This window comes from Primulina eburnea, chromosome 12, assembly GCF_022965805.1.
Source record: "Primulina eburnea isolate SZY01 chromosome 12, ASM2296580v1, whole genome shotgun sequence".
Lineage (NCBI taxonomy): Eukaryota > Viridiplantae > Streptophyta > Magnoliopsida > Lamiales > Gesneriaceae > Primulina > Primulina eburnea.
The window spans coordinates 21,038,722-21,110,810 of record NC_133112.1 but is presented as its reverse complement, the minus strand read 5'-3'; the positions used below and the strand labels follow the sequence as shown (position 1 = coordinate 21,110,810).

At 40.1% G+C, this 72,089-nt stretch overlaps 2 long non-coding RNA genes across 3 annotated transcripts; both read left to right on the top strand.

The window, feature by feature from the left end:
* Positions 1–39,485: 39,485 nt before the first annotated feature.
* Positions 39,486–40,384, top strand: LOC140808079 (uncharacterized). The gene is made up of 2 exons (XR_012112804.1): positions 39,486–39,587; positions 40,128–40,384. It is a non-coding gene; the product is annotated as an uncharacterized lncRNA (long non-coding RNA).
* A 514-nt stretch (positions 40,385–40,898) lies between these two features.
* Positions 40,899–42,077, top strand: LOC140808078 (uncharacterized). Of its 2 annotated transcripts, XR_012112803.1 has the most exons (4): positions 40,899–41,026; positions 41,109–41,216; positions 41,325–41,411; positions 41,822–42,077. It is a non-coding gene; the product is annotated as an uncharacterized lncRNA (long non-coding RNA). The 2 variants fall into 2 exon arrangements; XR_012112802.1 differs by lacking the exon at positions 41,822–42,077 and having other exon boundaries at positions 41,325–41,510.
* Positions 42,078–72,089: the final 30,012 nt, after the last annotated feature.

Below are 72,089 nucleotides of genomic sequence, written 5' to 3'. Positions count from 1 at the left end.
ATTAATTAAATAATATTGAGTCTAGTAGAGCTCAATTTAAATAATTATTTAACTAGTGGGACTTGAGTGAAATCAAGTAATATTTAATTAATCTCAAATGTGTTTGAGATAATAAAATTTAGTCTATGGTTTTTAATGTGTTAAAAAACCATATAATATAAGTGAGACATGCTAGGGTTTGCATGCTTGGGAGGTGAAAGGTTGTTGATTACTTTTTAATAAAAAATTCCAAAAGCATGCAACTTTTGAGAGACAACTTTACACAACAACCTAGGCTAGTCTCCCTCTCACTCTTCAACCTCACTTGGCCGAAATTCTACACCAATTTTTCTCTCATTTTCTCTCAAGTTTTGTTCTTCATTTTGAAGACAAAAATTCTTTCTCTTTGAAAAATCCTCAAACTTTTCTAGTGCAATTTTTGAGGGGGTTTACCTTGTGAGTGGTGGGCCTTATTTTTGAAGAAAAGAAAGGTGTTGGAGGCTTGTAGATCTTCAACCTAGAAGAGTCAAGTTGTTCACAACTTGATTGGAGCCATACATCAACTTTGCTAAGTTGATAGGTATATTTTTCTTACCTCCTATGCATGGCTTTAAGTTTTTGTAAATATTGCACAAATATCTTAAGGGGGCCGAAAATTTTGTGCATAAAATTTAAATTTTCGCTTCCGTTGTGTTTCCGGCCCCCGTAACCGGTCCGCTTTCAAGTGGTATCTCGAGCTAAGGTTACGGATTTGTGCTATATTTACGTTATATTATGTTGAGTATCGATTTCTAACCGCTTGAAATTTTTGTGCAAAAAGTTGATAGGCCGAATTTTTTACAAGCAAAATAAAAAAAAAAAAAAAATTTTCGGGCTGCCCGAATTATTTCGGGCAGCATGTTCGGGCAGCCTACGGGCTGCCAGGAAGATTCGGTTTTAATAAAAAAAAAAAAAATTTTTTTGGTGTTGCCGGAATCCGGCGACGGAGCTCGGCGACGGCGGTGACGACTAGGGTTTCCAAAAGTGTTTTGGATAATCTTAGTGTCATGGGCCTTGAGATGTTGGGCCATTGGATGGCCAACATAATTTGTGAATTTTAAATGGGCCAAAGTATTTTTGGTGAAAAATGAGTTTTGGGCCCTTAAGTTTAAAATTACAAATGTTGCATATATATTTTTCATAAAATAAATAATTGAAGTGGGACTTTAATTATTTATAGTAAATTGTGATTTATAAGAAATTCAATTATAAATAAATTAATTTGAAAGTAGACAAAGGGGTTTGTATACTTTGTTAATTTAATTTATAATTGTGGCGGTTAGTGATTGGTTCAAGATACATAATATTGGATCAATTAATTATAGTGATAATTAATTGATGGTGTATGATATATGATATTGTGCATGAAGGATGATCAAAAGCCCAAGCCCAATTTGCTAGGTGTATGCTAGGATATTTGTGTTGAATGATTGTAATAATTATCAATTTATTAAGTGGGCTTGGTTTATGGCCCGTTCCCACCCCATGAGATGTATCCCTATGTGCCATGGATATTTAATTGTAAATATTAGAATAGGGGAAGATCAAGATTGGAAGATGGTGGCCTTGGTGATTATGAAGATCGAAGACATGTAATATAGGATGCTAATGTAATAGTTTAGTTGCATTGCATCCCTTGCATTTACCCTAGGATTGGACCTAGGCCCGTGTTTGGCTCACACGGGCCATTAGTGTTGGGGCAATTGATCATCCTTGTACTTGTTTTCTATTTATAATATATGCATGATATGTTATAAATAATGAGTATGTGCGTTATTATTATTATAATAACAAAGTTGCATGAATCCGGCAAACATACGATCAAACATGGCGAGCTTTTAAAATAAAATTAATGATGAGACCTTTCAAAATTAAAAACCCTCATTTTGAATAAGATTCAAAATTAATATCAAGTCCGAAAAGGGGAATTATAAATTTGTTTATAATTTCCTTGTCTTCCATCGACAATGGATGCATGATGAACGCTACCCGTACTCGGGGCTCGGCTCATATTATTGAGGGGGCCCTGGGTGCCGGAAAGCTGTGACATCCATTGACATGGTGATGTGAACTACGTGGAACTCCCATGATTTCGGCTCATATTATTGAGGGAACTCATGGCGACCGTCCATTAAGGTTCAATATCGATGGGTTAGGCTTGACACGTAAAGATGAACGACGTCATATTATTGGGTCCTAATCAAACGTGAGACAAAAGTATACGTAGAGGGTTGCATGGCGATGCAATTGGAAACTACCTTTTGGGAGTTGTGATGGCCGATATTATTCGGGATCACAATTCGCTAATTGGACCTTACGTACCTACTGAGGAAAGTGTTTCCCGTTTTCACTAGAGGGTAGTGAAAATGTCAAAACAGTGGGAGCGATTATTTATAAAGTAAAAGTCCAAACTTTATATCTTATTAAATATTTTAAAATAGTCATTAACATTTATCTGTTTTACTTTTCAGTACAATCTTTGACATGTCATCAATTCGCAACCCGTTTTCGGTCATTCTCGAAAAACACATACTAACCGGACCAAACTATATCACTTGGCTAAGAAACTTAAAGATTGTCTTGAACTCGGAGAAAATCGCATACACACTTACTGAGTCGCCCCCTGATGAGGCTCCGACTGACTGCAGTCCCGAGGAACTGCAGACCTACAAGGATTGGTGCGACCATGACTTGAAGGCCAAGTGTTACATGCAAGCTTCAATGAACGATGAGCTGCAAAGGCGATTCGAGGATGCAAAGAATGCTGCTGACATTCATATGCACCTCAAGGAGCTCTTCGGAGAGCAGACTCGGCCTTTGAGGCATGCCACAGTAAAGGAGCTCATCACTTTACGCATGCGAGATGGGACTTCGGTCCATGAGCATGGCCTAAAGTTGATTGGGCTCGTGGACAAGCTCGTAGGCATGGATTTGGTGTTGCCTTCGGAGTTGACCACTGATGTGTTGCTGCTGTCGCTGCCTAGCTCTTTCGATCCTTTCGTTGTGAACTTCAATATGAACAAGCTCGAGCCCAGCCTTGAAGAGTTGGTGAACATGCTTGTGACCTTTGAGTCCACAATCAAAAAGGAGAAGCAGGTTCTTTATGTGGGCTCTTCATCTGGCACGAAGACCGGTCCACATGGGAAGGGAAAGAAGCGTTCTTTCCAGCGTACCAAGAAGAGCGAGCCCTTGAAGAGGCAGACTTCGAGTCCCGTTGTGGCAGCCGCGCCAGTGAAGGCTGAAAAGACTGTTGACATCTGTCACCACTGCAAGAAGCCTGGACATTGGAGGCGTAACTGCAGGGAATATCTTGCGCAGAAGGGTTCTGCCAAAGGTATGTTCTATATTGAAGTTAACATCTCGATTAACTCTACTTCTTGGGTATTGGATACCGGCTGTGGCTCACATCTCTGTAATGATTTGCAGGTGATGGGAAGAAGTAGGAGGCTCCGAGAGGGTGAGACCTTCTTGAGGATGGGCAATGGGGCAAGAGTTGCTGCCAAGGCCATTGGAGATGTTTATTTAATATTGAACAATGATTTTAAGCTTATTTTGAGAGATGTTTTGTATGTACCAGACTTGGTTAAAAACATTATTTCCATTTCGATGCTTGATATTGATGGATTTTCTTGTTTATTTTGCAAAGGTGTTTGCAATATTTATAAGAATGAATGTTTAGTTGGTACGGGTGAACTTGAAAACAATCTCTATACCTTAAAATTGAAAGATATTCCACTTAACAATGTCCAAGCAATAACAACAACAAATAAGCGCAAACAAGATACTCTTAATTCGGCACAACTATGGCATGCTCGATTAGGTCATATTTCCCTAAGAAGGATGAACAAGCTAGTGGGAGTTGGCATGTTTGATATGTCCGATATTAATGCTCTCACGACTTGTGAATCCTGTCTAAAAGGAAAGATGACCAAAATTCCCTTTAAGGGCCATGCGGAGCGAGCCAAAGGGTTATTGGATTTGATCCATACCGATGTGTGCGGTCCGCTTAGCATCACCACTAAGCATGGACATGCCTACTTCATCACCTTTACCGATGACCATTCGAGGTATGGGTATGTGTATTTGATGAAATACAAGTCTGAAGCCTTTGAAAGGTTCAAAGAATTCAGAAGTGAAGTAGAGAAGCAATTGGGACGAAGCATCAAGACACTTCGATCGGATCGAGGTGGTGAGTACTTGAGTGCCGAGTTCCAAGAGTATCTAAGGGAGAATGGGATTCTCTCGCAGTGGACTCCGCCCGCTACACCACAGTTGAATGGTGTTTCGGAGCGTCGTAACCGGACTTTGATGGACATGGTTCGGTCTATGATGGGGTTCACGGAGTTGCCGCCATCCTTTTGGGGATATGCGCTTGAAACAGCGGCACTGTTGTTGAACAATGTCCATACAAAGGCAGTTGACAAGACTCCATATGAGATATGGATGGGTAAGCCTCCCAAGTATTCTTATCTAAGAATATGGGGGTGTCCTGCTTATGTGAAGCAGACAGTGGGAGATAAACTTGGATAGTCGATCCATTTTATGCTACTTTGTGGGATATCCAAGAAATTCCATTGGATATTATTTCTATCATCCCCAAGAAACAAAGGTGTTTGTTTCTAGGAACGCAACCTTTTTGGAAAAGGAATTTCTATTAGATAGAAAAGGCGAGATGATAGAACTCGAAGAGGTTCGAGAGACACCCACAGTTGTAGAACCCACACCCGAGAAGCCAAGTGAGGAGATACAAGCTCCTAGAAGATCCGAGAGGATCTCGAGACCACCTATGAGGTATGGTCTACTTCTTGAAGAGGGCCATGATGAGCCTAATCTTGGATGTGATCCAAGGACCTTCAAGGAAGCGTTATCGGATGCTGATTCATCCAAGTGGCTTGAAGCAATGGAATCTGAGATGAATTCCATGCATTCGAACCAAGTGTGGAATCTTGTGGATCCACCTGAGGGAACTGTTCCCATAGGGTGTAAATGGATTTACAAGAGGAAACTTGGGGCGGATGGGAAGGTATTGACCTTCAAAGCGCGATTGGTAGCAAAAGGGTATACTCAAAGACAAGGTGTTGACTATGAGGAAACCTTTTCTCCAGTTGCGATGTTCAAGTCCATTAGGATATTGCTAGCCATAGCTGCATGGTTTGACTATGAGATATGGCAGATGGATGTGAAGACAGCCTTCCTTAATGGGGATATTAAGGAAGAGATTTACATGTCTCAACCTGAGGGTTTCACATCTATCGGAAGTGAGCATATGGTATGCAAACTTCAAAGATCTATTTATGGTCTTAAGCAGGCATCGAGGAGTTGGAACCTCAGATTCGATAGTACAATCAAAGAGTTTGGTTTTACTAAGAATCCTGAGGAACCCTGTGTGTATAAGAAGGTCAGTGGGAGTGCTGTGACATTCCTTGTTCTTTATGTTGATGACATTCTACTCATTGGGAATGATGTAGGAATGTTGCAATCAACAAAGATATGGTTAGCAAGTAAGTTCTCAATGCAGGACTTGGGTGAAGCATCTTTTGTATTGGGAATACAGATCTATAGAGATAGATCAAAAAGATTGCTTGGTCTCACCCAGTCCACATACATTGATACCATCGTGAAGCGGTTCTCGATGGATGAGTCCAAGAGAGGACATCTACCAATGTGTCATGGCGTGTCCCTATCCAAGTCTATGTCTCCCAAGACTGATGCAGAGATAGCGGCGATGACACGAATTCCGTATGCTTCGGCTATTGGTAGTATCATGTATGGGATGATATCTACACGTCCTGACGTGGCATTTGCACTAAGTGTAGTGAGTAGATATCAATCCAACCCTGGTCTTCCACACTGGAAAGCTGTGAAAGACATCCTCAAGTATTTGAGAAGGACCAATAAATTGTTTTTGGTCTATGGGGGTGGAGAACTAAAATTGGAAGGCTATACCGACTCTAGCTTCCAAAGCGATATTGATGACTCGAAGTCAACCTCCGGATTCATATTCATGCTCAATGGTGGTGCTGTCTCTTGGAAGAGTTCCAAGCAAGACAGTACTGCGGATTCCACCACTGAGGCAGAATACATTGCTGCATCGGCTGCAGCAAAGGAGGCTGTTTGGATTAGGAATTTTGTCCAAGAGTTGGGCGTCATTCCAAATGGAGTTGCTCCTATCCCGGTGATGTGCGACAACACGGGAGCCATAGCTCAGGCGAAGGAGCCAAGGTCTCATCAGAAGTCCAAACACGTATTGAGAAAGTACCACATCCTCAGAGAGATCGTGGAAAGAGGAGATGTCGTGATTGACAAAGTCGGCTCCGCAGATAATGTTGCTGATCCACTAACTAAGCCTTTACCAGGACCATCGTTCGAGAAGCATCGCGAATCAATGGGTCTAAAGTATATAGGTAGTTGGCTCTAGTGCAAGTGGGAGATTGTTAGAGTAGGTGCACGTCGAGCCAAGTGTTGGCCGACTGTTCACAATGAAACTCTTTGTATAAACGATCTTTATTTTAATAATATTTCAATTTATTAATTTGGCGCATCTTTATCTTTATACCCATGCTAGTTGCATAGATAAAGTCCTTGAATATACAAATAGTAGAAAGAATATGAGATGCTCATATGATGAGTATCATGAAACTCATATTTGGAATACTGTATATTCAAAACCGTTCCTAGTCGATTCAGCCGCCACTAAGAAGGATAAAGGCCGCTCGAGTTAGAGACTAGTATCTGCGATGTGAGTACCATGTTTCATTGGTAGGGGACATTGTGATGTCCGAGCATGCAGATAGGTGCTCCTTGTAGAGTGCACTGAACATCCCTCCATAAAAGGACTTTCCAAGTGGTTCTCACTTATCGAGTGGAAAAGTCCTGGTTTATGGTTGTACAGAATTAGTCCTTATGACCCGGGACAACATTGAGACTCTATGTGCTAGCGTTTCACTTTGACTTGTTTACCGACTCTTATGGGGTCATTAGGTGGCAAGGTTGGGTGTTACGGCGAAACATATAGGAGTCGATGCATTGTAGTCGGGGATTCATCGCTTACCTACGGGTATGGATATCCTATGTGTTTTTCATGTATATGTGGGTTGAAATCTCTGATCAGAGTATGGTGGTAATTATGAAAGGGGTTTCATAGATTACACCATCGATGCAACCACAACATGACACATAGTATCGATTCATTGACAACTCTCGATAGACCAATAGTTGTCGAATCGGTCGGGATATATGAGTTGAAGGGACCGTACTGTACGCTAACCATAATTGAATGGTTCTTGCAGGCACTATCATGTGATACCTAGGGAATCACGTAAGCGATGCTGCTAGGCGTTTAACGTGATTGGTTGGGTACTATCAGACTTGAGTTCTGACGTTCTTACTATCAAGGAGTTGATAAGTAAGAATGGAGCAATTGGGGTATGCTCGAATAAGGACATGTTTAGTCCGAATCACATTGAGATGTGAACCCACGGCTAGTTGTATCAATGAACCATTGAGGGCCACACAAGTACTTGCTTTGTAAATCCCGAAGAGAAGTAAAATAGTTCAAAGTGTTGAACGGCTTATAAATGTGTTTATAAGCGTTAAGAAAAATAGAAGTATGACTTCTAAGAGAGAAATATAAATTTTAATTTATGGAAGTGTTCCTAAGATTAAAATTTGGCCAAGTAAATAATGTAGTTGAAAATTGTGATTTTCATGAACATTATTGGAGACTAAATTAAATTAATTCAAGTGTTGAATTAATTAAACACTAGTGGACCTAGTAGAGTCTAAATAATTAAATTAATTCAAGTGTTGAATTAATTAAATAATATTGAGTCTAGTAGAGCTCAATTTAAATAATTATTTAACTAGTGGGACTTGAGTGAAATCAAGTAATATTTAATTAATCTCAAATGTGTTTGAGATAATAAAATTTAGTCTATGGTTTTTTAATGTGTTAAAAACCATATAATATAAGTGAGACATGCTAGGGTTTGCATGCTTGGGAGGTGAAAGGTTGTTGACCCTTGCCTTTGAGTCACTTTATTCAAAACTGGTTCATTTAAACAGAAAAAAAAAATTTTATACCAGGTCCTCAACTTTTGTTCTCATTTTTAGCCCCAAAATTGTCCCTAATCTCATTTTCAGTACAACTCCGGGGTTACATAGTATGTGATTTTCCTAAAACATGTTTGGAGATATATCAGATACCCCATCTCCATTCTTCACAACCTTGATAGAGAACGTCAGACTCAAGTCGATAGTACTACTCTTAAACGCCTAGCAGATGCTGTTTTCCTGTAAATGATAGGCCGCAAATAACATTCAATTAGGGGTACGTACGTTTTCATCATATTCCGATTTCGACAACGATGTGTTATTGTTGATCGCATTGTCATGTTGTGGTTGCATCGATGGTGTAATCTATGAAACCCTCTTTCATAATTACCACCATACTCTGATCAGAGATTTCAACCCACATATACATGAAAAACACATAGGATATCCATACCCGTAGGTAAGCGGTGAATCACCGGACTACAATGCATCAACTCCTATATGTTTCGCCGTAACACCCAACCTTGCCACCTAATGACCCTATAAGAGTCGGTAAACAAGTCAAAGTGAAACGCTAGCATATAGAGTCTCAATGTTGTCCCGGGTCATAAGGACTAATGCTGTACAACCATAAACCTAGGACTTTTTCCACTCGATAAGTAAGAACCACTTGGAAAGTCCTTTATAGGAGGGTTGTTCAGTGCACTCTACAAGGAGCACCTATCTGCATGCTCGGACATCACAATGTCCCCTACCAATGAAACATGGTACTCACATCGCAGATACTAGTCTCTAACTCGAGCGGCCTTTATCCTTCTTAGTGGCGGCTGAATCGACTAGGAACGGTTTAGAATATACAGTATTACAAATATGAGTTTCATGATACTCATCATATAAGCATCTCATATTCTTTCTACTATTTGTATATTCAAGGACTTTATCTATGCAGCTAGCATGGGTATAAAGATAAAGATGCGCCAAATTAATAAATTGCAAATATTATTAAAATAAAGATCGTTTATACAAAGAGTTTCATTGTGAACAGTCGGCCAACACTTGGCTCGACGTGCACCTACTCTAACAATCTCCCACTTGCACTAGAGCCAACTACCTATATACTTTAGACCCATTGATTCGCGATGCTTCTCGAACTGATGGTCCTGGTAAAGGCTTAGTTAGTGGATCAGCAACATTATCTGCGGAGCCGACTTTGTCAATCACGACATCTCCTCTTTCCACGATCTCTCTGAGGATGTGGTACTTTCTCAATACGTGTTTGGACTTCTGATGAGACCTTGGCTCCTTCGCCTGAGCTATGGCTCCCGTGTTGTCACACATCACCGGGATAGGAGCAACTCCATTTGGAATGACGCCCAACTCTTGGACGAAATTCCTAATCCAAACAGCCTCCTTTGCTGCAGCCGATGCAGCAATGTATTCTGCCTCAGTGGTGGAATCCGCAGTACTGTCTTGCTTGGAACTCTTCCAAGAGACAGCACCACCATTGAGCATGAATATGAATCCGGAGGTGGACTTTCGAGTCATCAACATCGCTTTGGAAGCTAGAGTCGGTATAGCCTTCCAATTTTAGTTCTCCACCCCCATAGACCAAAAACAACTTATTGGTCCTTCTCAAATACTTGAGGATGTCTTTCACAGCTTTCCAGTGTGGAAGACCAGGGTTGGATTGATATCTACTCACTACACTTAGTGCAAATGCCACGTCAGGACGTGTAGATATCATCCCATACATGATACTACCAATAGCCGAAGCATACGGAATTCGTGTCATCGCCGCTATCTCTGCATCAGTCTTGGGAGACATAGACTTGGATAGGGACACGCCATGACACATTGGTAGATGTCCTCTCTTGGACTCATCCATCGAGAACCGCTTCACGATGGTATCAATGTATGTGGACTGGGTGAGACCAAGCAATCTTCTTGATCTATCTCTATAGATCTGTATTCCCAATACAAAAGATGCTTCACCCAAGTCCTGCATTGAGAACTTACTTGCTAACCATATCTTTGTTGATTGCAACATTCCTACATCATTCCCAATGAGTAGAATGTCATCAACATAAAGAACAAGGAATGTCACAGCACTCCCACTGACCTTCTTATACACACAGGGTTCCTACAGGATTCTTAGTAAAACCAAACTCTTTGATTGTACTATCGAATCTGAGGTTCCAGCTCCTCGATGCCTGCTTAAGACCATAAATAGATCTTTGAAGTTTGTATACCATATGCTCACTTCCGATGGATGTAAACCCTTCAGGTTGAGACATGTAAATTTCTTCCTTAATATCCCCATTAAGGAAGGCTGTCTTCACATCCATCTGCCATATCTCATAGTCATACCATGCAGCTATGGCTAGCAATATCCTAATGGACTTGAACATCGCAACTGGAGAAAAGGTTTCCTCATAGTCAACACCTTGCCTTTGAGTATACCCTTTTGCTACCAATCGCGCCTTGAAAGTCAATACCTTCCCATCCGCCCCAAGTTTCCTCTTGTAAATCCATTTACACCCTATGGGAACAGTTCCCTCAGGTGGATCCACAAGATTCCACACTTGGTTCGAATGCATGGAATTCATCTCAGATTCCATCGCTTCAAGCCACTTGGATGAATCGGCATCCGATAACGCTTCCTTGAAGGTCCTTGGATCACATCCAAGGTTAGGCTCATCATGGCCCTCTTCAAGAAGCAGACCATACCTCATAGGTGGTCTCGAGATCCTCTCGGATCTCCTAGGAGCTTGTATCTCCTCACTTAGCTCATTGGGTGTGGGTTCTACAACTGTGGGTGCCTCTCGAACCTCTTCGAGTTCTATCATCTTGCCTTTTCTATCTAATAGAAATTCCTTTTCCAAAAAGGTTGCGTTCCTAGAAACAAACACCTTTGTTTCTTGGGGATGATAGAAATAATATCCAATGGAATTTCTTGGATATCCCACAAAGTAGCATAAAATGGATCGACTATCCAATTTATCTCCCACTGTCTGCTTCACATAAGCAGGACACCCCCATATTCTAAGATAAGAATACTTGGGAGGCTTACCCATCCATATCTCATATGGAGTCTTGTCAACTGCCTTTGTATGGACATTGTTCAACAACAGTGCCGCTGTTTCAAGCGCATATCCCCAAAAGGATGGCGGCAACTCCGTGAACCCCATCATAGACCGAACCATGTCCATCAAAGTCCGGTTACGACGCTCCGAAACACCATTTAACTGCGGTGTAGCGGGCGGAGTCCACTGCGAGAGAATCCCATTCTCTCTAAGATACTCTTGGAACTCGGCACTCAAGTACTCACCACCTCGATCCGATCGAAGTGTCTTGATGCTTCGTCCCAATTGCTTCTCTACTTCACTTCTGAATTCTTTGAACCTTTCAAAGGCTTCAGACTTGTATTTCATCAAATACACATACCCATACCTCGAATGGTCATCGGTAAAGGTGATGAAGTAGGCATGTCCATGCTTAGTGGTGATGCTAAGCGGACCGCACACATCGGTATGGATCAAATCCAATAACCCTTTGGCTCGCTCCGCATGGCCCTTAAAGGGAATTTTGGTCATCTTTCCTTTCAGACAGGATTCACAAGTCGTGAGAGCGTTAATATCAGACATATCAAACATGCCAACTCCCACTAGCTTGTTCATCCTTCTTGAGGAAATATGACCTAATCGAGCATGCCATAATTGTGCCGAATTAAGAGTATCTTGTTTGCGCTTATTTGTTGTTGTTATTGTTTGGACATTGTTAAGGGGAATATCTTTTAATTTTAAGGTGTAGAGATTGTTTTCAAGTTCACCCGTACCAACTAAACATTCATTCTTGTAAATATTGCAAACACCTTTGCTAAATAAACAAGAAAATCCATCAATATCAAGCATAGAAATGGAAATAATGTTTTTAACCAAGTCTGGTACATACAAAACATCTCTCAAAACAAGCTTAAAATCATTGTTCAATATTAAATAAACATCTCCTACGGCTTTGGCAGCAACCCTTGCTCCATTGCCCTATCCTCAGGAAGGTCTCACCCTCTCGGAGCCTCCTACTTCTTCCCATCACCTGCAAATCATTACAGAGATGTGAGCCACAGCCGGTATCTAATACCCAAGAAGTAGAATTAATCGAGATATTTACTTCAATATAGAACATACCCTTGCCAGAACCCTTCTGCGCAAGATATTCCCTGCAGTTACGCCTCCAATGTCCAGGCTTCTTGCAATGGTGACAGATGTCAACAGTCTTCTCAGCCTTGGCTGGCGCGGCTGCCACTACGGGACTCGGAGTCTGCCTCTTCAAGGGCTCGCTCTTCTTGGGGCGCTGGAAAGAACGCTTCTTTCCCTTCCCATGTGGACCGGTCTTCGTGCCAGATGAAGAGCCCACATAAAGAACCGACTTCTCCTTCTTGATGGTGGACTCAAAGGTCACAAGCATGTTCACCAACTCTTCAAGGCTGGGCTCGAGCTTGTTCATATTGAAGTTCACGACAAAAGGATCGAAAGAGCTAGGCAGTGACAACAGTAGCACATCCGTGGTCAACTCTGATGGCAAGATCAAATCCATGCCCACGAGCTTGTCCACGAGCCCAATCAACTTTAGGCCATGCTCATGGACCGAAGTCCCATCTCGCATGCGTAAAGTGATGAGCTCCTTTACTGTTGCATGCCTCAAAGGCCGAGTCTGCTCTCCGAAGAGCTCCTTGAGGTGCATATGAATGTCAGCAGCATTCTTTGCATCCTCGAATCGCCTTTGCAGCTCATCGTTCATCGAAGCCTGCATGTAACACTTCGCCTTCAAGTCATGGTCGCACCAATCCTTGTAGGTCTGCAGTTCCTCGGGACTGCAGTTAGTCGGAGCCTCATCAGGGGGCGACTCAGTCAGTGTGTATGCGATTCTCTCCGAGTTTAGGACGATCTTTAAATTTCTTAGCCAAGTGATATAGTTTGGTCCGGTTAGAACGTGTTTTTCGAGAATAACGGAAAACGGGTTGCGAATTGATGACATTGTCACAGATTTGTACTGAAAAGTAAAACAGATGAATGTTAATGACTATTTTAAAATATTTAATAAGATATAAAGTTTGGACTTTTACTTTATAAATAATCGCTCCCACTGTTTTGACATTTTCACTACCCTCTAGTGAAAACGGGAAACACTTTCCTCAGTAGGTACGTAAGGTCCAATTAGCGAATTGTGATCCCGAATAATATCGGCCATCACAACTCCTAAAAGGTAGTTTCCAATTGCATCGCCATGCAACCCTCTACGTATACTTTTGTCTCACGTTTGATTAGGACCCAATAATATGACGTCGTTCATCTTTACGTGTCAAGCCTAACCCATCGATATTGAACCTTAATGGACGGTCACCATGAGTTCCCTCAATAATATGAGCCGAAATCATGGGAGTTCCACGTAGTTCACATCACCATGTCAATGGATGTCACAGCTTTCCGGCACCCAGGGCCCCCTCAATAATATGAGCCGAGCCCCGAGTACGGGTAGCGTTCATCATGCATCCATTGTCGATGGAAGACAAGGAAATTATAAACAAATTTATAATTCCCCTTTTCGGACTTGATATTTATTTTGAATCTTATTCAAAATGAGGGTTTTTAATTTTGAAAGGTCTCATCATTAATTTTATTTTAAAAGCTCGCCATGTTTGATCGTATGTTTGCCGGATTCATGCAACTTTGTTATTATAATAATAATAACGCACATACTCATTATTTATAACATATCATGCATATATTATAAATAGAAAACAGTACAAGGATGATCAATTGCCCCAAAACTAATGGCCCGTGTGAGCCAAACACGGGCCTAGGTCCAATCCTAGGGTAAATGCAGGGATGCAATGCAACTAAATTATTACATTAGCATCCAATATTACATGTCTTCGATCTTCATAATCACCAAGGCCACCATCTTCCAATCTTGATCTTCCACTATTCTAATATTTACATTTAAATATCCATGGCACATAGGGATACATCTCATGGGGGTGGGAACGGGCCATAAACCAAGCCCACTTTAAATTGATAATTATTACAATCATTCAACACAAATATCCTAGCATACACCTAGCAAATTGGGCTTGGGCTTTTGATCATCCTTCATGCATAATATCACATATCATACACCATCAATTAATTATCACTATAATTAATTGATCCAATATTATATATCTTGATCCAATCACTAACCGCCACAATTATAAATTAAATTAACAAAGTATACAAACTCCTTTGTCTACTTTCAAATTAATTTATTTATAATCGAATTTCTTGTAAATCACAATTTACTATAAATAATTAAAGTCCAACTTCAATTATTTATTTTATGAGAAAATATGTGCAACAATTGTAAATTTAAACTTAAGGGCCCAAAAACCATTTTTTCACCAAAAATATTTTGGCCCATTTAAATTTCACAAAATATGTTGACCATCTAATGGCCCAACAACACAAGGCCCATGACACTAAGATTATCCAAAACACTTTTGGAAACCCTAGCCGTCATCGCCGTCGCCGGAGCTCCGTCGCCGGATTCCGGCAACAAAAAAAAAATTTTTAATTTAAAAACTGAAGCATTTCGGGCAGCCCCTTGGGCTGCCCCTCGGCTGCCCGAAATTTTCAGGCAGCCCCCAGGGGCTGCCCGAAAAATGTTTTTTTTTTTTTGTTTTTCAAAATTTCGGCCCTAGTGTTTTTGTTGCAACAAAAATCTCAAACGGTTAGAAATCGATCTCAACATAATATTATGCAAATATTATACAAAAACCGTAACCAAAGCTCGGATACCACTTGAAAGCGGACCGGTTACGGTGGCCGGAAGCGCAACGGAAGTCAAAAATTTAAAATTTTATCATGAAATTTTCGGCCACCATGGTTTTTGCACAATATTTACAAAACAACATCAAACATAGGATGTTTAGAGATTTACCTATCAATCACAAAGGATTGATGAATGGCACCAACTAAAGTGTAAACACTTTAGCTCTTGAGCGGATGAATATCTACAAGCACACTTCCTTTCCTTCAAGAATTAGGCCCACCACTAAGCAATGTAAAACCCCTCTTGATTTGCACTAGAAAATCAAAAGGATTTTTCAATGAGAAGATTTTTATTCTCCAACACTTGAAGAACAAAAAGAGAGAAATTTTTGAGAAGAAATTTTTTTAAGGTAAATTTCGGCCAAGGAGAGATGCAAGAATAAGGGAGTGAAGTCTAGACTTGGGTGTGGGAAAAGTGGAAAAAAGTTGTTCCCCATGCCATGCATTATTTTATTAAAAAGTATTCAAAGTCTCTTCACCTCCCAAGCATGCAAACCCTAGCATGCCATGCATATATTATATGGTTTCTAACACATTAAAAAACCATGGACTAAATTTTAATTATCTCAAACACATTTGAGATTAATTAAATACTACTTGAATTTATTCAAGTCCCACTAGTTAAATAATTATTTTAATTGAGCTCTACAAGACTCAATATTATTTAATTAATTCAACACTTGAATTAATTTAATTATTTAGACTCTACTAGGTCCACTAGTGTTTAATTAATTCAACACTTGAATTAATTTAATTTAGTCCACAATAATGTTTATGAAAATCACAATTTTCAACTACATTATTTACTTGGCCAAATTTTAATCTTAGGAACACTTCCATAAATTAAAATTTATGTCTCTCTTAGAAGTCATACTTCTATTTTTTTCTTTACGCTTATAAACACATTTATAAGCCGTTCAACACATTGAACTATTTTACTTCTCATCGGGATTTACAAAGCTAGTACTTGTGTGGCCCTCAATGGTTCATTGATACAACTAGCCGTGGGTTCACATCTCTATGTGATTCGGACTAAACATGTCCTTATACGAGCATACCCCAATTGCCCCATTCTTACTTATCAACTCCTTGATAGTAAGAACGTCAGAACTCAAGTCTGATAGCACCCAACCAATCACGTTAAACGCCTAGCAGCATCGCTTACGTGATTCCCTAGGTATCACATGATAGTGCCTGCAAGAACCATTCAATTATGGTTAGCGTACAGTACGGTCCCTTCAACTCATATATCCCGATCGATTCGACAACTATTGGTCTATCGAGAGTTGTCAATGAATCGATACTATGTGTCATGTTGTGGTTGCATCGATGGTGTAATCTATGAAACCCCCTTTCATAATTACCACCATACTCTGATCAGAGATTTCAACCCACACATACATGAAAAACACATAGGATATCCATACCCGTAGGTAAGCGGTGAATCCCCGGCTACAATGCATCGACTCCTATATGTTTCGCCGTAACACCCAACCTTGCCACCTGATGACCCCATAAGAGTCGGTAAACAAGTCAAAGTGAAACGCTAGCATATAGAGTCTCAATGTTGTCCCGGGTCATAAGGACTAATGGTGTACAACCATAAACTAGGATTTTTCCACTCGATAAGTGAGAACCACTTGGAAAATCCTTTATAGAGGGTTGTTCAGTGCACTCTACCAGGAGCACCTATCTGCATGCTCGGACATCACAATGTCCCCTACCAATGAAACATGGTACTCACATCGCAGATACTAGTCTCTAACTCGAGCGGCCTTTATCCTTCTTAGTGGCGGCTGAATCGACTAGGAACGGTTTAGAATATACAGTATTCCAAATATGAGTTTCATGATACTCATCATGTGAGCATCTCATATTCTTTCTACTATTTGTATATTCAAGGACTTTATCTATGCAACTAGCATGGGTATAAAGATAAAGATGCGCCAAATTAATAAATTGAAATATTATTAAAATAAAGATCGTTTATACAAAGAGTTTCATTGTGAACAGTCGGCCAACACTTGGCTCGACGTGCACCTACTCTAACAAGATCTTCACAGACCACAAGAGTTTGAAGTATCTGTTTTCGCAGAAAGAGCTCAACATGCGGCAGAGGAGGTGGTTAGAGCTTGTCTAGGATTATGATGTGACTATCAGTTATCACCCAGGGAAGGCGAACGTTGTGGCTGATGCTTTGAGCCGTAAGTCGAGTGCTTCATTGAGTTCTTTGATTCAGAGGCCATTGTTGATGGATTTGCAGAGAGAGGAGATTGATCTGGTGATTCCAGGTACCATTGTTCGTCTTTCAGCGTTGGTTATTCGATCTACTTTGACGGACAGGATCCGTAGAGAGCAGTCGACCGATGTTCAGTTGACAGAGTTGAGAGCTAGAGCAGAGGAGAGAGGGAACTTAGAGTTTGGCTTGAATGGTGATGGATTGGTGACTTTCAGAGGCCGTATTTGTGTTCCTTCAGGCGATGATATTCGGCGAGATGTGTTGACAGAGGCTCATACCGCACCTTATTCGATTCATCCAGGCAGTACGAAGATGTATCAGGATCTTCGTCGGCTCTACTGGTGGCCAGGTATGAAGAAAGATATTGCTCTGTTCATTTCTCAGTGCCTTACTTGTCAGCAGGTGAAGATTGAGCACCAGAGACCTGCTGGGACATTGCTATCTTTGCCGATTCCTCAGTGGAAGTGGGAGCATATTATGATGGATTTCGTGACTGGTCTTCCCAGAGTGCAGAAAGGTTATAATTCCATTTGGGTCATTGTTGATCGATTGACCAAGTCAGCGCACTTTCTCCTAGTCAAGACGACGTACTCCATGAATCAGTACGCCGAGGACTACATTGCAGAGATTGTTAGACTTCATGGTGTGCCTGTGTCGATTGTGTCTGATCGTGACCCCAAATTTACCTCCGAGTTTTGGAAGAGTTTGCACAGAGCTATGGGTTCGCGGTTAGCTTTCAGTACAGCTTATCATCCTCAGAGCGACGGTCAGTCAGAGAGAGTCATTCAGATTCTTGAGGATATGCTCAGAGCTTGTACTATTGACTATTCTGGTAGCTGGGATTCTAAATTGCCTCTTGTGGAGTTCACGTACAACAATAGCTACCAGGCGTCGATTGGGATGGCACCGTATGAGGCACTTTATGGCAGGAAGTGCAGATCGCCTTTGTTTTGGGATGAGGTTGGTGAGAGGAAGATGTTGGGACCAGAGTTGGTCCAGCAGACGGCTGATGTTGTTGCTGTGATCCGTGAGAGGATGAAGACTGCTCAGTCCAGACAGAAGAGCTATGCCGATGTTCGTCGCAGACCTTTGCAGTTTGAGGTTGGCGATCATGTATTTCTGAAGATAGCACCTCTCAAGGGTGTGATGAGATTTGGCAAGAAGGGCAAGTTGAGTCCGAGATTCATTGGTCCATTCGAGATATTGGACAGAGTCGGTGACCGAGCCTACAGATTAGCCCTACCGCCCGATCTTGACAGAGTTCATAATGTGTTTCACGTATCGATGCTCAGGAAGTATATTGCAGATCCTTCCCATGTTCTTCACCACGAGCCATTGGACTTGACGCCGAATTTGACGTACCAAGAGATTCCGGTCCAGATTTTGGATCGCACAGTTAGGGTTCTAAGGAACAAAGAGATCGGCATCGTTAAAGTCCTTTGGAGGAACCATTTGATAGAGGAGGCTACGTGGGAACCAGAGGATGAGATGAGAGAGAAGTATCCTGAGTTGTTCGTGCAGTGACGTCAATTTCGCGGACGAAATTCCTCTAAGGAGGGGAGATTGTAATAGCCGAGCCCGGTGTACGGTACTGTTTAAGCTTTACTTGTTATTTGGGTTATGATTTAGATGTTTAGAGTTGTGTTTTAGGCTATAGTATTGTTGGTTAATGTTATCTTGAGGTATTAGATGTTGTTGATTGTTCGTTTCAGCATTTCGGATTGATTTTAGTTGATTTAGTACTGTTCATTGCCGAAGCAAGAGTGCACCCGCGCTCTTAGGAGAGTGCCCCCGCGGTGTACTATTCATCATTTTGGATTTGGAAGGCCGTGGCATCACCGCACCCGCGACAGTGTAAGCACCGCACCCGCGGTGAGACCGCACCCGCGGTAATTGTAGCACCGCACCCGCGGTGTTCGTGCATGGAATTTTGTTGGAATGCCGTGAGCTTAGCGCACCCGCGGTGCTTGTGTGACCGCACCCGCGGTGTAAGTATGGGCGAGATATTTAGTACCTTTTTGATTGAGTTGACTTCATTTCTACCTTATCTTATCTTCTTTTTCGAGATTTCCTCTCTAGTTCCAAGGGTTTTCATCCATTTCAATTGCTTCCTACCTTTGATTCTTGGAGTTATTTGGAATTCCGGCTTGAGATTGTCGTTCTCCGTGGTATATGGAAGCTTAGGTAAGTTTTTGGTGCGATTCTATTAAGGTTTTGAGTTAAGGGTTGACTTGGGCTTGATGTTTGAGTTGGTTAATGGATTATTTGACTTGTACTTGTGGATATAGAGTTGATATTGGTGTTGTTTATGGATTATTGTTGTAGGTGGTGTACCAAGAGCTAAGTTTGAGGTGTTCTATTGATTTGTAAGTGGAATTTCATCCTTTTTGCTCACATGATGATATATGTATTGTGTTTTAAAGGTTTCAAAGTGTTATTCCCTTCCATTGATCCATTGTTATGTATTGATTTCATTGATTATCTATTGGAGGCATTGTATGTCTCACTATTGTTAAAAAGGGAATACAAAAGATAGAGATTGCGAAACGACGGCTTTAAATGTTATTGAGAATTCAAATGTTTTTATTGGATTGATTGAATCATAGTCAGAGCATTGCATGCAATTAGATGATCATCGACCATAGGCTTTTATCCCCTCACAGTTATCGATTTATATCGATGGGATATTTGCAACCACAGACAGAGATACTATTGATATCAATCCAACCATAGAAAAGAGAAATACCATCGTATTGCTATCTATTGCTATGTTATTGCTACAGTTATTGCTACAGTATTCATGTTTCAGAGTTGATGGTATTTATGATTTCAAAGTCATGTTTTACAGAGTATACTATGTATCATTGCTATGTAGAGTTCCACTTGCTGAGATTTATTCTCATTTCAGTTTATTCATGTGATGCAGATCAGAGTGGAGGCCCTGGACGTTGACTGTGGATAGGGGTCATATGCATGCACCGTTGGAAGGAAGATTTTGACATGATCATAAGAATGATATTTTGTATTTTGGTATGTCATTTAAATGATCATGTATTGCTATTTTGTAAACATTTTTATGAAATGTATTTTTGAAACTCCTTCCATATTTAAAAGAAAACTTTATTTCCGCTGTATTGTATTTTTATTGTTACGGGTCAGGGTGTCACACTGGAAAGAATGAACAACTGATGATCGTATATCAGTCTGAGCCACTGATCCAGCTGATTCTGCTCCCCGGGATCCCTGGGAACCTCTCTGTGGACATACTCTCGCAAAATGTCCCTGATGTCTGCAAATACGGCAACTACCAATCACTCCCTGGCATTGCTCAGTCGGATGTCTCCCTCCGCAAGTTCTGCAATATGCCCTGGTATAACTCTGGCTTTGTCGAGAACCACTGGAGCTAGAAGAACTGCTGCCAGACTTTTTAAACTGTCTTCCTCTGGCTTTCAAATAATCTTTATTCCCGCTGCTTCTGCCAATCTAAAATCTGGGAGGGGGCTGCTGTGGTCTCGGTGCTGGAGGAACATACGAAGATCCTTTCTATCTCATCAGACCAGCTTTTGCTCCTTTGGCTCAATTCAGGGCATCACCAAAGTTATTCGGTCGTCCAATGTTCACAAATATAAAAATCTCGGGATTCAACCCATTGATGAACTGATCAGCAACAGCTTCGTCGTTCTCGGCAACATGTGGAGCAAATCGTAACAAGGTAGAGAAATTGGCCACATACTCTTCAATGTTCAACTGACCCTGTCTCAGATTTGTAAACTCTGCGCCCTTATCCTTTCTGTACGACACTGGAAATAATCTCTGATAAAACTCAGTCTTAAAGACATTCCAGGTGATATTCGTACCTCGATGCTCCAATGCTCTCTTTGTCGTGATCCACCAATATTTTTGCAACATCATGCAATTGGTGACCAATTAGTCTAACTCGACGCTCATCTGTGTAATCCAATGAGCCAAACAGCATTTCAATATCATCTAACCAACACCCACAGTCAACAGAAGTCTCTGTTCCTTTCAGAGTTGGCGGTTTGAACGATTGAAATCTCTTCAGTAGCGTTTCCATCGGTGTTGCTGTCACATCCATCGGATTAGCTGAGGTACTGCCCTGTTCTGGGACTCTTCTAGGAGGCATATCTGATTATCAAAAGATTTAGTAACCCAATACAACAAATCTGTTTCAGGTCAGTCCCTCCTCCGATCATCTTACTGCTGATCAAGAATCGGTTCTGATTCATTCTCAACAACACATGTTTCCAATCAAATCAAATATTCAGGTAAACATGCATTTTGAAAAGGCCCGTATTTTCGTATTCATATTTTAGCGGAATTATTAAAATTTTCTAGATAAATAATTATCTTTCCTCATTTATAAAATAAACATGGGAATAATTTTGACTTTAAAATATCAGCGGAAACAAATATTGTTTTCAAAAAACAACTTAAAAACATATCCAACGTATTAAACTGCGTTTGAACATAAGAAAATGCATAAACTAAAATATGAGGTCCTCGGGTTCCTACTACTGCTGATCCAAGCCAACTCACTGGTCTCCGCCCTCGGCCTCGACCTCATCAGTACGTACAACAATCAAGTCTAGTGAGTCTAAAGACTCAACATGTATATATCGTGAATAACAAGTAAATATATCATAAAATCGCATGCAACGTAAAAATATGGTATCGTAAAGCATATAGTGAAAGTCGTATCATGAATAATTATAACTACGTGCATATTTGAAAATCATACTTAAAAGCTTTGCTCAATAGAGCTCTGTCATATCATATCATAATTTTCTGGTAGAGATAATGTTTCTAAGCAAATGGCCCATAACATAACGTGAGCGCCTGATCAGACTAAACCACAGTATACTGGGCGGTAGAGATCACCACAGCCCTTGGACTGGATATCCGTACCCATACATATTCGTAAACCGGTCGTAAGTCACCGGGTGGAGAGGACCTCGTTTGCGCCTACCGACTTCCAAATCCATAAACGTAAGGTGGCCACAAGATATGTCGCATATATCTCAAAAATAAAAATTTGATATTTTTGTGCACGTAATATAATTATAACCTTGTTTTTACCAGATGAGTTGGATCGCTTCCACGCTTACTGCGATTTAATTCTAATATGTGACACATGCAAATAATCTTATCTTGACAAAAACATGACAATCAAACTAAAAACGAGACGATTAGGACTACCAACTTACTTTTTCAATCATGGCTTCGTACCAAACCAAACCAACATTAAACCGACGTTTAACCATGATTAAAAATACCCCTAACATACTAAAAATATTCATGAGGACTGAAAAACACGAAAAATGGAGTCCAAAATCATGAAACACTCTTTCGAGAGTCACTTTGGCACATTGCACCGTAAATTCTCGTACGACCTCTAAACTCAACCAAATCACCAATGGCCAAAAACATGACTTTCCTAACTCATTAAGGTGCTGTACAGTCCAAGGCCATAGGCTAAAAGCCAACCAAGAACTCAAACCACCACCAAAATCAAGATCCAAAGCTGCTGTCAAAATACGGTAGTAGCAGCTTGTGTGTTTGTAGTGTAAACTCTGAAATTAATGACCATTGGCTTGAACCACCGACCAAAGACTCTTACCAACATCCTAAGGCATGGCTTGGACCATAGCTAAGGGCTAAAAACAAACCACAACCCAAGCAAATACCTAGGATCCTCACAGCACCAAACCGAGAATGCCACTTTCTGTGTAGTATGTTGTATTGCATTATTTTTCTGTCTTATCTCGTTCCAGTGGCCATTTGATCGACCATGGCTCGATCTAGACATTTTGGAGTGTTGTATGAACCATGGCTATGGGCTACAAGCCAACCACAATCCATCTAACACCCAAAAACCGAAACCATACTCATATAGAAAATCAGAATTTTGGAACCGTGGGACACTTGCCATGTTGTTGTTAAAATCTGAAGGATCCGTGAACTAAACTTGGAAAAACTGATTTGGTCACTTCCTAGACGTGATAAGGGAGGGTTATAACCATGTCTACAGTCCCTAAGATAGCCAAGATTCGAACACACCCCTTAAACAACACATTCTAAATTATGCCTAGAAGCAGCCTTGAGTGCCTGAAACCGAGGCAACCCATGAAACCAACAAAACATACTTCAAACGTGAAACATGAACATAAACCGAGAGGCCTGCACAGAAATTTTTTGTTGCAAAGTTACTGTCCATTTCGTGATGTTTCATGAATCATGATTATATATTGGTTTAAAAATATCTATAGGACTTGATTGAAGAGCAAAGAAATAATATATACATGCCTGGAATTTGTTTTGCAAAAAAAAAAAAAAAAACAAATCAATACGAAGAATACGAGCGGCGGAGTCGGAGTTGGATTTCTTTCTTGTTTCTGCTGATTTATCTCGATTCTAAGCTGCCGTTTTTCTGATGTTTTCGAAGGTGAGAGTGTGGGTTTGCTAGACACTGAATATGAGTGTTAAAAGGAGGTGTTAAAGGTGCCATAATATACATTAAGTTGGGGGTTACAAGTCAAGAAGTTGAATGGAATTTGAATTGCTTTCCATTCCCTCGCTGCCGTTGTTTTTTTATTCTTATTATTGCTGCATCTACACGTTGATTTGTCAGCATAATAGGTTGAGGAGCTTTGAAGAGAATTATGGTGCATGTATTACCCATAATTATCGAGTTTAAAAGTGGGAAATGAATACACTATAAAAATCATTTAGTGATGATTTGAATGGGGTTCGCTACACATTTGAATTTTTAAAGTGTTGACCGATTTCTTCTTAATTTTTTTGCATGGTATGATATGGTTTAAATCTTGCATTTTAATTGTTTAAGATATTAAACCTCCATTATATATATTTTAATGCATTAACAAATTAATTTAGTTTAGAATCTTGCTTAGAATCTTGCATGGCATTCATGACCTCAAATTTAAATATTCAAATGCTATGATTAATTTCTTGAATATATTATACTTAGATTAATTCATCCTCCCTTGTTTACACATTTTACTTTAAGCTTTAATTAAATATTAACCTAAATAACTTATTCACCAACTTCGCTCTAATTAATTAAATAAATTCTACAACATTCTATTTCTTTAAATTAGGGTTTAGGGTTTAGGGTTCTTTGCCTTAAAATAAATTTAGGAATATTTTCTTATTATTAATCTTATCTCAAATCTCCAAACTCCGGTCCGGCCTCTCGTATTTATCCTGAAAAGCTAAAACTAAACATCTACTTTTAAAATAAATAAAACACTTCATATATTTATAAAAATTCATTTTTTAATTTAAATAATAGAAATTATGCATGACTTATACGTAATCCGATTTTTCGGGTTCTACAACTCTCAACCCTTACAAAAATTTCGTCCTCGAAATTAAATCTTACCGAATAACTCGGGATATCGACTTTTCATCTCTGGCTCAGATTCCCACGTCGCTTCCTCCTCCCAATGATTGAGCCATTTGACTTTCACTAGCTTGACCAGTTTGTTTCGACCCTCTGACTGACTTCGGCAGACCGACAACGAAGTCCATGGTGACATTCTCCCACTTACATTCTGGAATAGGAAGAGGCTTGAGCATACCTGCTGGTCTCTGATGTTCCGCTTTCACTATCTGACAAGTCAGACACTCGGATACAAATCGTCTGATATCCCTCTTCATTCCTGGCCACCAATATAATAACTGCAGGTCTTTGTACATCTTCGTACTCCCAGGATGAATAGAGTATGACGAAATATGGGCCTCAGATAAGATATCCTCTTGAATAGAATCGCCGCTTGGAACCCACATTCTGCCTCGATATCTCACAATACCATCTCTAACTATATACAAGATACTGCCCTTAACCTCATCTCTCTGCCTCCACTTTTCCAACTGCTCGTCTGCTAGCTGTCCACTGCGAATACGGTCTAGAAGAGAAGACTGAATCGTCAAAATAGATAGACGAGGAACTCTACATCGAAGATATGTCTCTAGATCAAATCTCTGCATTTCAAATTGAAGAGGTATCGAAACAAAATGACCCATCACTGCGACTTTCCTGCTCAACACATCCGCGACTACATTAGCTTTGCCAGGATGATAGCTAATGTCACAGTCATAATCCTTCACTAGCTCCAACCAACGCCTTTGCCGATTCAACTCTTTCTGTGTAAAGAAGTATTTGAGACTTTTGTGGTCGGTAAAGATCTTGCACTTCTCTCCGTACAAATAATGCCTCCAAATCTTCAATAAAAATACTACGACTGCCAACTCTAGATCATGGGTAGGATAATTCTTCTCATGAATCTTCAACTGACGAGAAGCATATGCTATCACCTTTCCATGCTGCATCAATACTGTGCCTAACCCGAGTTTTGAAGCATCGGTGTACAGAACAAAATCTTCGGGCCCTGAATGCATGGCCAATACTGGCGCTGAAATAAGAGCTTGCTTCAATGTATCGAAGCTTTTCTGACATTCCTCGCTCCACAAATACTTAACATTCTTCTTCGTCAATGACGTGAGTGGAACAACGATGGAGGAGAATCCCTGAATAAACTTCTGTTAGTATCCTGCTAGCCCAAGGAAACTACAAACGTAAGAACACCACTTTCTCTAAGCAGAACTCGCACTTGCTGAACTTCGCGAATAGCTTGTGCTTTTGTAAGGTCTGCAATACTGTGGTTAGATGTCTGTTGTGATCCTCTTGATTCTTTGAGTAGACAAGAATATCGTCTATGAATACTATCACGAACTGATCAAGATACGGCTGAAATACGCGATTCATGAGATCCATGAAAATCGCTGGCGCATTCGTCAAACCGAACGGCATCACAAGAAACTCGAAGTGGCCATACCGAGTCCTAAAATCAGTCTTGAGAACATCGGCGTCTTTCACCCGTAACTGATGATTCCCAGAACGCAGATCAATCTTAGAGAATACGGAAGCTCCTGCAACTGATCAAATAAATCTTCAATCCTCGGAAGTGGGTATTTGTTCTTCCCTGTAACTCTGTTTAACTCCCGGCAATCAATGCAGAGCCTCATCGAACCATCCTTCTTCTTCACAAATAAGACTGGCGCGTCCCATCACGAAAAACTCGGGCGAATGAATTCCTTGTCAAGAAGTTCTTAAATCTACTTCTTGAGTTCTACCATCTTTGTCGGTGCTAATCGGTACGGTGCTTTTGAAATCGGTGTGGTACCTGGCATAAGCTCAATAGAAAATTCCACCTCTCGCACAGGTGGCAAACCAATGACATCATCAAGAAAAACGTCTAGAAAGTCCCGGACAATAGGAACATCGGATGCTGACTGTTTGGGCGTCTCGGGAACAGATACAAGATTAGCTAAAAAGGCTCGGCACCCTCGATGCATGAGTTTCCTAGCCTGGACTTAAGGTATTATACGCGGTAAATTAAAATACCTGTCTGGTTCAAATAAGAATTGTTCCATCCCAGGCGGTCGGACTAGAACAGATCTCCGCTGGAAATAAATCAAAACTCTGTTCCTCAATAGCCAGTCCATCCCCAAATTGATATCAAATTCTGGCATCGGTAGAACGATAAGATCCGCATACACAAGATTACCATGAAGTTCAAGGTCTATATCTCGAATCACATTTGTAAGGCTTGAAATTTATTAGTCTTCATTGATGTGAGAATCGGAAGATATGAGTATGCATGATATAAAATGAGAAGAACTAAGTGAGATGGGAGTAAGAAAGAAATAGAAAAGATGAGGAAATATTCAGAATAAATTAGAAGGGCCGAAGCATTGGCGCACATGCGTGAAGCAATTAGCGCATATGCGCGACAATTCCAGTAGCATCGGCGCATCTGGGCGAAGAAATGCGCGCATATGCGCGACATGTCCAGAGACATTGGCGCACATGCGCGAGATAAGGCGCGTGTTGGGACATCGTATTCTCGCACCCAAGACGCAGCGGAAGTTTAAAAATATTTTTGTTTGGGCGTCGTGTGTTTAAAACATGCATAGGGCGTTTAGAATTATACCTTTGCGTTCTTAACGCTTGGACTCCAAACTATTCCGGTGTTTAAGCGGAGATAGCCCTTCTTGTAAATCCCTACGAACGGCTCTCAAATATTATCGCCTAATTAGGTCCACGATCAGAAACTTTGTTCCTCGCTTGGATTGCACTAGAAATCACAAACGATTTGTGCGTTGAGACTGCAGCTCCGAATTTCCAAAATCCGGACATGAAACGGCGCGGCGGTGGAAGGACAAAGTAGCCAAAACTTTAACAAAATTAATTGCAAAGTGGCCGTGGGTTCCTTGAAGCATAAACATGAATTTTGCTTAATTGATTCACAATCAATCATTAAGAAAATATTATATATTCTTATTCCATAATTAAGCAAATCTAATTTGCTTTTTGTGTTGCAAAATTTCTTCAAATCTTCAAGTTGTTGGCCGAGAGTTGGCTTGGGATTGGAGAGAATTTTCCTGTTGTTTTGTGTGCCAAAATTCATCTCCAACTATGAGCCCTAATTGGTCTATTTATAGAGTGAGACTCCTATTCTAATTAGGAGTCCCTCCCCACAAGGACTCTTATAATTCATTATTAAAACTCTCATATAATTATTATATAATGTATTTATTAACTTTTAATAATACATGATATAATAATATCATATACATATATTTTATATCACCATATAAAATATATACATGTATATGTATATTAAATTAAATAACTATTATTTAATTTATAAACTAACTCCTTAGTAAATTTAATTCTAGACTCCTCTAGAATATTTATGAGAATTTATTCATGTTAGTAGTCACCACTACTAGCACAATCATTTAATTAGTAAATTCCAAATTCACTAAAAAAAATGATTCTGAACTCATTATAACCCCGATCGACGATCCGAGAGCGCCGATGTACCAAGGATACAAATCTTGTTCATATAATGAAAATTGAAAATTTCGAAGATCAAAATTTTCATTTGCCAAATTTAGAACTTACCATATATGGCAGTTACCATATTTGGTAGTTGCCAGTTTTAGTGAACTCCTTCACAAAATAGGCAGTTCCACTCTCCTTCCTTATTTAGCAATCATGCTAACTTCCACTTCTTCCATCCTATGGAATCAGCTCATAAACTCCTTTATAAGCTTCTTGTTTGATCTCCATCAAACTATAGTCGTCAAATTTCAACTCCTTGAAATTTGACTATCTCAACGGGAACACAGAATCCGATACTTGTGTGACCCTCAATGGTTCAGGGATACAGCTAGCCGTGGGTTCACATCTCCATGTGATTCAGAATAACATTTATTCTTATTCGGGCTTACCCTATTTAGCCCCATTCTTTTCATCAACACCTTGATCAAGAATGTCAGAACTCATTTCTGATTGCACCCATCGGATCATGGTAAGAGCGTCTAGTAGCATCGCCCCATGATCCCCTAGGTATCACTGATAGTGCCTGCAAGAACCTTTAGTCATGGTTAGCGTACAGTACGGTCCCTTCAACACATATATCCCGATCGAATCTGCAACCATTGGTACATCGAGAGTTGCATATGAATTCGATAACGATGCGATTTATCTTTGAGTATTAATAGTGGCATGGTATGTGCAACTAGGAAAACACCTTTCCCTAAAGCACATTTCTTGCTCTGGCCAGAGACTCCTTGCACTATTAACTCATCAGATCACATAGGATATCTTCCCCCATAGGCGAACGGTGAATCCCCGACTACAATGCATTTGCTCCTACGTATTTCGAAACTACACCCAACCTCGCCACCTGATGACCCTCGATGGAGTCGGTAAACGGATTAAAGTGCATGCTAGTACGTATAGCCTCTACATTGTCTCGGGTCAAAGGACTAATGGTGTACAACCATAACTTCGGACTATTCCACTCGATAAGTGAGAACCACTTGGACAGTCCGAGGGAGGGTTGTTCAGTGCATCATCATATGATCACCCATCTCTGTGAATGGACATCTCCATGCCCTTACCAATGAAACATGGTGTTTACTCCACAGATGCTAGTCTCGAGCTCGAGCGACCTTTATCCTTGTTTTAGGCGGCTGAATCGATTAGGAACCTGTTTAGAATATACGGTACACTTCCTAATGAGTTTCATGATCTTACGTTGAGTCGCAGACCTCATGGTACCTATTGTATATTCAAGGACTTTATCTATGCAGCTTGCATGGGTATACAGATAAAGTATAATGCCATAATCGAATAAAATCGTAAAATAATATTAAAATAAAGATTGTTTTACATTAGAGTCAATAAAGCCCAAGCCATAAGTTGGCTTGCCGGGCACCTACTCTAACAGCGCGCATATGCACGACACCTCCAGAGACTTTGGCGCACATGCGCAAGATGAAGCGCGCATATCCGCGAGGTGTTGATGCCGAGACAATATGTCTCGCGCATATGTGCGAGTTGAGGACGTGCACATGTGCGAGAAATCCAGCATGAAACCTTATGTTGACACATGGCATGAACTATATAAATCATTGTAAGGTGTACATTCTTCATTTCCTATCAGCAAGAAACGAGAGAGGAATTGGCTGAAAACATTTCTTTCATCATAGCTTAGAGACAAGATTTTGAAGAGTCCAGCCATCCGAATTTGAATCCGAGCTTATATTTGTAATCCTCTTGCTATTAGCTACAAAAGGATGTAAGTATTTATATGTTTCAGCATGTTTTGAAAGTTACATGTTGGGGAAAACTTTGATATGCTTGTAGATATATGTTCTTATGATTATAAGCAACGGTTATTCACAGTCGGATCGAAGAACGGATGTGTGATGTAATTGTTATAGAATTTCAGCATGTTTGGATTCAGATTATGCAGATCTTTGAGAATATGATACATACATATGGTGTTGATTATTCATTGTTGAGAGTTGATATTGAGTCTTGTTGAGAATTGAGTTGATCGGTATCGCAAGTTTACGCCGTTATGCCGTCCGTATGTGTATCCTTTTGAGTTAGAAGTTGATATGGTGCATTATATATATGTCATTTCAGATTTGGTTTGACAGATTCGTCTTCGAGACTTCGACTACGACATCGATAAAGGTTTATCAACGAAAGGTATAATTCATGTGTTGGTTTGGGGAAGACACAACTCAAATGAGATTCAATTTGAGTTTCCCAACAAAATCACATACTAGATTATGTTTATATTTTGAATGTTTATGCCTTGTTTATAGATTTATATTCAAGCCTTGAGATAGGAGTCATTGATAGATTTGTCAAACTAGATGTTTGGTAGTATCGTCGCATTGGAGCAGTTCGACTCCATGTGTAGACACTCGATACAGAAATGACCGAAATCTAGGAATGAGACGTACCATTACCCCGATTGGGAGGGTAGGTGACAGACAACGACGTCATATTCACACCGGGATCCCTAGAGTAGAGTCGAATTGAGTCAAGACATGATTTGATTGATATGGCATGCTTATATTGATTTGGTTTCGTAGACTATGGAACCTATTACTTTTGATATTATTCATGATAGTTTGTTTCATGATTTATATTTTTTTTATGCATGCATACCATGTTTTATACTGGGTTTTGTTCTCACCGGAGTTTCCGGCTGTTGTTATGTCTGTATGTGTGCATAACAACAGGTGGGGCAGGATCAGGGTCACGACCGAGATGAGATCGAGATAGAGTGGTGACTTCGGGCACAGAGGACTGTTAGTGGTTATTGTACTAGACTTGTACTACTTATGATTTGGAGCTTGTATGGTATGGAACTTAAATAAAGAGAGTTCTTATGCTTGGTTATATACATTTGATTTAAAGTTAAAAGCAAAAATTTGACCCACGTTTTCTAACAACGATCCGATTAATCCCGTAAAGAACTGAGTTAGAGCCCGGTTCCTCACAACAGGTGGTATCAGAGCGATAGATCCTTTAGACTGAGATAAGATAGAGTGAGCAGGGTAAATCGAGTCTTCTTCCTTGCTTTTGATGTGCTAGCATGATTTAATGTTTTCTCTATTATATGTTGTATTGTATCTGAGTTGATTTACAACATATAATTGTAAAGACTGAATCAGAACCGATTCTGGATCAGAAGAATGTGATCAGAGGAGGACTGAGACAGCTTGTGTAGAATTTGTACTAATCTGTTTGATATTCAGATATGCCGCCTAGAAGAATACCACAACCAGCTGCAGGTCAAGTACCGGAACAGGGTAGCACGTCAGGTACTCAGATGGACGTGACTGCTAAACCAATGGATACTTTGTTGAAATGGTTCCAGTCTTTCCGACCACCGACTTTGAGGGGAACAGAAAATGCAGTGGATTGTGAGAGCTGGCTCGACGATATAGAGATGCTGTTTGAGTCTCTTGCCTATACAGATGAAAGTAGGGTAAAGTTAATTGGACATCAGTTGCAAGAAGTGGCCAAGAGTTGGTGGTTGACGACGGAACGAGCCCTGTATCATAGAGGTATTGATATTACTTGGAAAGTATTTAAAGATGAATTTTATCAACGTTTCTTTCCAGTATCTTATCGAAAGGACAAAGGGGCAGAATTTGCGAATTTAAGACAGGGGCAATTGAATGTTGAAGAATATGTTGCTAAGTTTTCGTCCTTGCTTCGATTTGAACCTCATGTAGCAGGGAATGATGAAGCGGCCGCAGATCAGTTCATTAATTGCTTGAACCCTGACATATTTACCTTAGTGAACATGGGGCGACCCAATACTTTTTCTGATGCACTGAACAGAGCGAAAGGAGCAGAGGCTAGCTTGATTAGGCAGCGAGGGGCTTCTTATAGTGTTCAGAGTCATAGGCAGCCAAAGCCCGTCGTGCAGTTTCCACCACCACCTCCTCGATTCGATAGTGGAAGCAGTAGTGGCAAGAGAGAGTTTTTGAAGGCTAAAGGAAAACAGTTTAAGAAATCAGGAAGTAGTTAATCGAGTTCCAGTGGATCCCGACAGAGAGGTCAGGGTCAGAGGTCAGAGTATAGTGGTGTTTATTGCAGTTCGTGTGGAGGCAGGCATGCCACTGAATAGTGTCAGGGAGTGATGGGCAGATGTAACATGTGTAAACAACAGGGGCACTTTGCCAGATTTTGTCCCCTAGAAAGGTTTACAACGATCCCAAAGTGCCGGGTCATCGGCATCAGTGCCTCCGATGGAGAGACAGACGTCCGTACATTCATTCCAGCCGCCATCTGCACAGTCCCAACAGAGATCAGGAGGTAGCCAGACTGTGAGTCAACCTCCTAGACAGTAGGCTGGGGTGTTTGGACTGACCGAAGAGCAAGCTCAGGATGCGCCAGATGATGTTATTGCAGGTAACTGTTTTCTTTGCGGTTATCCTGCATATGTGTTGATAGACACAGGTGCATCGCATACATTCATCTCTGAACATTTGGCATTATTGCATTCATTACCTGTTGAGTCATTGTCGACTGTGGTATCTATTTCTTCTCCGTTGGGAAGTGGTCTTGTATCTGTAACTACAGGTTGAAATTGTATATTACAATTCGAGGGTCATGAGATTGAATTAGATTGTATTGTTCTTGGATTGGCTGACTTTGATTGTATTGTTGGGATTGATATGCTAACCAAGTACAGAGCCACCGTAGACTATTTCCACAAGATCGTCAAATTCAGATCTGAAATGGCAGAGGAGTGGAAATTCTATGGGAAGGGTTCCAGATCTCGGATTCCCTTAGTATCTGCTTTGACTATGAAGAGATTGTTGCAACAAGGAGCAGAAGGGTTCCTTATTTGTTCAGTAGATTTACTGAAGCCGAGCTCGACATTGGCAGATTTGCCAATGGTTTGCGAATTTGTGGACGTATTCCCAGAGGAGATTCCAGGGTTACCTCCAGTACGAGAGGTTGATTTCAGTATAGATCTTATACCAGGCACTGTTCCCATATCTCGAGCTCCGTATAGGATGGTGCCGATAGAGTTGAAAGAACTAAAAGCACAGTTAGAAGATCTTCTGACCAAGGATACATTAGACCGAATGTGTCTCCTTGGGGCGCATCAGTGCTATTTGTACGGAAGAAAGACGGTTCTATGCGATTATGTATTGATTACCGGCAACTGAACATGGCGAAGGTAAAGAACAAGTATCCATTGCCTCGCATTGATGATTTATTTGATCAGTTGCAGGGATCCTCTGTTTATTCCAAGATCGATCTGAGATCTGGATATCACCAGCTGCGAGTACGATATATTGATATATCAAAGACAGTATTTCAAACCAGACATTGAGAAAAGAGAAATTGTATGCCAAACTGTCCAAGTGTGAATTCTGGTTGAGACAAGTTGTCTTCTTGGGTCATATCTTATTTGGAGATAGTATATCTCTGGATCCGAGTAAAGTTGAAGCTGTGATCAGTTGGCCGAGACCGACTTCCGTGCCAGAGATACGCAATTTCATGGGTCTAGAAGGGTACTATAGACGATTCATCAAAGACTTCTCCAGTATTGCGAAGCCGATTACCTAGTTGACACAGAAGAATGCGCCATTTGTGTGGTCTGAGGATTGTGAGTCTAGCTTTCTAGAGTTGAAGAAGAGGCTGACCAGTGCACCTGTCTTGATGATTCCTTCAGGTACTGGCGATTTCGTTGTATATTGTGATGCATCCCACAGAGGGTTAGGATGTGTTCTTATGCAGCGAGGTCATGTGATTGCATATGCCTCTAGACAGCTGAAGCCACACGAGATTCGATACCCCATTCATGATCTTGAATTGGCGGCTATCGTTTTTGCACTGAAGATTGGGCGTCATTATCTTTATGGTGAGAAATTTGAGATTTACTCTGATCATAAAAGTCTCAAGTATCTGTTTTCTCAGTCAGAATTGGACATGAGGCAGCGTAGATGACTTGATCTATTGAAAGATTTTGATTGCGAGATCAAGTACTATCCAGGAAGGTCAAATGCAGCAGCGGACGCCTTGAGTCGAAAGGTATGTTCCTTATCCTTATCGACAATAGGTCTATCAAATATGATTGACGATTGTTGCTTGTCGGGTCTAGCATTTGATACAACTAGTAGACCTCTACGACTTGCTTCGATTCAAGTTGAACCAGATTTGATTATGCGAATCAAAGAAGCGCAAATAACTGATCAGAATATTCAGAAGTAGATTCAGATGGTCAGATCGGGACATCAGTCAGAATATCAGGTACATGATTTTGTTCTGTACGTGAATCATCGTCTTGTAGTGCCAGATGTACCAGAATTGAAACGACAGATTATGTCAGAAGCGCACTGTAGTCGGTTCAGCATTCATCCTGGAGGTCGAAAAATGTACAACGATTTGAATACACAGTTCTGGTGGAAACAGATGAAGTCAGATATTGCCGAATATGTGTCTAAGTGCTTCAATTGCCAACAGGTGAAGGCCGAGAGAAAGAAGCTCGGAGGTTTACTTCAGAGTTTGTCTATTCCTGAATGGAAATGGGATCACATTTCCATGGATTTCGTGACGAAGTTACCTCGATCATCCCAGGGTTGTGATGCGATTTGTGTTGTAATAGACAGATTAACCAAATCGGCTTGTTTTATTCCGTACAGAATGATGTACAGACATGATCAGATAACGGAAATATATGTCAGAGAGGTAGTCAGATTGCATGGTGTGCCGAAGTCTATCATATCAGATCGAGATCCAGGATTCACTTCACACTTCTGGCACAGTTTGCAGAAGGCTTTAGGTACGACATTGCACCTAAGTACTGCTTATCATCCCCAGACAGATGGACAGTCAGAGCGAACTCTCCAGGCTTTAGAAGACATGTTGAGAGCTGTAGTGCTAGACTTTGGCACTAGTTGGCAAGATTCACTACCGTTGTGTGAATTCTCGTACAACAACAGCTACCAAACGAGCACAGAGATGGCACCGTTTGAAGCATTATATGGTAAGAAGTGCAGATATCCTCTATACTGGGATGATATATCTGAGGTACCAGAACTTGGGCCTGATATGATCCGTGAGATGACTGAGAAAGTAAAGACAATTCAGAAGAGAATGAAGACGACACAAGATAGGCAAGCCAAATATGCGAACGTTAGACGTAGACTGTTAGTATTTCGGCAGGGAGACAGAGTATTTTTGAAGATTTTCCCTTTCAGAGGCGTTGTCAGATTTGGCAAACGCGGGAAGTTGTCTCCGAGATACATTGATCCTTACGAGATTCTTGAAAAGATTGGTGATCGAGCATATCGACTTGCACTTCCTCCTTCTCTATCCGGGATACACGACGTTTTTCATGTATCGATGCTGCGTAGATATATGCCTGATGCTTCTCATGTCATTCAGCCTGACGAAGCTGAGCTTGATCAGACTTTGAGTTATGTTGAACAACCGATACAGATTCTTGATCGGAAAGAAAAACAGCTCAGAACGAAGACTATTCCATTAGTGAAAGTCCAGTGGAGTCGTCATGGCATCAAAGAAGCGACTTGGGAGACAGAAGCAGATATGAGACAGAAACATACCGAGTTATTTATGTGATGTGAGTATTTCTCCAGTTCTGATTTTATTGCCTCTTATACTTGCATTGATTGATTGCCGGCGATTTCGAGGACGAAATCATTTCTTAGAGGGGGAGAAAGGTAAGGCTTGAAATTTATTAGTCTTCATTGATGTGAGACTCGGAAGATATGAGTATGCATGATATAAAATGAGAATCACTAAGTGAGATGGGAGTAAGAAAGAAATGGAAAAGATGAGGAAATATTCAGAATAAATTAGAAGGGCCGAAGCATTGGCGCACATGCGTGAAGCAATTAGCGCATATGCGCGAAAATTCTAGTAGCATCGGCGCACATGCGCAAAGAAATGCGCGCATAAACGCGACATGTCTAGAGACATTGGCGCACATGCGCAAGATAAGGCGCGCAGATTCGCGACACCTCCAGAGACTTTGGCTCACATGCGCAAGATGAAGCGCGCATATGCGCGAGTTGAGGACGTGCATATGCGCGAGAAATCCAGCATGAAACCTTATGTTGACACATGGCATGAACTATATAAATCATTGTAAGGTGTCATTCTTCATTTCCTATCAGCAAGAAACGAGAGAGGAATTGGCTGAAAACATTTCTTTCATCATAGCTTAGAGACAAGATTTTGAAGAATCCGGCCAACCGAATTTGAATCCGAGCTTATATTTGTAATCCTCTTGCTATTAGCTACAAAAAGATGTAAGTATTTATATGTTTCAGCATGTTTTGAAAGTTACATGTTGGGGAAAACTTTGATATGCTTGTAGATATATGTTCTTATGATTATAAGCAACGGTTATTCACAGTCGGATCGAAGAACGGATGTGTGATGTAATTGTTATAAAATTTAAGCATGTTTGGATTGAGATTATGCAGATCTTTGAGAATATGATACATACATATGGTGTTGATTATTCATTGTTGAGAGTTGATATTGAGTCTTGTTGAGAATTGAGTTGATCGGTATCGCGAGTTTACGCCGTTATGCCGTCAAAATAGACCGAGATTAAATATTGATGCGTATGTGTATCCTTTTGAGTTAGGAGTTGATATGGTGCATTATAAATATGTCATTTCAGATTTGGTTTGACAGATTCATCTTCGAGACTTCGACTACGACATCGATAAAGGTTTATCAACGAAGGGTATAATTCATGTGTTGGTTTGGGGAAGACAAAACTCAAATGAGATTCAATTTGTGTTTACCAGCAAAATCACATACTAGATTATGTTTATATTTTGAATATTTATGCCTTGTTTATAGATTTATATTCAAGCCTTGAGATAGGAGTCATTGACAGATTTGTCAAACTAGATGTTCGGTAGTATCGTCGCATTGGAGCAGTTCGACTCCATGTGTAGACACTCGATACAGACATGACTGAAATCTAGGAATGAGACGTACTGTTACCCCGATTGGGAGGGTAGGTGACAGACAGCGACGTCTTATTCACACCGGGATCCCTAGAGTAGAGTCGAATTGAGTCAAGACATGATTTGATTGATATGGCATGCTTATATTGATTTGGTTTTGTAGACTATGGAACCTATTACTTTTGATATTATTCATGATAGTTTGTTTCATGATTTATATTTTGTTTATGCATGCATACCATGTTTTATACGGGGATTTGTTCTCACCGGAGTTTCCGGCTGTTGTTACGTCTGTATGTGTGCATAACAACATGTGGGGCAGGATCAGGGTCACGACCGAGATGAGATCGAGATAGAGTGGTGACTTCGGGCACAGAGGACTGTTAGTGGTTATTGTACTAGACTTGTACTACTTATGATTTGGAGCTTGTATGGTATGGAACTTTAGTTTGGTATGATGTATTAGAACAAACCATGTATTTACGTTGGTTGTAATTAAATAAAGAGAGTTCTTATGCTTGGTTATATACATTTGATTTAAAGTTAAAAGCAAAAATTTGACCCACGTTTTCTAACAACGATCCGATTAATCCCGTAAAGAACTGAGTTAGAGCCCGGGTCCCCACAACATTAGTAGATGTCATCTCCTCTCCAGAAGGCAATGCTACTGAATACGCTATGTCAAGCCCAATTGTCTTGATCTTGAGAGAATTTGCAAAGGTTTCTGAAATGAATGAATGTGTAGCCCCTGAATCTGTCAAGGCTTTCGTAGCTGAACCGGCTATAAAGTTCTCCCTGAAAGATTGGAATATCATGCTAAACCCAATAGTTTTACAAGAACTATACTTATAGACATGTAAAGGTCAAAGTTCTTTAAACCTAAATTCCCGTAGCTAACACTGATTAGAACATGCAATCCTATCATAGATTCTAAGTTCAAATTCTTAACCCTAAACATTAAACTTCAAATACAATTTAAAGATTTAGGATATCTATCATGAGCATCGTCTCCGGGTTATTCTCCGTAGCATGGAGAGCAAAAACTCTGCCTTGGGTAGGCAGATTCTTCTGAGGGCAATTCTTCAGTATGTGGTCAGTACTGCCACATTTGTAACACTTCCCCGAGCCATACATACAAGTCCCCGCTTGACGGCGTGAGCACCTGGCACAGACTGGATACTCAGATGTCCTCGAGACTATACGTCCCTGCTGCTGCTGTCCTCTGCTCCTAGATGGGCCGTGGAAAGGTTTCTTATTCGTATGCTGTTGCTGAGGAGGATGGTGTGGTGCCTGAAATGGTCGTTTACCCTGGCGATCGCGCTCAATATCATTCTGGTCTTACTCTGCTGCTAGAGCTCTGGAAACAGCAACATCATAGGTAGTAGGGCCAGCCACCCTAACGCCACGGTGCAAGATCGGCCGCAGGCCATTCAGAAAATGTCTCAATTTGGCTCCAGCATCATTAGCAATTAGGGGTACAAAATGACATCCCCTCTCGAACTTACGGATGAACTCCGTAACAGTCAAGTCTCCCTGTCTCAGGGTCATGAACTCCGTGGTCAACCTGGAACGAACCTCTTCAGTAAAATATTTAGATTAGAATACCTCTGTGAAACGCGTCTAGCTCAAAGTAGCCAACACTACAAGAAAATCTTAATTCAACAACACATCAAATACAACAGTTTTTTTTATAAAAACCGTTGTGCTTTGTCTTTTAACAACGGTTTTAAGACAAACCGTTGTCGTTGGCTCAAAAAACCCGCTCATAGACAACAGTTAGAAACTGTTGTCATTGATATGTCTACGACAACGTTTTTTAAAAACCGTTGTCTATTAGCGTGTTTTTTTTGGTCTACGACATGGTTTTTAGTAACCGTTGTCTATTAACTTGTTTTTGTAGGCTACGACAACGGTTTTTAAAAATCGTTGTCTATTTGCATGTTTTTTTTGACCTACAACAATGGTTTTTAAAAACCGTTGTCTATTAGCTTGTTTTTTGTTGGCCTACGACAACGGTTTTAAAAACGGTTTTAAAAACCGTTGTCTATTATTGTGTTTTTTTCGGGCTACGACAACGGTTTTCTAAAACCGTGGTCTATTAGCGGTTTTTTTCGAGCTACGACAACGGTTTTTAAAAACCATTGTCGTTCAGCTGGTTTTATTAAAGCTACGACAACAGTGTTTTAAACCGTTGTCATTTCTTAGTGTTTTATATTGTTAACGACAACAGGTTTATAAAAACCGTTGTCGTAGAATTTTTTCAAATAAATTGTAGCGTTATAATACACACTTGCAATAAAAGGGAGATAAAAAGAAAGATCGATTCCCGCGCTACGTCTCTCTCTTCCCCCCCAAAATCCCTAGCCGACGCCGCCGCTTCTCAACGCCAAGGAAGACCGGCCGACCACCGTGCGATCTACACCCACCTGATTTCCTCTCGATTTCTACAGATCTTTGAAATAATTTGTTCTTCCCATTAGCAGGCTTCATGGAAATGTAGTTCTTCCTTGTTGCAGGTACCGCATTTTTTAGGTATTTTTGTATAGTTCTTCCCATTTGCTCGCTTATGTTTGTATAATTTTATTGGGGCCATTTTTGTGCTCATTGGTAACAAAAATGATAGATCTTTGAGTAACAGAAGAAAATTGTTTGTGTGTTTTTTTTTTTACCGGTTCCAAGAATTGCCAAAAACAGAGGACACAAACGCTATTCATTTGGTACAATTTTTGGTATATAACAGGTACTGATTTTTATACACAAGAATTAATATGTGCTATTTATTTGTTGGGGTGACACGAAGATTGAATGAACTCTTTAGTTCTCTAATCTCCAATACAGGGATTGCTCTTAGTTCCAAACATCAGCTCAAGCATACAACTCCAGATTTGAAGTAATCCCAACTTTTTCATTTCTTTGGATTAATAGAGTAACTAGATGTTATTATTTTAAAAAATGAACATTTATCAAAATAACTAAACCTTCTATATTGATAAATATATATTCTTGAATTGGAAATAATGTCATAAAATAACGTGAAATTTACTGTTTGATTGCAGTTATTTTGACTAGTATTTTCTGCGATAGAACAATTTCAAAGGTGTCAAGCTATCACGAGCAAGATTCTTTGATGCGGATTTGAGTGGTAATTCCTTTGTTATGGTTGTTTTTCAAGTGTATTTGTGTCACGTGATGGGCCTGATATGAATTTTTCATGCTTTATGTGCACAAAATTGAAGGTGACAGTGGGGTAGGAAATTTGCTTACTTTCAAGTTTACAGTCGGTAAAAAAGCTGCGGCGGCGGTTTCTTGCAGGTATGTTTATGCATATTTACGAAATAAATTAATTTCATTTTTGATATGTAACACGAGCATTGTTGATAGATTCATCACAACATTGATGTCTAATTTTGTTGTTTACAACTCTTTTGAACACCAACTTAATAGTATTTGTACAACTGTTTTGAAGGATTTGACTCCTTGTTGGTGGTTAGTTGTACGTATAATGGACAAAGATTGGATGTCAAAGAATAGGTTGTCACATGAATATGAGGTTGGGGTGAAGTATTTCTTGCAGTTTGCATCGCGAAACGCTAACAATCCGAATGCAATGCCTTGCCCATGTGCAAAATGTGGTAATCTAAATACGAAAGATACTGACACTATAAGGGCTCATTTGTGTTGTAATGGTATAGATTTAACATATCGTACATGGATTTGGCATGGCGAAAGATCTAAGTTCGGGAACTCAATGAATGATAGTGATCGAGTAGGGCAAGATGAACGCAAATATTTTACTTCTTTTTGATCATGATTTATTTTGTTTTAATGTCAAATTTAATTCAGTGAATAAAACACTCATATGTTGACTGTTAATGATGTATGCAGGAGTGTAAGATTGTTTAATTCAAATAAGGAAAGGAAAGGGAAAAAACAAGCTATATGGGAAGTAGTAAAGGTATGCATGTGTACTTGTCATTAATTAACGTTTATTTCAATTTGTGTATCAATCACTAACAATTTTTTTTAAAAAAAATTAGGGTCCACGACAACCAGATTCGAAACAATGTGGTTTTTATGTTGTGAGATTTATGAGAGAAATGATTGAAAAAAATGCTACCAGTGAGAAGAACTCGATATCTTCAATTGTAATATTCGACATATTCTCAATATTCACAAATATTTGTGTATTTCTCATTTTTCAATGTTTGTATTGATTGTTTTTTTAATAATATTAACATTGTGTTTGTTCACAGTTCATGAAAACTGAGTATTCCAAGGAAGAGATTGATGAAGTGCGATCCGAGTGGGCGGAATGCATACAAGACTATATTTACGAATAGGTATGCAAAGTATTGATGAAGTGCTTTGTGTTACAATGAACCAAAGCAATCATTTTTCTATTTTCTTCAATAATGCATGTTATAGTATTTCCAACTGAATAAGTGCTTTGTGAATAGTGATATTATTTGTGTTTTGATTTTTTCCAGCTTACTTTCTCATCATAAGAATGGAACTGAAGACTGAGCAAATGCCTCAGAGTTTTAGGAATTTTATTTCTTTCAATCAAGTCCTTGAAAAATATGATTTACTTCAATATATAGATTCCTTAGAACTTAAATGTTATTAGTTTGTGAATTGATGTTATGAATTTCTTTCGAGTATATAAATGTTGTTTGTGTTGGATGGAAATTTTTGGGATGTCCTATTTATGGGTTTTTAATGGGCTTTCTATGTGTGGATTATATGGAAGGGATGAAATGGCAGGGAAAGGTTTTGATGCATAAATGTTGATGAGGTTTGAGGAGATCGGGGCCGATGATGACAAAAGATTGCAGATATCCGTATTTTCTGTTTGGAAAATTTTGATATTGTGGGACTTTGCCACATTTCCACGTTGATGACTAACATGTATCGAGGTCCATTGCAATACTAAATTCAAATTTGTAAAATTTTTGTTTATCGTTGGCATATTTTGGATGATGGATTTTGAACATAACATAGTCACATATTTAACATGGTAAATATTTTGTTTTCCATTGTTATTTTTGGTTTAATTATTATTATATATATATTGTAAATTAAAAGAAATTTAATACAAAATTTTTACCTAATGAAAAAAATTATTAGCGACAACAGTTTTGAATTCTATTGAAGAAAATATAAAGACAACGGTTTTAAATTGTTGTAAATTCAACAAAACACTACGGTTTTTAGGCGTTGCAAAACTGTTGTCGTTGTTGCAAAAAACAACGGTCTAAAAAGTGGCGAAACTGTGGTCGTTCATATATTATGACAACAGATTAAAACCGTTGCAAAACTATTGTCAATAGTGCTAGAAAACAACGTTTTAAAACTGTTGCGAAACTGTTGTCGTTGGTAGATAATACAACGGTTTAAATCCGTTGCAATACCGTTGTAGTTGGTATAAAAGAGAACGCTTTAAAACCCTTGCAAAACCATTGTCGTTGGTAGAAAATACAACGGTTTAACACCGTTGAAAAACCGTTGTCGTTGGTAGTGGTTTAAAATCGTTGTCGTTGAAGACACTTTCAACAACACCCTCAGTTACAACAGTTTTAAATGGCCTACGACAACGGATTTTATCCGTTGTCGTTTGGCGTTTTTGTAGTAGTGCAAATCCAAAGCTATAGATGTTCCTTCCCACCACAGGCGAGCGTCTCCTCCAAACAGATAAGTCGTACAACGAACCCTATCTCCATCTTCGAGCCCCATGAACTCGAAAATAACCTCAAGGGACTTAATTCATTCCTCGGTAGCCATAGGATCTGACGTCCCTAAGAACTCCTTCGGTCGCATCTTCATGAACCTCTCATAGATAGCCTCCGGCCCCGTCTATCTGGCTCCAAATGCATTGTTCGCTGCAAACTGTGCGAAGAACTGAGTCATCCCAGCTAGCATCTGGGCATTCATGTCTGGTGGAGGTGGTGGTGGTAGTAAATCTCTCTCCTCGTTCGTATGACAATGCTCATCACCTCTCGTGCAATCAATAATGCGTCTAGGAGGCATGTTGTTCCATAATTATAACCCATACGTAACCAACATCCATAATTCCACTATTTCTTTAAATTTAAATAAATACTGCATAATCGTAATCTTGACATAAAATATTTCATGCAATCATGATGTAAAAATATTTCATGCTTTAAACCCAATGCGTAATCGTAAAACTTACAGACCGAAGACGTGACTTCATGAGCTTTTCGAGAGCAATAGTAGTACAACCCTTTACAAGATCATAGGATGTGATACCAACTGTAAAGACCCGTTTTTTCATATTCATATTTTAGTGGAATTATTAAAATTTTTCTAGATAAATAATTATCTTGCCTCATTTATAAAATAAACATGTGAATAATTTTGAATTTAAAATATTAGCGGAAGCAAATATTGTTTTCAACAACAACTTAAAAACATATCCAACGTATTAAACTGAGTTTGATCATAAGAAAATGCATAAACTAAAACATGAGGTCCTCGGGTTCCTACTACCGCTGACCCAAGCAAACTCACTGGTCTCCGCCCTCGGCCTCGACCTCATCAGTACCTACAACAATCAAATCTAGTGAGTCTAAAGACTCAACATGTATATATCGTTAATAACAAGTAAATATATCATAAAATCGCATGCAACGTAAAAATATGGTATCGTAAAGCGTATAGTGAAAGCCGTATCATGAATAATTATTACTACGTGTATATCTGAAAATCATACTTAAAAGCTTTGCTCAATAGAGCTCTGTCATATCATATCATAATTTTCTGGTAGAGATAATGTTTCTAAGCAAGTGGCCCATAACATAACGTGAGCACCTGATCAGAATAAACCACAATATACTGGGCGGTAGAGATCACCACAGCTCTTGGACTGGATATCCGTACCCATACATAATCGTAAACCGGTCGTAAGTCACCAGATGGAGAGGTCCTCGGTTGTGCCTACCGACTTCCAAACCCATAAACGTAATGTGGCCACAAGACATGTCGCATATATCTAAAAAATAAACATTTGATATTTTTGTGCACGTAATATAATTATAACCTTGTTTTTACCAGATGAATTGGATCGCTCCCAGGCTTGCTGCGACTTAATTCTAATATGTGACACATGCAAATATTCTTATCTTGACCAAAACATGACAATCAAATTAAAAACGAGACGATTAGGACTACCAACTTAATTTTTCAATCATGGCTTCGTACCAAACCGAACCAACATTAAACCGAAGTTTAACCATGATTAAAAATACCCCTAACATGTTGAAAAATATTCATGAGAACTGAAAAACACAAAAATTGGTGAATGGAGGCCAAAATCATGAAACGCTCTTTCGAGAGTCACTTTGGCCCATTGCACCGTAAATTCTCGTACGACCTCTAAACTCAACCAAATCACCAACGGCCAAAAACATGACTTTACTAACTCATTAAGGTGCTATCCAGTCCAAGGCCATAGGCTAAAAGACAACCAATAACAAACCACCACCAAAACCAAGACCCAAAGTTGCTGTCAAAATACAGCAGTAGCAGCTTGTGTGTTTGTAGTGTAAACTCTGAAATTGATGACCATTGGCTTGAACCACCGACCAAAGACTCTTACCAACATCCTAAGGCATGGCTTGGACCATGGCTAAGGGCTAAAAACCAAACACAACCTAAGCAAATACCTCGGATCCTCACAACACCAAACCGAAAACGCCACTTTCTGTGTAGTGTGTTGTATTGCATTATTTTTCTGTCTTATGTTGTTCCAGTGGCCATCTGATCGACCATGGCTCGATCTAGAAATGTTAGAGTGTTGTATGAATCATGGCTATGGGCTACAATCCAACCACAATCCATCTAACACCCAAAAATTGAAACCACACTCATACAGAAAATCAGAATTTTGGAACCGTGGGACACTTGCCATGTTGCTGTAAAAATCCGAAGGATCCGTGAACTAAACTTGGAAAAACTGATTTGGTCACTTCCTAGACGTGATAAGGGAGGTTTGTAACCGTGGCAACAGTCCCTAAGACAGCCAAGATTCGAACACACCCCTTAAACAACCCAATGACAGAAACCGTGACACAAACTGTACCTTCATGGAAATGTTGCTGTCATTTCTTTATTCTTGAGTGTATGCACTTAAACCATTGAACCAAAAACACACTAACACATTCTAAATTATGCCTAGAAGCAGCCTTGAGTGCCTGAAACCGAGGCAACTCGTGAAACCAACAAAACCCTTCAAACGTGAAACATGAACATAAACAGAGAGGCCTGCACAGAATTTTTTTGTTGCAAAGTTGCTGTCCATTTCGTGATGTTGCATGAATCATGATTATATATTGGTTTAAAAATATCTATAGGACTTGATTGAAGAGCAAAGAAATAAAATATACATGCCTGGAATTTGTTTTGAAAAAAAAAAAATAAATCAATACGACGAATACGAGCGGCGGAGTCGGAGTTGGATTTCTTTCTTGTTTCTGCTGCTGTATCTCGATTCTAAGCTGCTGTTTTTCTGATGTTTTCAAAGGTGAGAGTGTGGGTTTGCTACACACTGAATATGAGTGTTATAGGAGGTGTTAAAGGTGCCATAATATACATTAAGTTGGGGGTTACAGGTTAAGAAGTTGAATGGAATTTGAATTGCTTTCCATTCCCTTGCTGTTGTTGTTTTTTTATTCTTATTATTGCTGCAACTACACGTTGATTTGTTAGCATAACAGGTTGAGGAGCTTTGAAGAGAATTATGGTGCATGTATTACCCATAATTATCGAGTTTAAAAGTGGGAAATGAATACACTATAAAAATCATTTAGTGATGATTTGAATGGGGTTTGCTACACATTTGAATTTGTTTAAAGTGTTGACCGATTTCTTCTTAATTTTTTTGCATGGTATGATATGGTTTAAATCTTGCATTTTAATTGTTTAATATTTTAAACCTCCATTATATATATTTTAATGCATTAACAAATTAATTTAGTTTAGAATCTTGCTTAGAATCTTGCCTTAAAATAAATTTAGGAATATTTTCTTATTATTAATCTTATCTCAAATCTCCAAACTCCGGTCCGACCTCTCGTATTTATCCTGAAAAGCTAAAACTAAACATCTACTTTTAAAAAAAATAAAACACTTCATATATTCATAAAAATTCATTTTAATTTAAATAATAGAAATTATGCATGACTTATACGTAATCTGATTTTTCGGGTTCTACACATTAAAAGCAGTAAAACATGCTAGCATTTAAAAGCAAGGAAGAAAACTAAATCTACCCCGCTCACTAGCTTCTATCTCAGTCTCAAGAACCTACAGTTCTAAAACCTACTGCTCTGATACCACCTGCTGTGGGGACCTGGACGCTAATTCATTTCTTAATCATCTTTGGGAATAATTATATCAATTAAGATAAACAAGGTTAAATTATTTTTTTAAATACAATACGGAACGTAATGGAATCAATCTGATACAACTATCAAGATAAAAGTGCTTGTCTTGTACAATTACATTAAAATCAAACTAGGGTTCAACTATTATGTATCAAGTGCTGAATCCTAATTTACTTCTGATCCGGATCTCCATGCTAACTGCAATCTCTCATCCTCTTCTTGACCCTGATCCTGTCCCACTTGTTGTCATGCACACATACAAACACGACAACAGGCGGATAACTCCGGTGAGAATATAGTCCCAATATAAACATGTATACATGCAATCATATAACAGATATAAAAGCATGAAATAGATATCAATAACATGTATCAAAATCTGAAAGATATGAATCGATATAAATCTGTAAATCAACTAGTGACTTGTCATCTCGGACTCAACTAATCTCTAATCTAGGGATCCCGGTTCCTTGACATTGGCACAATATATCGAATCTCCGCAACAGAAGCCGATCTGTTCCTACGCAACATCGATATAAACCAAATATCCAGTGTCTTGGCATATCCGTCAAAAACTTGGCATCTCCACCAATGACTAGGCATCTCTTCCTATGACTCAATACACGCTTTGCTATAAATCAATAGACTAAGCATATCAATCTCATGAATTGCAAACATCAATGCAATAAAATAAGGTATGTGGTTTTTGGGAAACTCAAGTCCAATCTGACTCAAGTCGATCTCCCGGTTAACATTGATTTATAACTTTCTTTCTGTCGATATGACGAAGTCGAAGTCTCGAATTCGAAGCCTGTCAATACTCAATGTCTTGTCAAAGCTCTTGTCGATAGAAACACGGTATTGGAGTCGGATTGAAAATCGAACGGACGAATTTCTCGCAAATTGAATTCTAGTATATCAAAGCTTAACACTTTCCCTGGAAACTCTCTCGGTTCTTCCTTCAAATTATATATATATATATATATAATATATATATATATATATATATATATTGCATGGCAAGACCAAGTGGCTTTTTCTATGCACTGCACGTCACGCGCATATGCACGACCCTCCTTGGCGCATATGCGCGAGACATTCTGTCTCGGTGCGTGTAGTCTCGGCAGAGTTTCTCTGCCTGCCTGCCTGTCTCGGTGCGTGTAGTCTCGGCAGAGATTCTAGATTTATTTCGCGCATATGCACGAGTTCCTCTGCCTGCCTCACGCTATTCGGGCATCATGTCGCGCATATGCGCGAGAGGTACTGTCCTCGCACATCAATTCTTCTCATGCTATACAAAATAATGTCTCGGGTGGCCCTTCCTAATTATATCAATTCATCAATCAATAATCACATATTAAGATCATAATAAATCTCGGGCATTACAATAACAGAAGCTGAATATAAAACTCACATCAATGAAATAAATCTGGAATCTCTGTCTCATGTCTGATTCAGTTTCCCAGGTAGCTTCTTCGATGCCATGACGACTCCACTGAATTTTCACAAGCGGAATAGTCTTCGTTCTGAGCTGCTTTTCTTTACGATCGAGAATCTGGATCGGCTTCTCGAAGTAACTCAGTGTCTCATCAAGTTCGGCCTCGTCTGGCTGAATAATATGGGATGCATCGGGAATATACTTCCGCAATAAAGATACATGAAATACATCATGTATTCCAGATAAAGAAGGCGGTAATGTGAGTCGATAGGCACAATCTCCTATCTTCTCGAGAATCTCGTACGGCCCAATATATTGTGGAGACAGTTTCCCATTCTTGCCAAATCTGACAACTCCTCTAAAGGTGAAATCTTCAATAATACTCGGTCTCCTGCCTCAAATACCAACGATCGACGACGAACATTGGCATAACCTCAATGGTTTACAATTGGATCGATGCCCTGCTCGGACCATAGCAATCGAATTTTGAACATTCTGATCAACTTTCTGAGCCACTTTAATTCTCAAAATCATCTCTGGTTCGACTTGAACAACATATAATCTCAACGGTTTACAATCTGTCTCAAATACCAATCTAGAAAGACATAAATCTTCTATCAAATTTGAAACACCAATGGTCGACTTAGTGCATCAGCTGCTGCATTGGACTTTCCCGGATAGTACTTTATTTCACAATCAAAATCTTTCAATAAATCAATCCATCTTCGCTGCCTCATATTCAACTCTGATTGTGAAAACAGATATTTCAAGCTCTTGTGATCAGAATAAATCTCAAAATTCTCACCGTAAAGATAATGTCGCCATATCTTCAATGCAAATACAATGGGCGCCGATTTAAGATCATGAATTGGGTAGCGAGTTTCATGTGGTTTCAACTGTCTCGAGGAATAAGCAATCACATGTGGGGACCCGGGCTCTAATTCTTTTTCTTGGGATTAAATGGATTATTATTCTAAAACGTGGGTCAATTTTTTCGCTTTTACATTTAATCAAATGTAACTAAACGAGCATAATTTCTTTATTTAATATACAACGTACAAACATAATATAAATGTCTTGTTCTTATACAACTAGTGTTTAATCAAACCAACTACTATCTATAAGTAGGACAACACTAATAAAAAGACCACTAGTCCTCTGCTGCGCCCGTAGTCACCACGTTATCACGATCATCTCTGTCTCGACCCAGATCCTGCCCCACCTGTTGTTATGCACACATATAGACATAACAACAGCCGGAAAACCGGTGAGAACAAATCCCAGTATAAACATGTATACATGCATTAAAACAATCTAAACACATGAAACATGCTAATATGAATATCATTCATATATAATCATGCAATGCGAATCTAATCATGTCTAGACTCGACTCGACTAGAACTCTAGGGATCCCATTGTGAATAAGAGGTCACTGGCTGTCACCTACCCTCCCAATCGAGGTTATGTCCGTCTTATTCCTAGACTTCGGCCTGATCTGTATCCGCGTCTACAATAGGGGCGGTGATCTTCCCCTAAGCTGTGATATCGCCGAACGTCTAGAAGTCTGGATGATCTCTCAGACTTTCCTATCTTAATGCATGAATACAAGATCTATAAACAAGCATGATCATCTTAATGCAATGCAAAATGATCTGTAAACAAAGCATAGCAAGATTTGCATATAAGTTCTAGAACCAATCTATAAACAATCATAATAATATCAGATATAGATAATAAAACAAGTATGTGATTTTGGTTGGGAACTCAAATAATATCTTATTTGAGTTGTGTCTTCCCCAAACAAAACATGAATTATACCTTTCTTGTCGTCGAAGTCTCGAAGACAAATCTGTCAATATCAATCTGAAATAGACATATATAAAATGTACCATATCAACTTCTAACTCAAAAGAAGGCATATACGGGTCAATATTCAATCTCGGTACATTTCAACGGTATAATCTCCCTATATTCAGCAGTACTACGCAAAAGATAACAATTCCCTCAATTCAAAATCAGTAACGGTACAAATCTGATACCATGCCTCAGTTAATTCAACTCTAAAATTCATAACAATTCTATGCGGTGTCCGTTCTTAAATCCGTTTACAATTATACGATGTTTAACATGTCAGAAACACCATATATGAATTCTATCTGATTCCTTCAACATCATAATTTCAAGACATGTCAAAATATAGTAAAACTTACGTCCACGTGTAGCCTACAACGATAGTAACACAGTACTGAAGTCGGATTTCCAATCAGACGGACGGATTGAAATATACTGGCGCAAGAATTTCAAAAGCTCTCTCGCAGCTTTTCCCTTTTTGATTCTTATCAAAATCTGAGGAAATTCGTTACATATATATACTCCACTTGCATGCATAAGAAACGTGGCTCACTCTTGCCAAATCTCGCTGGCGCTCGGGCGGTCGAATCTTACCGCCCGGGCGCGAGCTCGGCGCTCGGGCGGTTGAGTTCTACCGCCCGAGCGCGGAAGGTTCTGCCCGCGATGTTTGGTTCTGGCACACATTCTGCCCGAACATAATCTTCTTGAACATTGGCGCTCGGTCGGTCACTTTCTACCGCTCGGGCGCCACTAGTTCTGCCCGAAACTTATGAAATATATATTTTTTGTCCAATCTGGTCTCGTAGTGGCCCGTTTACAATTATATCTATTTAATTCACTAATCTTATAGCAGATTACGGTAATCAAATCCTCGGGCATTACATTTCTCCCCCTCTTAGATAAGAGTTCGTCCTCGAACTCACAAAAAAAAATCAATTAAATTAAGTGAAAGGGTAATGTAATCAAATATTAACTGAATACTCACATTATAGGAATAACTCGGGATGTTTCTGTCGCATATCTGCCTCTGTCTCCCAAGTCGCTTCTTCTATGCCATGTCGACTCCATTGGACTTTCACTAGCGGAATAATCTTTGTTCTGAGCTTCTTTTCCTTTCGATCAAGAATCTGTATCGGTTGCTCAACATAGCTCAAGGTCTGATCAAGTTCAGCTTCGTCAGGCTGAATGACATGAGAAACATCTGGCATATATCTTCGCAACATTGATACATGAAACACGTCATGTATTCCGGATAGAGAAGGAGGAAGAGCAAGTCTGTAAGCTCGATCACCAATCTTTTCAAGAATTTCGTAAGGCCCAATGTATCGAGGAGATAGTTTCCCGCGTTTGCCAAATCTTACAATGCCTCTGAAAGGAGAAATCTTTAAGAATACTCTATCTCCTGCCTCAAATACTAACGGTCTACGTCGGATATTGGCGTACTTCGCTTGTCTATCCTGTGCTGTTTTCATTCTTTTCTGAATAACTTTCACCTTCTCAGTCATGTCACGAATCATGTCTGGCCCCAGTTCTGGTACTTCTGAGATATCATCCCAATATAGCGGAGATCTGCACTTCTTGCCATACAAAGCTTCAAACGGTGCCATCTCAATGCTCGTCTGGTAGCTATTATTGTAAGAGAATTCACAAAGAGGTAGGGAATCTTGCCAACTAGTGCCAAAATCTAGCACTACAGCTCTCAACATATCCTCTAAAGTCTGGATAGTCCGCTCGACTGTCCGTCTGTCTGAGGATGATACGCAGTACTCAGGTATAATGTCGTACCTAAGGCCTGCTGTAAACTATGCCAGAAGTGTGAAGTGAATCGTGGGTCACGATCTGATACGATAGACTTCGGCACTCCATGTAATCTGACTACCTCTCGAACATATATCTCCGCCATCTGATCGTGTCTGTAAGTCATTCGGTACGGAATGAAACAAGCTGATTTGGTCCATCTGTCGATAACGACCCAAATCGCATCTCAGCCTCGGGAAGATCGGGGTAACTTCGTCACAAAATCCATGGAAATGTGATCCCATTTCCATTCAGAATAGACAAACTCTGAAGTAACCCTTCGGGCTTCTTCCTCTCGGCCTTCACCTGTTGGCAATTTAAGCATTTAGACACATATTTGGCGATGTCTGACTTCATCTGCTTCCACCAGAACTGTGTCTTCAAATCATTATACATCTTCCTGCCACCAGGATGGATGCTTGAACCGACTGCAGTGCGCTTCGGACATAATCTGATGTCTCAAATCTGAAACATCTGGCACTACAAGGCGGTTATTCACATACAGCACATGATCGCGTCCTGATATTCAGACAAATGCCCTGATTTGACCATTTGAATCGATCTTTGCACATTCTGATCTGTTCGTTGTGCTTCTTTAATCCTCATGATCAAGTCTGGCTCAACTTGAATAACAGCAAGTCGTAGTGGCCTCCTATCTGTATCAAATTCTAATCCAGAGAAACAGCAATTTTCAACAAGCTTCGTAACACCTATCGTCGATAAGGATAAGGAACAAACCTTTCGACTTAAGGCGTCTGCTGCTGCATTTGACTTCCCGGGATAATATTTGATCTCGCAATCAAAGTCCTTTAATAGATCAAGCCATCTACGCTGTCTCATGTTCAACTCCGACTGAGAGAACAAGTACTTTAGGCTTTTATGGTCTGAATAGATCTCGAATTTCTCGCCATAAAGATAATGACGCCAGATCTTCAGTGCAAATACGATAGCCGCCAATTCAAGATCATGAATGGGGTATCGAGTCTCGTGAGTCTTCAACTGTCTTGAGGCATATGCGACCACATGACCTCGTTGCATAAGAACACATCCCAAACCTCTGTGAGAGGCATCACAATACACAACGAAATTACCCGTACCTGAAGGAATCATCAAGACAGGTGCACTGGTCAGCCTCTTCTTCAATTCTAGAAAGCTTGACTCACACTCCTCAGACCATAAAAATGGCGCATTCTTCTGTGTCAATTGTGTGATTGGTTTGGCAATACGGGAGAAATCTTGGATGAATCGTCTATAGTATCCTGCTAGACCCATGAAACTGCGTATTTCTGGCACAGAAATCGGTCTCGGCCAATTGATCACAGCTTCCACTTTACTCGGATCTACCGAAATACCATCTCCAGATATGATATGTCCCAAAAAGACAACTCGATTCAACCAAAACTCACACTTTGACAATTTGGCATATAGTCTCTCATTTCCCAGTGTCTGCAACACAATTCTGAGATGTTCGGCATGCTCATTCTTGTTCTTAGAATACACCAGAATGTCGTCGATAAAGACAATAACAAAATCATCCAAATACCTCTGAAAGATTTGATTCATCAATCCCATAAATACCGCCGGAGCATTTGCTAAACCAAAAGGCATGACAATAAATTCGTAATGCCCATACCTGGTTCGGAATGCTGTTTTCGGTATGTCAACATCTCGAACTCGAAGCTGATGATATCCGGATCGTAAATCAATCTTAGAATAAATAGAGGATCCCTGCAACTGATCAAATAAATCATCAATTGTAGGCAAAGGATACTTATTCTTTATCGTCGCCTTATTCAGTTGCCTATAATCGATACACAACCGCATTGATCCATCTTTCTTTCGCACGAATAGCACCGGAGCACCCCACGGAGATACAATAGGTCTGATATATCCCTTGGCTAGAAGATCTTCCCACTGTGCCTTTAATTCTTTTAACTCTATCGGTGCCATCCTATACGGAGCTCTCGAAATAGGAGTGGTACCTGGAATCAAATCGATACTAAAATCTACCTCTCGCACCGGAGGTAACCCTGGAATCTCCTCTGGAAACACATCTGCAAATTCCCGTACTACTGGCAAATCTGCCAATGTCGGGCTAGATTTCTGTACATCTACAGCATACACAAGGAACCCATCTGCTCCTTTCTATAACAACTTATTCATAGACAAAGCCGAAATCAAGGGAATCCGAGATCTGGAACCCTTTCCGTAGAATTTCCACTCGTCTGTCATCTCGGGTCTGAATCTGACAACCTTATGGAAACAATCTACAGTGGCTCTGTACTTCGTTAGCATGTCAATACCGACTATACAATCAAAATCAGCTAGACCCAACACTATACAATCTAGGTCAATCCCATGCCCCTCAAACTGTAGAATGCAATGTCTAACTGTAGTTACAGATATCAATCCACTTCCCAACGGAGAATTAATAGACACAACATCTAGCAAAGACTCAACAGGCAAGGAATGCAATAATGCAAATCGTTCTGAGATGAATGTATGTGATGCACCAGTATCTATCAATATATAAGCAGGATAACCGCAAAGGGAACAGTTACCTGCTATAACATCATCTGGGGCATCCTGTGCTTGCTCCTCTGTCAATGCAAAAACCTGAGCCTGTTGTCGGGGAGGTTGGCTCACGGTCTGGCTACCTCTGCCTCTGGGCTGCGTCGTGTCTGTGGTGGCTGAAAGGAGTGAACAGATGAAGCTTGCCTCTCAGGCTGAGCTACAGATGCAGATGACCCTGCACCTTGAAATCTCTGTGAGCTTCTCTGGGGACACACTTTAGCGAAGTGTCCTTGTTGTCTACATATGTTGCATCTCCCTGTTACTCCCTGGCACTGTTCAGTCGCATGTCTACCCCCACAAGAACTGCAGTAGACACCTGTATACCTGGTACTCTGATCAGAACCACCCTGTCTGGATCCACTGGAGCTTGAAGAACTGCTCCCAGGTCTTTTGAACTGCTTCCCTTTTGCTTTCAACTGATCTTTTCGCCCGCTGCTACTACCGCCGCTTTCAAATCTAAGAGGAGGTTGTGCTGGAGGTAGTGGTGGTCTCGGACTCGGAGCAACATACGGAGCACTCCGTTGCCTAAGCAATCCTGCTTCTGCTCCTTTGGCACGGTTCAATGCCTCAGCGAAATTGTTGGGTCTTCCCGTATTTACCAATGTAAAGATATCAGGATTTAAGCCGTTTATAAACTGATCTGCCACGGCCTCATCACTACCTGAAACATGAGGTGCAAAACGAAGCAAGGAAGAAAATTTAGCGACGTACTCTTCGATGTTCAATTGCCCTTGCCTCAAGTTTGCAAATTCAGCGCCTTTATCTTTACGGTAGGATATAGGAAAGAATCGCTGATAAAACTCTGTCTTGAACACTTTCCATGTAATCTCCGTGCCACGCTGTTCCAATGCTCTTCTAATGTTCAACCACCAATTCTTAGCCACGTCTTGCAGTTGATGGCCAATGAGTTTGACTCTTTTCTCGTCACTGTATTCGAGAGACTCGAACAACATCTCGATATCCTCCAACCAGCTTTCACATTCAATGGAGTTCTCTGTTCCTTTTAAGGTAGGTGGTCTGAAGGACTGGAATCGTTTTAACAAAGTTTCCATGGGTGTAGCCGTAACATCCATTGGATCCCCGGATGTGCTACCTTGTTCTGGTGCTGTGGGTCGCAAAGGTACGACTGCTCTTCGAGGAGGCATGTATCTGGTATTCAACCAAGTTAGTATACAAGCTATACAAACTGTCCTAGCCCCTCCTCTGATCATTTACCTCTGATCCAGAATCGGTTCTGATTCAGTTTATTACACGCTGTAATCAATCAGATAACAAACAACATGTAATAAAGAAAGCAATAAACATGCTAGCACATCATAAGAAAGGAAGAAGACTCGATCTACCCCGCTCATTCTATCTTATCTCACTCTAAAGGATCTATCGCTCTGACACCACCTGTTGTGGGGACCCGGGCTCTAATTCTTTTTCTTGGGATTAAATGGATTATTATTCTAAAACGTGGGTCAATTTTTTCGCTTTTACATTTAATCAAATGTAACTAAACGAGCATAATTTCTTTATTTAATATACAACGTACAAACATAATATACATGTCTTGTTCTTATACAACTAGTGTTTAATCAAACCAAATACTATTTATAAGTAGGACAACACTAATAAAAAGACCACTAGTCCTCTGCTGCGCCCGTAGTCACCACGCTATCACGATCATCTCTGTCTCGACCCAGATCCTGCCCCACCTGTTGTTATGCACACTTACAGACATAACAACAGCCGGAAAACCGGTGAGAACAAATCCCAGTATAAACATGTATACATGCATTAAAACAATCTAAACACATGAAACATGCTAATATGAATATCATTCATATATAATCATGCAATGCGAATCTAATCATGTCTAGACTCGACTCGACTAGAACTCTAGGGATCCCGTTGTGAATAAGACGTCACTGGCTGTCACCTACCCTCCCAATCGAGGTGCTGTCCGTCTTATTCCTAGACTTCGGCCTGATCTGTATCCGCGTCTACAATAGGGGCGGTGATCTTCCCCTAAGCTGTGATATCGCCGAACGTCTAGAAGTCTGGATGATCTCTCAGACTTTCCTATCTTAATGCTTGAATACAAGATCTGTAAACAAGCATGATCATCTTAATGCAATGCAAAATGATCTGTAAACAAAGCATAGCAAGATTTGCATATAAGTTCTAGAACCAATCTATAAACAATCATAATCATATCAGATATAGATAATAAAACAAGTATGTGATTTTGGTTGGGAACACAAATAATATCTTATTTGAGTTGTGTCTTCCCCAAACAAAACATGAATTATACCTTTCTTGTCGTCGAAGTCTCGAAGACAAATCTGTCAATATCAATCTGAAATAGACATATATAAAATGTACCATATCAACTTCTAACTCAAAAGAAGGCATATACGGGTCAATATTCAATCTCGGTACATTTCAACGGTATAATCTCCCTATATTCAGCAGTACTACGCAAAAGATAACAATTCCCTCAATTCAAAATCAGTAACGGTACAAATCTGATACCATGCCTCAGTTAATTCAACTCTAAAATTCAGAACAATTCTATGCGGTGTCCGTTCTTAAATCCGTTTACAATTATACGATGTTTAACATGTCAGAAACACCATATATGAATTCTATCTGATTCCTTCAACATCATAATTTCAAGACATGTCAAAATATAGTAAAACTTACGTCCACGTGTAGCCTACAACGATAGTAACACAGTACTGAAGTCGGATTTCCAATCAGACAGACGGATTGAAATATACTGGCGCAAGAATTTCAAAAGCTCTCTCGCAGCTTTTCCCTTTTTGATTCTTATCAAATTCTGAGGAAATTCGTTATATATATACTCCACTTGCATGCATAAGAAACGTGGCTCACTCTTGCCAAATCTCGCTGGCGCTCGGGCGGTCGAATCTTACCGCCCGGGCGCGAGCTCGGCGCTCGGGCGGTTGAGTTCTACCGCCCGGGCGCGGAAGGTTCTGCCCGCGATGTTTGGTTCTGGCGCTCGGGCGGTCATAAATTACCGCCCGGGCGCCACACATTCTGCCCGAACATAATCTTCTTGAACATTGGCGCTCGGGCGGTCACTTTCTACCGCTCGGGCGCTACTAGTTCTGCCCGAAACTTATGAAATTTATATTTTTTGTCCAATTTGGTCTCGTAGTGGCCCGTTTACAATTATATCTATTTAATTCACTAATCTTATAGCAGATTACGGTAATCAAATCTTCGGGCATTACATCACATGTCCCCGCTGCATCAAAACACAACCCAACCCTCTGTGAGATGCGTCGCAATACATAATAAAATCACCAGTATCTGACGAAATAGTCAACGTCTGAGCATTGGTCAATCTTTTCTTCAGCTCTAAGAAACTGGACTCACTGTCCTCTGACCACACAAATGGTGCATTCTTCTGAGTCAGCTGCGTAATAGGTTTAGCAATACTGGAGAAATCCTTAATGAATCGTCGATAATATCCCGCTAAACCCATAAAGCTGCGTATCTCTAGCACAGATGTCGATCTCGGCAACTGATCACGGCCTCAACTTTGCTAGGATCAACATAAATCCCATTTACAGATATAATGTGCCCAAAAAATACAACCTGTCTCAACCAGAATTCACATTTCGAAAGCTTGCATATAATTTCTCAGTCCTTAGAGTTCTCAACACAATTCTCAGATGTTCGGCATGATCAATCATATTCTTCGAATATATCAAAATATCATCAATAAAAAAATAATCACAAAGTCATCAAGGTATTTCTGAAACACACGGTTCATAAGACCCATAAATACAGTTGGAGCGTTTGTCCAATCAAACGGCATGACAATAAACTCGTAATGTCCATACCTGGTTCTGAACGCTGTCTTTGAGATATCAGAATATCTGAATCTCAACTAATGATATCCAGATCTCAGATCGATCTTGGAATAAACAGAAGAACACTGCAACTGATCAAATAAATCATCGATAAGAGGCAAGGGATATTTGTTCTTTACCGTAGCCTTGTCCAGTTGCCGGTAGTCAATGCAAAGTCTCATTGAACCGTCATTCTTTATCACAAACAACACTGGAGCACCCCAAGGAGAAACACTCGGTCTGTTATACCCCTTGGCTAGTAAATCCTCCAATTGATCCTTTAATTCTTTCAATTTGATTAGTGTCATTCTGTACAGATCTCTAGAAATCAGAACTGTACCTGGTACCAATTCAATGCTGAAGTCTATCTCTCTGACTGGAGGCAATCCCGGAATCTCATCTGGGAAGACTTCAGCAAACTCGCATACCACTGGCAAATCAGCCAATGATGAGCTCGATTTCAGTACGTAACCTGAATAAACAAGAAACCCCTCTGCTCTTTTTTGTAGCAATCGAGACATAGACATAGCAGATATCAAAGGAATTCTAGCTTTAGAACTGAACTTCCGTTGCGCTTCCGGTCATCGTAACCGATCCCCTTTCAAGTGGTATCCGAGCTATGGTTACGTTTTTGTGTAGCATTTACAAGATATTATATTGAGGTCGATTTCTAACCGCATGAGAATGAAATTTTGCAACAAAATTCAAGGTTTGATGGGGATTTTTCGGGCAGCTCGGGCTGCCCGAGGGGCTGCCCAAACAGCCCCTACCTTTTAAATAAAAAAATATTTTTTGTTGCCGGAATCCCGCGACGGAGCTCCGGCGACGGCGATGACGACTAGGGTTTTCAAAAGGTGTTTTGAAATATCAAAGTGTCATGGACCTTGAATTGTTGGGCCATTGGATGGCTAACATATTTGTGAATTTTAAATGGGCCAAAACGTTTTTTGGTGAAAAATGAATTTTTTGGGCCCTTAAGTTTAAAATTACAAAAGTTGCAAATATTTTCTCATGAAATAAATATTTTAAGTTGGACTATAAATATTTATAGTAAATGGTGATTTACAAGAAATTCGGTTATAAATAAATTAATTTGAAAGTAGACAAAGGTGTTTGTATACTTTGTTAATTTAGTTTATAATCGTGGCGGTTAGTGATTGGATCAAGATATATAATATTGGATCAATTAATTATTGTGATAATTAATGGATGGTGTATGATATGTGATATTATGCATGAAGGATGATCAAAAGCCCAAGCCCAATTTGCTAGGTGTATGCTAGGATATTTTGTGTTGAATGATTGTAATAATTATCAAATTTAAAGTGGGCTTGGTTTATGGCCCGTTCCCACCCCCATGAGATGTATCCCTATTTGTCATGGATATTTATTTGTAAATATTAGTATAGTGGATGATCAAGATTGGAAGATGGTGGCCATGATGATTATGAAGATCGAAGACATGTAAATATTGGAAGCTTATGTAATAGTTGCATTTGCATCCCGTGCATTTCCCTAGGATTGGACCTAGGCCCGTGTTTAGCTCACACGATCCGTTAGTATTGGGGCGATTGATCATCCTTGTTTTGTTTACTGTTTATAATATATGCATGATATGTTATAAATAATGAGTATGTGCGTTATTATTATGATAATAACAAAGTTGCATGAATCCGGCAAACATACGATCAAACATGGCGAGCTTTTAAAATAAAATTAATGATGAGACCTTTCAAAATTAAAAACCCTCATTTTGAATAAGATTCAAAATTAATATCAAGCCCGAAAAGGGGAATTATAAATTTGTTTATAATTTCCATGTCTTCCATCGACAAATGGGTGCATGACGAATCGCTACCCGTGCTCGGGGCTCGGCTCATATTATTGGGGGGGCCCTTAGTACCGGAAAGCTGTGACATCCATTTGACATGGTGATGTGAACTACGTGGAACTCCCATGACTTCGGCTCAGATAATTGAGGGAACTCATGCCGACCGTCGATTAAGGTTCAACATCGATGGGTAAGGCTTGACACGTAAAGATGAAGGACGTCAATATTGGGTCCTAATCAAACGTGAGACAAAAGTTTACGTAGAGGGTTGCATTGTGATGCAATTGGAAACTACCTTTTAGGAATTGTGATTGGCTGATATTATTCGGGATCATAATTCGCTAATTGGACCTTACGTACCTATTGAGGAAAGGAGTTTCCCGTTTTCACTAGAGGGTAGTGAAAGATGTCAAAACAGTGGGAGTAAATATTTATAAAGTTAAAGTCCATACTTTATATCTTACCAAATATTTTAAAATAGTCACCAACATTTATCTGTTTTTACTTTTCAGTACAAATTGACAATGTCTTCAATTCGCAATCCGATATCCGTAATACTCGACAAACACATATTAACTAGACCTAATTACCTCACTTGGCTAAGAAACCTGAAAATCGTCTTGAATTCGGAAAGGGTAGCATATACACTGACTGAGTCGCCCCCTGTTGAGGCTCCGACTGACTGCAATCCTGAGGAATTGCAGGCTTACAAGGAATGGTGTGACCATGACTTGATAGCCAGGTGTTATATGCTGACTTCTATGAATGATGAGCTGCAGAGGCGTTTTGAGGATGCTAAGAATGCTGCTGACATTCATTTGCATCTCAAGGAGCTCTTTGGAGAGCAAACACGTCATCTTAGGCATGCTACTGTCAAGGAGCTGATCACTTTACGCATGCGAGATGGGACTTCGGTCCATGAGCATGGCCTAAAGATGATCGGGCTCGTGGACAAGCTTGTTGGCATGGATTTGATCTTGCCTTTGGAGTTGACCACCGACGTGTTGCTCTTATCGCTGCCTAGCTCATTTGATCCTTTTGTGGTGAACTTCAACATGAACAAGCTAGAGCCGACCCTTGAGGAGTTGGTGAACATGCTTGTGACCTTTGAGTCCACCATCAAGAAAGAGAAGTTGGTTCTTTATGTGGGTTCTTCATCAGGTACGAAGATTGATTCACATGGGAAGGGAAAGAAGAGTTCTTTCCAACGTCCCAAGAACCCAAGAAGAACGTGCCCTTGATGAGGAAATCTCCGAATCTCGTTGTGGCAGCCACACCAGTTAAGGCTGACAAGACTAGTGATGTTTGTCATCACTGCAAGAAGCCTGGACATTGGAGGCAAAATTGCAAGGAATATCTGGCCCAGAAGAGTTCTGGAAATGGTATGTTCTAAATTGAAGTAAACATTTCAATTAACTCTACTTCTTGGGTATTAGATACCGGTTGTGACTCACATCTCTGTAATGGGTTACAGGTGATGGGAAGAAGTAGGAAGCTTAAGGAAGGTGTGACCTTCTTGAGGTTGGGCAATGGAGCAAGAGTTGCTGCCAAGGCTATTGAAGATGTTTACTTATTGTTGAACAATGATTTTGAGTTATTTTCTAAGAGATGTTTTGTTTGTACCTTTTTGATGAAAAACATTGTTTCCATTTCTATTGTGATAAAAATGGATATTCTTGTTTATTAGCAAAGGTGTTTGCAACATTTACATGAATGAATGTTTGATTGGTACTGGTGAACTTGAAAACGATCTCTATAACTTAAAATTAAAAGATATTCCATTAAATGTCCATTCAAAGACAGACACCATATGAGATATGGATGTGTAAGTCTCCCAAATATTCTTATCTTAGAATATGGGGAGCCCTGCTTATGTGAAGCAGGTAGTGGGAGATAAATTGGATAGTCGATCCATTTTATGCTACTTTGTGGGATATCCAATGAATTCGATTGGATACTACTTCTATCATCCCCAAGAAACAAAAGTGTTTGTTTCTAGGAATGCGACCTTTTTGAAAAAGGAGTTTCTATTGGATAGAAAAAGGGAGATGATAGAACTCGAAGAAGTTCGAGAGACACCCACAATTATAGAACACACACCCGAAGAGCCAAGAGAGGAGATACAAGCTCCTAAAAGATCCGAGAAAGTCTCGAGACCACCTATGAGGTATGGTCAGCTTCTTGAAGAGGGCCATGATGAGCCTAACCATGGATGTGATCCATGGACCTTCAAGGAAGCGTTATCTGATGCCGATTCATCCAAATGACTTGAAGCTTTGGAATCTGAGATGAATTCCATGCATTCGAACCAAGTGTGGGATCTTATAGATCCACCTGAGGGAAAGGTTCCCATAGGGACTTGGGACGGATGGGAAGGTATTGACCTTCAAGACGCGATTGGTGGCTAAAAGGATGTATTCAAAGACAAGGAGTTGACTTTGAGGAAACCTTTTCACCAGTTGCAATGTTCAAGTCTATAAGGATATTGCTAGCCATAGCTGCATAGTATGACTATGAGATATGGCAGATGGATGTTAAGACAGCCTTTCTTAATGTGGATATTAAGGAAGAGATTTACATGTCTCAAACCTGGAGGGTTTACATCTATCGGAAGTGAACATATGGTATGCAAACTTCAGAGATCTATTTATGGTCTAAAGCAGGCATCTAGGAGTTGGATTCTTAGATTCGATAGTACAATCAAAGAGTTGATTTACTAAGAATCTTGAGGAACCCTGTGTGTATAAGAAGGTCAGTGGGAGTGTTGTGACATTCCTGGTGCTTTATATTGATGACATTCTACTCATTGGGAATGATGTAGGAATGTTGCAATCAACTAAGATATGGTTAGCGAGTAAGTTCTCGATGCAGGACTTGGGTGAAGCATCTTTTGTATTGGGGTACAGATCTATAGAGATAGATCGAAAAGATTGCTTGGTTTCACCCAGTCCACATACATTGATACCATCGTGAAGCGGTTCTCGATGGATAAGTCCAAGAGAGGATATCTACCAATGTGTCATGGCGTGTCCCTATCCAAGTTTGTCTCCCAAGACTGATGCAGAGATAGCGGCGAAGACAAGCATTCCTTGTGCATATGCGATTGGTAGCATCATGTATGAGATGATATCTACACGTCCTGACGTGGCTTTCGCACTAAGTGTAGTGAGTAGATATCAATCGAACCCCGGTCTTCCACATTGGAAAGCTGTGAAAGACATCCTCAAGTAGTTGAGAAGGACCAATAAATTGTTCTTGGTCTATGGGGTGGAGAAATGAAATTGGAAGGCTATACCGACTCTAGCTTCCAAAGCGATATCGATGACTCGAAGTCAACCTCTGGATTTGTATTCATGCTCAATGGTGCTGCTGTCTCTTGGAAGAGTTCCAAGCAAGACAATACTGCCGATTCCAGCACAGAGGCCGAATACATTGCTGCATCAGATGCAGCAAGGGAGGCTGTTTGGATAAGGAATTTCGTCTAAGAGTTGGACGTCATTCCTAATGGAGTTGCTCCTGTCCCGGTGTTGTGTGACAACACGGGAGCTTTAGCTCAAGCAAAGGAGCCAAGGTCTCATCAGAAGTCCAAACATGTATTGAGAAAGTACCACATCCTCGGAGAGATTGTGGAAAGTAGAGAAGTGTCTTTTGACATAGTCGGCTCCGCAGATAATGTTGTTGATCCACTAGCTAAGCCTTTACCTGGACCATTATTTGACAAGCATCGCGAATCAATGGGTTTAAAGCATATGGGTAGTTGGCTCTAGTGCAAGTGGGAGATTGTTAGAGTAGGTGCCCGTCGAGCCAAGTGTTGGCCGAGTGTTCACAATGAAACTCTATGTATAAGCAATCTTTATTTTAATAATATTTGAAATTATTAAATTGGCAAACCTTTATCTGTATACCCATGCTAGTTGCATAGATAAAGCCCTTGAATATACAAATAATAGAAAGAATATGAGATGCTCATATGATGAGTATCATGAAACTCATATTTGTAATACTGTATATTCTAAACGGTTCCTAGTCGATTCAGCCGCCACTAAGAAGGATATAGGCCGCTCGAGTTAGAGACTAGTATCTGCGATGTGAGTACCATGTTTCATTGGTAGGGGACATTGTGATGTCCGAGCATGCAGATAGGTGTTCCTGGTAGAGTGCACTGATCAACCCTCCATTAAAGGACTTTCCAAGTGGTTCTCACTTATCGAGGGGAAACGTCCTAGTTTATGGTTGTACACCATTAGTCCTTATGACCCGAGACAACATTGAGACTCTATGTGCTAGCGTTTCATTTTGACTTGTTTACCGACTCTTATGGGGTCATCAGGTGGCAAGGTTGGGTGTCATGTCGAAACATATAGGAGTCGATGCATTGTAGTCGGGGATTCACCGCTTACCTTCGGGTATGGATATCCTATGTGTTATCATGTGTATGTAGGTTGAAATCTCTGGCCAGAGTATGGTGGTAATTATGAAAGTGGTTTCATAGATTACACCATCGATGCAACTACGACATGACACATAGTATCGATTCATTCACAACTCTCGATAAACCAATGGTTGTCGAATCGGTCGGGATATATGAGTTGAAGGGACCGTACTGTACGCTAACCATAATTGAATGGTTCTTGCAGACACTATCATTTGATACCTAGGGAATCATGTAAGCGATGCTGCTAGGCGTTTAACATGATTGGTTGGGTACTATCAGACTTGAGTTCTGACGTTCTTGTTATCAAGGAGTTGATAAGTAAGAATGGAGCAATTGGGGTATGCTCGTATAAGGACATGTTTAGTCCGAATCACATGGAGATGTTTAGTCCGAATTCACATGGAGATGTGAATCACATGGAGATGCTCATATAAGGACATGTATACTCTAATAAAAATTAGAGTGGTTCTAGCTAAGAATTCACATGTCCTTATATGAGCATACCCCAATTGCTCCATTCTTATTTATCAACTCCTTGATAATAAGAACGTCAGAACTCAAGTCTGATGGTACCCAACCAATCATGTTAAACGCCTAGCAGCATCGCTTACATGATTCCCTAGGTATCAAATGATAGTGCCTGCAAGAACCATTCAATTATGGTTAGCGTACAGTACGGTCCCTTCAACTCATATATCCCGACCGATTCGACAACCATTGGTTTATCGAGAGTTGTTGTGGGGACCCGGGTTCTAATTCTTTTTCTTGGGATTAAATGGATCATTATTCTAAAACAGGGGTCAATTTTTTTTCGTTTTTACATTTAATCAAATGTAATTAAACAAGCATCAATCTTTATTTAATTTACAACATACAAACATAATATACATGTCTTAATCTGTATGTCCTCCACTAACCCGTATTAAAAGACAGTACATAATAAAAGACAACTACTGGTCCATCTGCTACGCCCGTGATCTCCACGCTAACACGATCATCTCTGTCTCGACCCAGATCCTTGTAAGCGGACCGGTTACGGAGGCCGGAAACGCAACGGAAGCGAAAAATATAATTTTTAGAGCAAAAATTTCGGCCCCCTTAAAAGTTTTGTGTAATATTTGCAAAATCAACAAAACATTCATAGGATGTTTTAAAGAGGTTTACCTATCAACCCCTTAGAGTTGATGAATGGCACCAACCAAAGTGTAAACACTTTGGCTCTTGTATGGATGAAAGAAATCTACAAGCTCCTTCTTTTCCCCTTCAAGAATAAGGCCCACCACTTGGCTATGTAAATCCCCTTAAGTTTTGCACTAGAAAAACTTAAGGATTTATCAAAGAGAAGAATTTTTCTCCAAGAAAATGAAGAACAAAGGAAAGAAAAATTTTTGAGAGAATTAGTCTCAAATTTTCGGCCAAGGTGTGATAGTGAGGAGTGTGGGAGACTAGCCTAGGTATTGACAAAAGTTGTCTCTCAAAAGTTGCAAAAAGTTGCATGCCTAGTCTCCAACCCTTCACCTCCCCAAAGCATGCAAACCCTAGAATTACATGCATATAATATGGTTTTTAATCACATTAAAAACCATGGACTAAATTTTTAATTATCTCAAACACATTTGAGATAAATTAAATATTACTTGAATTTACTCAAGTCCTACTAGTTTAAATAATTATTTTAATTGAGCTCTACAAGACTCAATATTATTTAATTAATTCAACACTTGAATTAATTTAATTATTTTAGACTCTACTAGGTCCACTAGTGTTTAATTAATTCAACATTTGAATTAATTTAATTTAGTCCCCAATAAAGTTTATGAAAATCACAATTTTCAACTACATTATTTACTTGGCCAAATTTTAATCTTAGGAACACTTCCATAAATTAAAATTTATATTTCTCTCTTAGAAGTCATACTTCTATTTTTCTTTACGCTTATAAACACATTTATAAGCCGTTCAACACATTGAACTATTTTACTTCTCTTCGGGATTTACAAAGCAAGTACTTGTGTGGCCCTCAATGGTTCATTGATACAACTAGCCGTGGGTTCACATCTCAATGTGATTCGGACTAAACATGTCCTTATTCGAGCATACCCCAATTGCTCCATTCTTACTTATCAACTCCTTGATAGTAAGAACGTCAGAACTCAAGTCTGATAGTACCCAACCAATCACGTTAAACGCCTAGCAGCATCGCTTACGTGATTCCCTAGGTATCACATGATAGTGCCTGCAAGAACCATTCAATTATGGTTAGCGTACAGTACGGTCCCTTCAGCTCATATATCCCGACCGATTCGACAACTATTGGTTTATCGAGAGTTGTCAATGAATCGATACTATGTGTCATGTCGTGGTTGCATCGATGGTGTAATCTATGAAACCCCTTTCATAATTACCACCATACTCTGATCAGAGATTTCAACCCACACATACATGATAAACACATAGGATATCCATACCCGTAGGTAAGCGGTGAATCCCCGACTACAATGCATCGACTCCTATATGTTTCGCCGTAACACCCAACCTTGCCACCTAATGACCCCATAAGAGTCGGTAAACAAGTCAAAGTGAAACGCTAGCACATAGAGTCTCAATGTTGTCCCGGGTCATAAGGACTAATTCTGTACAACCATAAACCAGGACTTTTCCACTCGATAAGTGAGAACCACTTGGAAAGTCCTTTTATGGAGGGTTGTTCAGTGCACTCTACAAGGAGCACCTATCTGCATGCTCGGACATCACAATGTCCCCTACCAATGAAACATGGTACTCACATCGCAGATACTAGTCTCTAACTCGAGCGGCCTTTATCCTTCTTAGTGGCGGCTGAATCGACTAGGAACAGTTTAGAATATACAGTATTCCAAATATGAGTTTCATGATACTCATCATATGAGCATCTCATATTCTTTCTACTATTTGTATATTCAAGGACTTTATCTATGCAACTAGCATGGGTATAAAGATAAAGATGCACCAAATTAATAAATTCAAATATTATTAAAATAAAGATCGTTTATACAAAGAGTTTCATTGTGAACAGTCGGCCAACACTTGGCTCGACGTGCACCTACTCTAACAATCTCCCACTTGCACTAGAGCCAACTACCTATATACTTTAGACCCATTGATTCGCGATGCTTCTCGAACGATGGTCCTGGTAAAGGCTTAGTTAGTGGATCAGCAACATTATCTGCGGAGCCGACTTTGTCGATCGACACTTCTCCTCGTTCCACGATCTCTCTGAGGATGTGGTACTTTCTCAATACATGTTTGGACTTCTGATGAGACCTCGGCTCCTTCGCCTGAGCTATGGCTCCCGTGTTGTCGCACATCACCGGGATAGGAGCAACTCCATTTGGAATGATGCCCAACTCTTGGACGAAATTCCTAATCCAAACAGCCTCCTTTGCTGCAGCCGATGCAGCAATGTATTCTGCCTCAGTGGTGGAATCCGCAGTACTGTCTTGCTTGGAACTCTTCCAAGAGACAGCACCACCATTGAGCATGAATATGAATCCGGAGGTTGACTTCGAGTCATCAACATCGCTTTGGAAGCTAGAGTCGGTATAGCCTTCCAATTTTAGTTCTCCACCCCCATAGACCAAGAACAACTTATTGGTCCTTCTCAAATACTTGAGGATGTCTTTCACAGCTTTCCAGTGTGGAAGACCAGGGTTGGATTGATATCTACTCACTACACTTAGTGCAAATGCCACGTCAGGACGTGTAGATATCATCCCATACATGATACTACCAATAGCCGAAGCATACGGAATTCGTGTCATCGCCGCTATCTCTGCATCAGTCTTGGGAGACATAGACTTGGATAGGGACACGCCATGACACATTGGTAGATGTCCTCTCTTGGACTCATCCATCGAGAACCGCTTCACGATGGTATCAATGTATGTGGACTGGGTGAGACCAAGCAATATTTTTGATCTATCTCTATAGATCTGTATTTCCAATACAAAAGATGCTTCACCCAAGTCCTGCATTGAGAACTTACTTGCTAACCATATCTTTGTTGATTGCAACATTCCTACATCATTCCCAATGAGTAGAATGTCATCAACATAAAGAACAAGGAATGTCACAGCACTCCCACTGACCTTCTTATACACACAGGGTTCCTCAGGATTCTTAGTAAAACCAAACTCTTTGATTGTACTATCGAATCTGAGGTTCCAGCTCCTAGATGCCTGCTTAAGACCATAAATAGATCTTTGAAGTTTGCATACCATATGCTCACTTCCGATAGATGTAAACCCTTCAGGTTGAGACATGTAAATCTCTTCCTTAATATCCCCATTAAGGAAGGCAGTCTTGACATCCATCTGCCATATCTCATAGTCATACCATGCAGCTATGGCTAGCAAAATCCTAATGGACTTGAACATCGCAACTGGAGAAAAGGTTTCCTCATAGTCAACACCTTGCCTTTGAGTATACCCTTTTGCTACCAGTCGCGCCTTGAAGGTCAATACCTTCCCATCCGCCCCAAGTTTCCTCTTGTAAATCCATTTACACCCTATGGGAACAATTCCCTCAGGTGGATCCACGAGATTCCACACTTGGTTCGAATGCATGGAATTCATCTCAGATTCCATTGCTTCAAGCCATTTGGATGAATCGGCATCAGATAACGCTTCCTTGAAGGTCCTTGGATCACATCCAAGATTAGGCTCATCATGGCCCTCTTCAAGAAGCAGACCATACCTCTCAGGTGGTCTCGAGACTCTCTCGGTTCTTGTAGGAGCTTGTATCTCCTCACTTGGCTTCTCGGGTGTGGGTTCTACAACTGTGGGTGTCTCTCGAACCTCTTCGAGTTCTATCATCTCGCCTTTTCTATCCAATAGAAATTCCTTTTCCAAAAAGGTTGCGTTCCTAGAAACAAACACCTTTGTTTCTTGGGGATGATAGAAGTAATATCCAATTGAATTCTTTGGATATCCCACAAAGTAGCATAAAATGGATCGACTATCCAATTTATCTCCCACTGTCTGCTTCACATAAGCAGGACACCCCCATATTCTTAGATAAGAATACTTGGGAGGCTTACCCATCCATATCTCATATGGAGTCTTGTCAACTGCCTTTGTATGGACATTGTTCAACAACATTGCCGCTGTTTCAAGCGCATATCCCCAAAAGGATGGCGGCAACTCTGTGAACCCCATCATAGACCGAACCATGTCCATCAAAGTCCGGTTACGACGCTCCGAAACACCATTCAACTGCGGTGTAGCGGGCGGAGTCCACTGCGAGAGAATCCCATTCTCTCTAAGATACTCTTGGAACTCGGCACTCAAGTACTCACCACCTCGATCCGATCGAAGTGTCTTGATGCTTCGTCCCAATTGCTTCTCTACTTCACTTCTGAATTCTTTGAACCTTTCAAAGGCTTCAGACTTGTATTTCATTAAATACACATACCCATACCTCGAATGGTCATCGGTAAAGGTGATGAAGTAGGCATGTCCATGCTTAGTGGTGATGCTAAGCGGACCGCACACATCGGTATGGATCAAATCCAATAACCCTTTGGCTCGCTCCGCATGGCCCTTAAAGGGAATTTTGGTCATCTTTCCTTTCAGACAGGATTCACAAGTCGTGAGAGCGTTAATATCCGACATATCAAACATGCCAACTCCCACTAGCTTGTTCATCCTTCTTGAGGAAATATGACCTAATCGAGCATGCCATAATTGTGCCGAATTAAGAGTATCTTGTTTGCGCTTATTTGTTGTTGTTATCGTTTGGACATTGTTAAGTGGAATATCTTTTAAGTTTAAGGTGTAGAGATTGTTTTCAAGTTCACCCGTACCAACTAAACATTCATTCTTGTAAATATTGCAAACACCTTTGCCAAATAAACAAGAAAATCCATCGATATCAAGCATAGGAATGGAAATAATGTTTTTGATCAAGTCTGGTACAAATAAAACATCTCTCAAAACCAAATTAAAATCATTGTTCAAACATAAATAAACATCTCCTACGGCTTTGGCAGCAACCCTTGCTCCATTGCCCATCCTCAGGAAGGTCTCACCCTCTCGGAGCCTGATAGGACTCGTTTTTACGTGTTTTTAGTGTTGGTTTCGAGTCGCATTCATACATCATATTAGCTTGTTCTAGTTTATTCTTGCATTTTGTTTGCATTATTTAGCATATGACTGATTTCGTGTGTTTTGTGGTATTTTGTAGGAATGGAACCAAATATAGCAGAAAATGGGCACAACAACGAAGAAGCCTCGCTAGGGCGGTCAAAACTGACCGCCCCAGCGAGCATTCTAGTCTTACCGAGGATATCGAACAGAAGACCTCTCGCTAGGGCGGTTAAAACTGACCGCCCCAGCGAGACTGCTAGCCTGGACAAGAGAATTTAACAGAAGATCTCTCGCTCGGGCGGTCAAAAGTGGCCGCCCCAGCGAGACTAGAGAGAAGGCTCAAAGTTTTTATTCGAGAGTCACTCGCCCCAGCGGTCAAAACCTACCGCCCTAGCGAGTTACGCGATCCAGCAAGATTCTGCGAGATTTGTTTCTATTTTCATGGACTCTATCCAAGACCACTAACCTAATACACGAGATTGGGCGCCGTTTTTCAGACTTACACATCATATTTTCATCATTTTTTCTGGGAGAGAAGGCTAGGAGTAAGGAAGACTTTCGAAGAACTCGAGAATTCCAAGCGTCGCAGCCATCTTCCATCGTCATATTTAGTATTTTATTATTCAGTATTTTATTCTCTTGCATAGATTGTTGATTTTTAGTATGAATTTGGTTGGCTAAACTCTAAATTTGTTGGGATTTGAGGGGATCCTACCCATACTCGTTGTTTAACATTATTTCTTGACATTTTTACAAGTGATTTGTTTATGCTATTGTTATTTCTTGTTTCAAGCGAAGCCTAGCTATCTTCCTTTGATTATTGCATGTTGTTAACGATTTCGACAGACTAATTAACAATAGGATCGCATAGTATAAACCACGGACTTACAATTTTAGTAGACATACGGAATTGGGTACGTGTCGATAGTAATAGTTCACCCGGATGAAAGCTAGTGGATTCCATAGAACGTAATGCAATCGTGAACTGTTAAATAATTGAGGACACTTGATTACTGCATGTTTATGATTAGTATTAATATAGCTCGACAGAGTATATTGATTAGTCTAGGGAATTCCGTCGAATGCACGAGTAAAAGTCGAGTCTAATTATCTGAACACGAGTGGTAGGTGAACTGATAATTCCCAACAAATTCGTTTCTCATTTGATTTTCATCCAATTTAATCATTGATTTCTTGATTATTTGTTCTTGCATTTTAATCATTTTAGTATTAAATTCACTTTAGTTTAATCACCAACTCCATCTATCGTTGCTAGAGAAATTTAAGTGAAAATAAGAATAGTGTAACGCAGTCCTTGTGGATCGATACTCGTATTCACGTACGTTTATTATAACTTGACTATCGTGCACTTGCGATATTTTAAATCGAGCTTTCATTTATAAAACAAATTTTGGGACTATTCACTGTGCAAGTTTGGCTCGATCAAGTTTTTGGCGCCGTTGCCGGGGACTGTTGATTCACAATTTTTTATTTTTCATTTAAATTCTTTAGTATTATTTATTTTATTGTTAGTTGATACTCCTATTCTGTTGCAGATTTTTCTTGTGGTGCATGCGAAGATCACTCGACGTGGAGCTTGAATTTGACCCTGAAATCGAAAGAACTTTCCGCAGACGAAGACAGCAACAAAGACTCAAAGAACAGATGGAAAGACACGAGCAAGAACGTGG